Source organism: Osmia lignaria, chromosome 1 (genome assembly GCF_051020975.1).
Source record: "Osmia lignaria lignaria isolate PbOS001 chromosome 1, iyOsmLign1, whole genome shotgun sequence".
Classification (NCBI taxonomy): domain Eukaryota; kingdom Metazoa; phylum Arthropoda; class Insecta; order Hymenoptera; family Megachilidae; genus Osmia; species Osmia lignaria.
In genome coordinates this window covers 9,007,931-9,079,569 of record NC_135032.1, presented here as the reverse complement: position 1 = coordinate 9,079,569, position 71,639 = coordinate 9,007,931, and the positions used below count along the sequence as shown (strand labels likewise).

At 53.8% G+C, this 71,639-nt stretch overlaps 2 non-coding genes and 8 pseudogenes across 2 annotated transcripts; all 10 read left to right on the top strand.

The window, feature by feature from the left end:
- Positions 1 to 5,265: 5,265 nt before the first annotated feature.
- On the top strand, positions 5,266 to 5,455 carry LOC117606375 (U2 spliceosomal RNA). The gene has a single exon (XR_004581954.2). It is a non-coding gene; the product is annotated as a U2 spliceosomal RNA (small nuclear RNA).
- A 6,847-nt stretch (positions 5,456 to 12,302) lies between these two features.
- On the top strand, positions 12,303 to 12,479 carry LOC143305375 (U2 spliceosomal RNA; annotated as a pseudogene).
- Positions 12,480 to 19,376: 6,897 nt separating this feature from the next.
- LOC117606376 (U2 spliceosomal RNA) lies at positions 19,377 to 19,553 on the top strand (annotated as a pseudogene).
- Positions 19,554 to 26,340: 6,787 nt separating this feature from the next.
- Positions 26,341 to 26,536, top strand: LOC117606381 (U2 spliceosomal RNA). Its single transcript, XR_013062254.1, has one exon. It is a non-coding gene; the product is annotated as a U2 spliceosomal RNA (small nuclear RNA).
- Positions 26,537 to 33,381: 6,845 nt separating this feature from the next.
- LOC143305376 (U2 spliceosomal RNA) lies at positions 33,382 to 33,558 on the top strand (annotated as a pseudogene).
- A 6,809-nt stretch (positions 33,559 to 40,367) lies between these two features.
- LOC143305374 (U2 spliceosomal RNA) lies at positions 40,368 to 40,542 on the top strand (annotated as a pseudogene).
- A 6,866-nt stretch (positions 40,543 to 47,408) lies between these two features.
- On the top strand, positions 47,409 to 47,581 carry LOC143305372 (U2 spliceosomal RNA; annotated as a pseudogene).
- Positions 47,582 to 54,445: 6,864 nt separating this feature from the next.
- LOC143305371 (U2 spliceosomal RNA) lies at positions 54,446 to 54,618 on the top strand (annotated as a pseudogene).
- Positions 54,619 to 61,503: 6,885 nt separating this feature from the next.
- On the top strand, positions 61,504 to 61,680 carry LOC117606386 (U2 spliceosomal RNA; annotated as a pseudogene).
- A 6,887-nt stretch (positions 61,681 to 68,567) lies between these two features.
- LOC117606385 (U2 spliceosomal RNA) lies at positions 68,568 to 68,745 on the top strand (annotated as a pseudogene).
- The last annotated feature ends 2,894 nt before the right edge of the window (positions 68,746 to 71,639 follow it).

Here is a 71,639-nt window from a genome sequence, read left to right as displayed (position 1 = left end):
GCAGTGACGACGACGTCTCCTGGCCTCCTGCCATCGTTTTATCACCAGCTTCATTGCATCTAGGGTAGATTTCCCCTTACGGAAACCGAACTGGTTATGGGCGAAGTCGTTTTCCTTAAGCGCCGACAGCAGCTTGTCCTTAACCACGTGCTCGAAGATCTTTGCTAAGCACGATATAATGGTCAGAGGCCTGTAAGATTTTTCGGTGGCTGTGTTGCCTTTACCTTTCGGTAACAAGACCAGCCTGCCGGTTTTCCAAGCTGTCGGCCAGTATCCACACCTGTAGCATATGCTAAAGATATGCGCCAGCCAACGTGGGGCCTCCAGACCGATCTTCTTTGCTACTGCTGAGGAGATACCGTCTGGGCCCGGCGCTTTCTTCGGGGACAACCTATTTGCTATCTTGCTGACCTCTTCCTTCGTTATGACCATGCGGTTTAGTGGGGCCTCTTCATCATGGGCATGCGTGTGAACGTGTGTGTGCGCGCGCGCATGTGTGTGTGTGTCTTCTTTCTCAATAATCTCTCTTTCTTTTTCTTTTTCAGGGTCTTCTGTCAATTCCGGTCTTAGGATGAACAACTTGGCAACAATACCATCTACCTCTTCGGGGCACAGCACATCCGGTCTGGTATTATTGTTTTTCAGTGTCCTCATGACGAGCTTATATGGTCTGCCCCAGATATCCGCGTCGATTTCCTGTAGAAGTTTTGCCCAGCTGTCTTTCTTGGCCTTTCTAATCTCCACGTTTAGCTCTATTTTGCATTTTTTGTAATCTTTCAACGACTCTTCTATCCTCTCTTTGTCTCCCTTAGCTCTAACTCTCGTGAGGCAACGCCTGGCCTTCTGTGCCGCCTTTCTCTTTTCCGCAATTTCTCGCGTCCACCAGGGGATCGGGGTCCGTTTACCCAGGTTATATCCGTTATATCTAGTATGCCGCTTAATCATCTTCCTTAAATCTTCAATGAATTTGTCCACCTCATTGGTGGTGTCCATCCGTGGACGTTTGTCGAAGCTCTTGTCTCCATATTTCTTAAGGAAGGCTTCTACAAACTTTCCTTCATCCAATTTACCTTTCTTTAAATCGAAAGGGGAAGCCTTTCCCTCCGGTGGTTTTGGTAAGCTGAGCGTATGTACTAGGTACTTGTGATCAGAGGCCGTAAAATCATCAGTGACTTCTGAGTTCACCAGACAATGCAGTGCGGTCCTGTTACATAATAGGATGTCAATCTTGGTGCCTCTTCCTCGATCACAGGTAGCTCCGCCCTTCGTGACCGTAGGAAGGAGTTCCGCCGCACTACATAGTTGAAAAAGTGTTCTACCGCGATTACACCACACGTCCGACCCCCAGAGTGGGGATTTTGCATTGAAATCTCCCATGATAATGATGCCAGAACTTTTATTTAGCGATTTGACCGTATCAGCTAGGTCAGCAAGTAGCAATTCGAAGTCTTGCATGGTGCTGTTAGGAGACGCATACACGTTGATCACGTAAAAGTCATTGTATTTTATTACTACGTAACCATCCTTGCTGCTAATTAGTGCGATAGTGTTACTGGTCGCTATCCCCTTTTCAGTTATATAAATTGCGGCCCGACCAGAGTTGTCCACAAACCAATTCTCCGGCACTCTGTACGGTTCCGACACCACAATAAGGTCCGCCTCATATCTATTCGCAGAGGTCATCAAGAGGTCGTGGGCAGTTCTGCAATGATTCAAGTTAATCTGTAAGACGTTAGTTTTGCCTTTTGCTTTTCAAGGCCTCCTTGTATCTGTGGCACTTCACCGAGGCAGCTACATGCATCGTCTTCTCCACAGGTAAGTTATCCTCACAGCATAACCTACATCTAGGTTCTGCCGTGCACTTCCGCATCTGGTGATCCTGGCTCCCACACTTTCTGCAAAAACTGATGTCGTCTTTTGCGCATTTGCAGTTTTTCGCCATATGGCTAAAATCATGGCAACGGAAGCATCTAAGGAGGCGTGGAATCTCCTTCACAACACTATTGTCCACCCAATCTTGATTTTAGCCTTCCTTATCAATTTAAGCATTTCATTTGCAGGGCCCTCTATTATGGCTACCTGGTTTTGCCTCGGGTCAGCCCTTAGTACCTTGAGCTTCATCTCCATTACTTCGTGCCCTATCTCCTTCTTGATAGCAGTAAGAATCTCTGCCTTATCTACCGAGGGATCAATTCCTCTTAACTCCACATCAGTTCTTTGTTGCAGCCTCGCAACTTCAACATCCGGCCCGAGTTTGCCATCTAACGTCTTTCTAAAGCCCTCCAGGTCTGCACCCGGGGTAAACTCTATTAGCAGGTTCCCCGCACGTGTTTGCTTGACCGCTTTGACCCCATCTGGGGAGGGGCCGGCGGCACCCTTTACCTTCTTCAAAATATCAGCGAAGGACGCCTCCTTTCCAAAGCGGACCGAGATAGCCTGTGGCCTTACCGGTCTCCTGCTCTGCGTAACACGCTCTCCAAACCTGTCGCTTATACCCTTTGTGCTCGCTCGCATCCGGACTTCCTCAGCCCTAATGCGTCTCTTCTCCGCTCCGGTTTTTCTCTTCCTCGGCTGCACGGTTTCCCAATCCGAATCCGTGGCCTTTGTCATAATTCCCGACCTGGGAGTACCAGCATCCCCGACCCCATTGTTGTAGTCTTCTTTTCCAAATCCGCCAGCATTAAATACGTATTTTGATTTTTTGCCCACGTTCGCTGTCGGAGGGGTGATTTCCTTCCTCTTTTGCCTCGTGGATGGCAACGGCGGGAAGGTCCTATCAACTTCGCTTAGAGACTGCGTCAAAACGTCCTTATAATTCTCTTTTTCCTTCTTTTCAGATTCAACCTCCATCGTCCGGCAAGCTGCTCGTTCTGTGTGTACACCTCTCATCTCATCAATGGTTTCCGTCACTTTTTCAAGATAATAACCCATGGTCATGTACGTATCCCTAACCTTGGGTGTAACATCCTTACTCTTTAGCATGAAGCTCCTGATCTTCGTGTTATTATCCTTTATGGCCTCTAGCATCCTGGCTATGGCCTCCAAACAGAGGTCCATTTTTTTCTCCAGTGAAATATTTCCGGAGCCCTTTTTATTCTCACGCAAACTATCAGTTAGATTTCCCCTGCATGTATGATCTACGTCGTCCTCTTCTTCATCACCGGTGAGGCCCACGGAATCCAGTCGAGTTTTATCCGGTTCTTTCGGTATACAAATTCCTGGGGGGGTGCGTTTGACCTTCGGCTTCTTATTGAACGCGTCCTCTTCCCTTAGTGGACCAAGCCATGATTCAATAGCTTCGCCAGGCGCAGTTACATTCGCAGGGGCCTGACGACTCGCGGCCTGCGATGTACAGTCGCTGGATAACGACTCGGGGGGGCCTGTACACTCACCACCCTCCGAGCCGGTACTGGAGATTCCGAACCCGCCTGCACCGTAACTTTTCTTATTTATGTTTGTGTAATTCATGTCTAGTATTTGTTAGAGTTCGTCCTAGTGAGTAGCAAAGTTCGTCATAAGATGTAGCCGTCCGTAAGTAGCAAGTTCCGGGTCTCAGAATCGGTGTCTAGGTGTAACAGTAGTTGTTACCTTTTAAGCTACTCTTATATTTCCATTCTCACCACCGGTGCCCCCTTTTAGTCGCCTTTTACGACAGGCAGGGGATACCGAGGCTGTATTCTATAAACCTCCAGCCACAGGGGCGATTATTATTATACCTATATGAGGTATAATGTAATATACATTTAATAACAATGTCATTATTACTCTATCTACATGATAAATAATGTGATATTTACTTAAATACAATGTCATTATTACTATATCTACATGAGGTACAATATAGTATACATTTAATAACAATATAATTGTTACTATATCTACATGAGATATAATGTAGTATACATTTAATAACAATATCATTAATGGCACGTTAACCTTAGATATGTAATATACATTTAATAACAATGTTACCATTACTATATCTACATGAGATGTAACGTAAGATACACTTAATAACAATATAATTGTTACTATATCTACATGAGATATAATGTAGTATACATTTAATAACAATATCATTAATGGCACGTTAACCTTAGATATGTAATATACATTTAATAACAATGTCACTATTACTATATCTACATCACATATGTAATATACATTTAATAACAATGTCATTATTGGTATATCTACATGAAATGTAATGTAGTATACATTTAATAACAATATCATTAATGGCACGTTAACTTTAGAAATGTAATATACATTTAATAACAATGTTATCATTACTATATCTACATGAGATATAATGTAATATACTCTTAATAACAATGTCATTATTACTATATTTTTTTTTTTTATTAAGCTTTCAAAGCATTACATAGATTTATTCGCTTTTGGGAGTGGGGAGGAAAAACAACAAAAAATCAAAAAACAAAAAAAAAGAGAAAGATAGAAAAAAAAGTCCTATAAACAATTCATACAATTGATACTTTCAGATTACAGCTTTTAAGAAAGGAAACAACACATGTGCACGCAGCAATATGGGGTTCCCTGAGTAACAAACTCATTTTTAGAGGGAACTGGAGCTTTACATCTAAAAGCTGCTTAATTAATTTAATCCTTTGAGAATCGTATAAAGGACATTGCCAGACGATGTGATCAATGTCTTGAGGGCTATTAGAACATGTGCATTTTGGGTCGGAGATTCGAGCGAGAGACGCAGCCAGATTATAATGATCGGCTCTGCAGCGATTGATTGTGACAATCATTTCCCGTGAGAGCTCTCTATTGTGGAACCAGGGTTTGGTACTTGCTGTGTGGAAGTTCTGAAAGAATTTTACTTCCTTCTTTGTACCTAGCTCGGCTATACAATTCCTAGTGTTCGAAACCATGGCCTTTCTGAATGATTCGCCTGCATCTGTAAATGGAATTTCATACGGGTTAACTGTATTTGGATTGGAGTTGCTCGCTGTCTTGGCTAGAGAATCGGCAAGTTCATTCCCAAGTATTCCATGATGGGACGGAATCCAGTAGAATTTAATGCAGCCTGCCTCTGATTTTTTGCGTGAAAATTCGAGATATTTCCGTTTGATCTCGAGTATATGAGGGTTGGTTTTTATGTTAGAGGCAGGGTGTGACAGACTCTCAAGAGCGCTAAGGGAGTCGGAGAAAATATAGTTATAAGAGCTGGTGTTATTAAGAGTAATGTCAACTGTGTCTTTTATCGCAATACATTCGGCGATGTAGATAGAAGTATTTATCGCTTCTCGGCCTATGGCTAAGATCAAAGTGTAGTATCTGTTCTTATCAGCTTAATATCTGATACACTCCCCATTGGGGAGTCAGAATATTAATCTCATTTTTGGAATTGGTCGGACTCCGGGGCTTGCTCCGACTCCGACACGGGTCGCACCTGTATTGCATTACCGCAGGACGCGGCCCACACATACTACTATAAACATATTTTCTTTTCTATTTCTTTCTTTTAAATATTCTGACTCCTCTTCTCTTTTTCCTAGTCTTTTTTTGTATTTTTATTTTCTTTTATCCGCGATCGCGTTGGCTTTTCCAACGGCGGTGCGACTCGCTCAGCACAGCGGCGACTGACTGCGCGGTAAGTGGAGCTTGGGAGTCTGGTGGTGGTTTTTTGTAGTGTTGCGTACTGTAGAGTGGTGCCACCTGGAGCAGGCAAAGCGCTGTCGACTCCAGGCGGACTGTTTCGGTACATCGAAACCCTTTCGCGCCGTATCCGATTCCGGTGCGGCTTTGCTCGCGTTTGTTTTGTTTTGTCTCTATGTTTAGCTGTTATCCGTGAGAACGCTGGTCGTTTAAACCGATAACAGCTGTTTGTCCCACCAACCGACTTGCCGAAATCCACTTTTTGCTGTAGTTTTTGTGCTCCCGTATAGGCTAAATATAGACATTTAGACCGTTACGGGTAGACTTTATTCCATTATTCTAGCTATTTAGCTAGAAATTTTTCTATTTGCAGTAGATTAATCATTCTTTTTCCGATAATTATCGAGGTACACGGGTCCCTTTACAACTTGTGTAACTCGATATTAACAGTCTAGTCCCCTGTGTGCGGTAATTTGCAGATTTAATTTGCAAATTATCGCGGAGAGCGACTCGCACGGTCGTCCTCGTTTCGTTCGTTTTGTTTTTATTCTTTTGATCTCAATCTAGTCACTAGATTAAGGTTTTCTTTTATTATTTTGATTTATTTATTTTACTTTTATTTTTATTTATTTTCGTTTATTTATTTCCTTTCTTTTTATTTCCGCGACGTATATACCATAGGTATATATACCCGTTTTTGTTTTTATTTGTTGATTTTATTTTCTTTCTATTTTATTTTCGTTATTTTATTTTATCTATTTATTCTCTTAGTTTTAAGTTTTAATTATTGACTGGGGAGTCCCTACACTTTTTCTTTTTTAATCAACTGACTATTACTCGATTTTATACATTTATTTATTTATTTTACTATTTATTTTATTTTAATATGAGTAATGCGACGAGCCCTCAGCCGAGCTGCACTGCCAGGGGAAATGACGTTGTAATAACATTTCCCTTCCCCGAGACATTCCCCTGCCCCTTCTGCAACGTAGGGGTGCCGTCCAACTGGATCCGGTCGGCCGTGTACCAGCGGCACGAGGACCTGGGGAAGCATTTGCGCATCCACCATCCCAGCGCAAAAAGAAAGTGGGTCTGCGGGGTGTGTTCCTTCACAGACGACAGTGTATACGCACTGAAGAAAGTGAGGAAACACCACGCAGACTCACACAAAAGTAGTGCAGAGCCTCGTGCCGCTGGGGCGCGGCCGCCGGCCAGCACAAGCAGCAAGAGTAACAGTAATGACGGCGGCAGTGCACCCCCGGCTGAGGGTGATTCAGCCGAGAAGCGACCCCAATCAGACGCGACACCGGTCGAGATGACGCAGAGGCCCTCTCCGTCCCCGATGGAAGCGGCAGGGACCACCACGGGTGGAGGCGCGCTCACGCGCGCCGCTAAAACTACCCTAACCAACTCCCGGACCACCGTGGCTGCCAAAACCAAGACTGCGCCGAAGAAGAAACCTGTAATTACTTCATCGGTGACGGGGAGAAACCTACTGACGGGCTGGGCTATTAAGAAGACAGCGACAACGAGCACAAGGAAGAGTGGGACGCCGTCCAGCCCCGCCGATGGACGACCTCCATCCACGGGGAGTCCCGCCACCCCGCCGACCGTGGACCTCACCACCCCACCAGCGGGGACCGGCGCCGCAGAGAGGACTAATGACGGGCCAGTGTCAATGAGGAGGCCAAGCGGGGGGGTAACCTTCACCTTAACCCCCCCACTAAAGGTAAAGGAGAAGGAGAAGAGCCCGGGGCTGAAGAGAAGGTGTACCCGGGCCACAACGGAGCCTCCTCAACCTGGCCCGCCCCAACGCACCATCACCACTGCGAGGAAGGTGACCCCCGCCGTCACGTATGCAGAGGTTACCAGGGGCACGTCGTCGGCCACCACAACAATGACCACCAGGAGAATGGCACGGGCAACCTCCCTCCCGCCCGTGCCGAAGCAAGAGGAAGCCGGGGGCGCGTCCACCACCCAAGCGCCCCCCACCAGAACAGTGGCGGCGACGTGCACCTTTGCGACGGCGGGGACTTTGACCCTGACGACGACCTCGGTGTATAGTAAACCAGTGGCCGTTGTCACCGTCGCCACAAGGAGGAGCGGGGGGGGAACCTCGCCGAGGGGACTCATGAAGAGGATCCAGGAAGATACGGTGCTCCTGGAGTCCGCACCGACGACCAGGGTGCGGGCTGCCAGGGCAACCACGGAGCCCCCTCGGACCCCCCCCAGGACAAGGCAGCAAGCCAAGCAGAGGAAGAGCCCACCACCACCCACGGGCTCCGCGACGGTGAACGACGCGGCCACCCCAACGACACCGGAGTTGCGCCCTGCCCTGAGAAGGAGCACCCGGGCGAAAACTCTATCGCCCGGGTCAACACAGGGGACGAGGAGGGGGGACGGACCGACCACCCTACCGTCCCCCACCACAGGGCGCACTGGGAGAAGGAATCTTCTCCCAGCTATTGCCGAGGCGTCGCCAGCGGTCACTGCGGCGCGGGAAAAAATGAAGAGGATGGAGCGGGAAATGAGGACAGGAGTGGAAGAGGATGCAAGGGACTGGCGGGACGTCACGCCGCGGAACAGGAGGAGAAGGGCTGGGCGGCAAGATGGGGAGGGAGACCTGACGACCCCGTCACCGAAGACGCCGGCGCGGCAGCCACGGCAACAACAACAACAGCAACACGAAGAGGAAGTGGTCCGGGGGCCACGCGTGGTAAGGACCTCTACGGGGGCGGAGCAGGGGTCTCGTAGCAAACCTCTGACTGTCGATAGGGCTACTAGCCCTATCGACTTTAACAACAATAATTCTAGTCTATGTAACTGTGATCGTCCTAGATTAAGTGCAATCGCCAGCAGCGCGACTAACTGCCCCGGGTCAAACCGGGGCTCTGTTTTCAGCCAGAACAACGGGCAGAATAGGAGGGGCCGAGGGGGCACCATTAATAACACTAATAATAGAAGCACCCGCGAAACAACCACACGAAGAGTACCCCCCAGGGGTCGGGCCCCACAGTCGCCCGCGACGCACCGGCGGGGGAGAGTGACGCCCCCAAATTCACCTGAGCGCCGGGGATCCCGGAGAGGGCGCGACCCGCGTCGGGACACACGGCTCCCTGATGCCGTCTCACACGCCGGCCGACTCGACGAACCGACCCTCGACACCGACCGACCCGAAGGGCTCCGTAGGAGCACGAGGGCAGCGATAGGTGTCGAAAGGGCAGGTCTCGCTGAGGAAGCCGAAACGGTGACGACGCTTCAGGCGCTGGAGGACTTCGCTGCGAAAGTGGCGGAGTTCTTCGTTAAGCATCGGGCCGTGGATACCGAACGGGCCGCAAATCCAGCCACCAGTGGGAGGGGTGGCCGGCCACGACCGGCTGCGAGGAGGGAAGGCGAGTCTCACCGTCCGAGGGACAGTTCGACGACGACCGGTACTCCTGCCGACCGCGAGGAATATGTTCGGGAGGCGACGCGCATTCAGCGCTTGTTCCGTGCGAACCGGAAGCGTGCGGTGCGGGAGGTCCTGAAAGGGTCCTCTCCACACTGTGAGGTGTCGAAGGACGTAGTCCAGCGACACTTCGCAGATATGTATGCCCTCCGGGATCGCGCGGGGCCCCTCCCGACTGTCCATTACGAGACAGCACAGGGGAGTGACGCTCTGGTGTCGACATGTACGGCCACCGAGGTGAGCCGCCGCCTGGACCGGATGAAGAAATCTTCTCCGGGTCCTGACGGCGTAACCTACGGTGATTTGCGCGATGCTGACCCAGGCGCCACGCTCCTAACGGCGTTATTTAACGCCTGTCTCAGGATGGAGCATATTCCGCGCGTTTGGAAGGAGTCAAACACCGTTCTTATTTATAAGAAGGGTGACCGGGATGACTTGTCCAACTGGAGACCACTCGCGATGGGTGATACTGTGCCGAAACTCTTCGCCGCTGTTATGGCCGACCGCCTCACTCACTGGGCCGTACAAAACCGACGGCTCTCACGAGGCCAGAAGGGCTTCCTGCCGTACGAGGGGTGCCTTGAGCACAACTTCGTGCTGCAGGAATGCATCGCCGACGCCCGGAGGAAGAAGGGGGAACTGGTGGTGGCGTGGCTGGATCTTTCCAATGCTTTTGGATCGATCCCGCACGCCACTATCCTGGAGTCGCTCTCCAACGCCGGGGTGCCGCGGGCGATGACAAATATCGTCGCCAGTATGTATACAGACTGCGCGACGAGGGTCCGTACCGCTGAGGGGTACACTGATAAAATCCCAATAAGATCGGGAGTAAAGCAGGGCTGCCCCCTTAGCCCTATCCTGTTTAATTTAGCGCTAGAGCCGGTCGTCCGCGCAGCCGAAGACTCCACAACAGGCTACAACATCGCGGGAGAAAGGATTGTGGAGCTCGCCTATGCGGACGACATCGCGCTGCTGGCGGAGAGCGAAGAGGAGATGAGGGTTTTGCTTCGAGAAATTGAGAAGATTGCAGCCAACCTGGGTCTCGCCTTTAATGCAAAGAAATGTGCAACCCTACACATAAGAGGCCGGGACGACGTACTGGACACCGTGTACCGTATCCAGGAGGAACCCGTTCCGGCTCTGGAAAAAGGTGAGTCTTACCAACACCTAGGGATCCCAACCGGGGTTCAGCTTGATCAGACGCCCTACACCACGATCCGAGGCGTGTTAGAGGATCTGGGCGCGCTGGACCGTTCACTCCTTGCCCCCTGGCAGAAAGTCGAGGCGCTGGCGACATTTATTGTCCCGCGTCTCGATTTCCTGCTGAGGGGAGCCAATATGCGGCGAACGATCCTGTCGGAGCTTGACAGAGCTATCAAGCGGACGGTTAAGCTATGGCTCCACTTGCCCCAGCGCGCTAGCCCGGAGGTAGTCCACATTCCCCCGTCACTGGGAGGATGTGGACTCCCTCCGATAGCAGACCTCGCTGAGGTCACGGCCGTGGCCCACGCATTCAGGATGCTGAATGCTAAGGACCCGGTCGTGGCTCGTATCGCGAGGTCCACGCTGGAAGCTGCCGCGAGCGAGAAGCTTCGTCGAGCTCCGACTGATCGGGATCTTGCCCAGTACCTGTCGGGCTCTTTGGCCGGGGACTGGTCAAGACCAACGACAGGTCGTTCGTCGTTTTGGTCGAGGGTGCGGTCCGTCGCGCTGAGATCCGGAGCGCGTCTCGGTTTTCGCTGGGAGTGGTGCGATGATCGAGCTGAACTCGCGATTGTGATGGAATCCCGAAACGGACGTCGGGTGGTCGTGCCGCCCCTTGCCAAGGCACATGTCATCACCAGGATGAGGGCTGCAGTGACGGAGCACTACGTGTCCTCGCTTCTTCGGAAGCCGGACCAAGGTAAGGTTTTCCAAGCAACCACCCAACATGCGGCGAGCAATCGCTTCATGAGGGGTGGCGCGTTTATCCGCTTTGCTGATTGGAGGTTTATCCATCGCGCCCGCCTCGACGTGCTCCCGTTAAACGGAGCCCGTCGATGGGGGAGCGATGATAAGCGCTGCAGGCGATGCGGATACACGCTGGAAAGCCTTCCTCATGTGCTCTGCCACTGCGGTCCTCATTCTGCCGCCAGGCAGAGACGGCACGACAACCTCGTCCTGAGGTTGAGTAAGGCGATCCGGCTTCCCGGTGAGATCCGGATCAACAGGCGTGTCCCCGGGGCGACAGGAGAGTCTTCGGCGCTTCGCCCGGACATCGTGGTCACGCACGAAGCGTCGAAGACCATTGTACTGGTCGATGTAGCCGTGCCCTTCGAAAATACGATGCAGGCCATCGTACATGCGCGCATGGGAAAAATTAACAAATATAAAGATCTTGCAGACTCCCTACGAGGGCGCGGCTACAAAGTCTACCTAGATGCTTTCATTGTGGGCGCCCTGGGCGCCTGGGATCCGGGGAACGAGTTCCTCCTGGAACTTTTACGTATATCGCCGCGATACGCATCGTTAATGCGAAAACTTATGATCGCTGAAACTATTGGATGGTCCCGAGACATCTACGTGGAACATGTCTCGGGAATTAGACAGTACACGGTGTCCAGTACTGATACTATAGAGAATTATAACGACCATGGAGCCGTGGAATCGGATGGCGAGGCCCGGTAGCCCTCATCTCCTCGACCTACAGGAGCACCGGAATAGTCGAGCGCAATATATATACTCTGAAATAATCCATTCTCTCTATCTAGTCTGCTTACACATGTTTTATGTGCTTTTGGTGATTTATTTATTGCGTGCTCATTTTAAAACATCTCTGCCTTCCTCTCTTCTCTTTTCCGGTAAAATACTCAACGGTGCTCCTGATATTCATTTATATTCTGCTCGACTATTTACATATATTTTTATACCTACATTTACTTCCATTCTTTTATGTTTATACATCTATTTTAATCTTATTTATCTTATTTTTACATAAAGTATTATTGCTATTCTTGTTGCGCGTTTAGCTGAACGACAAACCAAAAGAAGATTAGTCGCCAGGGCTAGTAGCCCCTTCTTTTTACCAGCCAAATGATATGAAATCTACTCTATTTCCCATTCTATAACTTTCGACGCATGCAGTGTAAAATGTCCCTGCTGCATTAATTATTCCTATATTATATGAAGGGCTAGGCCCATAAATTGCGGAAAATAATGTATTACCTCAGGGACTCGTCCCGGAGGAAACATGTATTGAAAATAAAGCGCCTTTATCTGTTCTTATCAGCTTAATATCTGATACACTCCCCATTGGGGAGTCAGAATATTAATCTCATTTTTGGAATTGGTCGGACTCCGGGGCTTGCTCCGACTCCGACACGGGTCGCACCTGTATTGCATTACCGCAGGACGCGGCCCACACATACTACTATAAACATATTTTCTTTTCTATTTCTTTCTTTTAAATATTCTGACTCCTCTTCTCTTTTTCCTAGTCTTTTTTTGTATTTTTATTTTCTTTTATCCGCGATCGCGTTGGCTTTTCCAACGGCGGTGCGACTCGCTCAGCACAGCGGCGACTGACTGCGCGGTAAGTGGAGCTTGGGAGTCTGGTGGTGGTTTTTTGTAGTGTTGCGTACTGTAGAGTGGTGCCACCTGGAGCAGGCAAAGCGCTGTCGACTCCAGGCGGACTGTTTCGGTACATCGAAACCCTTTCGCGCCGTATCCGATTCCGGTGCGGCTTTGCTCGCGTTTGTTTTGTTTTGTCTCTATGTTTAGCTGTTATCCGTGAGAACGCTGGTCGTTTAAACCGATAACAGCTGTTTGTCCCACCAACCGACTTGCCGAAATCCACTTTTTGCTGTAGTTTTTGTGCTCCCGTATAGGCTAAATATAGACATTTAGACCGTTACGGGTAGACTTTATTCCATTATTCTAGCTATTTAGCTAGAAATTTTTCTATTTGCAGTAGAGTAATTAGCCTTTTTCCGATCAATTATCGAGGTACACGGGTCCCTTTACAACTTGTGTAACTCGATATTAACAGTCTAGTCCCCTGTGTGCGGTAATTTGCAGATTTAATTTGCAAATTATCGCGGAGAGCGACTCGCACGGTCGTCCTCGTTTCGTTCGTTTTGTTTTTATTCTTTTGATCTCAATCTAGTCACTAGATTAAGGTTTTATTTTATTTTATTTTATTTTATTATTCTGATTTATTTACTTTGCTTTTATTTATTTTCGTTTATTTATTTCCTTCTTTTTTTTATTTTCGCGACATATATACCATAAGTATATATACCCGTTTTTATTTGTTGATTTTATTTTCTCTCTATTCTAATTTGCTTTATTTTATTTTATTAATTTATTTTCTTAGTTCTAAGTTTTAAGTATTGACTGGGGAGTCCCTATTCTATATCAGTGCTGACGGTTTTACTATATTATTTTATTTTATTTTATTTTATTAGCTCATTTTATAGTCATATACTTATTTTATCTATTCTTTTTATTATTTATTAATTATATACCATGACGAGCCCTCAGCCGAGCTGCACTGCCAGGGGAAATGATGTGATAATTACGTTCCCCTTTCCCGAGACATTCCCCTGCCCCTTCTGCAATGTAGGGGTACCGTCAAATTGGATCCGGTCGGCCGTGTACCAGCGGCACGAGGACCTTGGGAAGCACTTGCGCATCCATCACCCTGGCGCAAGTAGAAAGTGGGTCTGCGGGGTGTGTTCCTTCACGGACAACAGTGTCTATGCACTGAAGAAAGTGAGGAAGCACCACGCGGACTCACATAAAGGTAGTGAAGAGCCTCGTGCTGCTGGGGCGCGGCCGTCGGTTAGCGCAAGTAGCAGCAACAGTAGCAGTAATAATAATGACGGCGGCAGTGCACCCCCGGCTGAGGGTGATTCAGCCGAGAAGCGACCCCAATCAGACGCGACACCGGTCGAGATGACGCAGAGGCCCTCTCCGTCCCCGATGGAAGCGGCAGGGACCACCACGGGTGGAGGCGCGCTCACGCGCGCCGCTAAAACTACCCTAACCAACTCCCGGACCACCGTGGCTGCCAAAACCAAGACTGCGCCGAAGAAGAAACCTGTAATTACTTCATCGGTGACGGGGAGAAACCTACTGACGGGCTGGGCCATAAAAACTGCGACAGCGACAAGGAAGAGCGGGATGCCGTCCAGCCCCGCCGATGGACGACCTCCATCCACGGGGAGTCCCGCCGCCCCGCCGACCGTGGACCTCACCACCCCACCAGCGGGGACCGGCGCCGCAAAGAGGACCAGCGGCGGGCCAGTGTCAATGAGGAGGCCAAGCGGGGGGGTAACTTCCACTGTAACCCCCCCACTAAAAGAGAAAGAGAAGAGCCCGGGGACGAACAGAAGAAGCACCCGGGCCACAACGGAGCCTCCTCAACCTGGCCCGTCCCAACGAACCGCCATCACCGCCACAAGAAAGGTGACACCCGCCGTCACGTATGCGGAAGTAACGAGGGGCACGTCGTCGACCACAACTACCATGACCACCAGGAGGATGACACGGGCAACCTCCCTCCCGCCCGTGTCAAGAGAAGTTGGAGCCGGGGGCGTATCCACAGCCCAAGCGCCCCCCACCAGGCCGGTGGTCGCGACGTGCACCTTCGCGACGGCGGGAACACTGACCCTGACGACGACCTCGGTCTATAGCAAACCAGTGGCCGTCGTCACCGTCGCAACAAGAAGGAGCGGGGGTGGAACCTCGCCGAGGGGGCTCAAGAAGAGGCTTCTAGAGGATACGGTGCTCCTGGAGTCCACGCCGACGACCAGGGCGCGGGCTGCCAGGGCAACCACGGAGCCACCTCGGACCCCCCCCAGGACAAGGAACGACGAAAGGAGGAGCCCGCCAACGGGAAGTGCGACGGTGAACGACATGGCCAACCAGAAGACGCCAAAGGAGCGCCCTGTGACGAGACGGAGTACCCGGGCGAAGACTATGTCGCCCGGGGAGACACAAGAGAAGAGAAGGGGGGACGGACCCGTCACCCTACCGTCCCCCACTACAGGGCGCACCGGGAGAAGAAATCTTCTCCCTGCTATAGCCGAGGCGTCGCCAGCTGTACCAGCGGCGCCGGTGGAGGAAATGAAGACTGGAGGAGGAGGAAGAAGAAGAAGAGGAACAAGAGGTAATGAAGATGAGGAGGACTGGCGGGACGTCACGCCGCGGATCACGAGGAGAAGGGCTGGGCGGCAGCAAGAGGAGGGAGCTTTGACGACCCCGTCACCGAAGACGCAGGCGCGGCAGCCACGGCAGCAACAACAGCAACGAGAAGAGGAAATGGCCCGGGAGCCACCCGTGGTAAGGTCCCCTACGGGGGCGGAGCAGGGGTCTCGGAGTAGGCCACTGACTGTCGATAGGGCTACTAGCCCTATCGACTTTAATAATAATTCTAGTCATTGTTCTTGTGATCGTCCTAGGTTAAGTATTATCGCCAGCAGCGCGACTAATTGCCCCGGGTCAAACCGGGGCTCTGTTTTCAGATCGAACGGGCTGAGCAGGGGGGGCCGAGGGGGCACCATTAACAGTATTAACAATAGAAGCACCCGCGAAACAACCGCACGAAGAGTACCCCCCAGGGGTCGGGCCCCACAGTCGCCCGCGACGCACCGGCGGGGGAGAGTGACGCCCCCAAATTCACCTGAGCGCCGGGGATCCCGGAGAGGGCGCGACCCGCGTCGGGACACACGGCTCCCTGATGCCGTCTCACACGCCGGCCGACTCGACGAACCGACCCTCGACACCGACCGACCCGAAGGGCTCCGTAGGAGCACGAGGGCAGCGATAGGTGTCGAAAGGGCAGGTCTCGCTGAGGAAGCCGAAACGGTGACGACGCTTCAGGCGCTGGAGGACTTCGCTGCGAAAGTGGCGGAGTTCTTCGTTAAGCATCGGGCCGTGGATACCGAACGGGCCGCAAATCCAGCCACCAGTGGGAGGGGTGGCCGGCCACGACCGGCTGCGAGGAGGGAAGGCGAGTCTCACCGTCCGAGGGACAGTTCGACGACGACCGGTACTCCTGCCGACCGCGAGGAATATGTTCGGGAGGCGACGCGCATTCAGCGCTTGTTCCGTGCGAACCGGAAGCGTGCGGTGCGGGAGGTCCTGAAAGGGTCCTCTCCACACTGTGAGGTGTCGAAGGACGTAGTCCAGCGACACTTCGCAGATATGTATGCTCTCCGGGATCGCGCGGGGCCCCTCCCGACTGTCCATTACGAGACAGCACAGGGGAGTGACGCTCTGGTGTCGACATGTACGGCCACCGCGGTGAGCCGCCGCCTGGACCGGATGAAGAAATCTTCTCCGGGTCCCGACGGCGTAACCTACGGTGATTTGCGCGATGCCGACCCAGGCGCCACGCTCCTAACGGCGTTATTTAACGCCTGTCTCAGGATGGAGCATATTCCGCGCGTTTGGAAGGAGTCAAACACCGTTCTTATTTATAAGAAGGGTGACCGGGATGACTTGTCCAACTGGAGACCACTCGCGATGGGTGATACTGTGCCGAAACTCTTCGCCGCTGTTATGGCCGACCGCCTCACTCACTGGGCCGTACAAAACCGACGGCTCTCACGAGGCCAGAAGGGCTTCCTGCCGTACGAGGGGTGCCTTGAGCACAACTTCGTGCTGCAGGAATGCATCGCCGACGCCCGGAGGAAGAAGGGGGAACTGGTGGTGGCGTGGCTGGATCTTTCCAATGCCTTTGGATCGATCCCGCACGCCACTATCCTGGAGTCGCTCTCCAACGCCGGGGTGCCGCGGGCGATGACAAATATCGTCGCCAGTATGTATACAGACTGCGCGACGAGGGTCCGTACCGCTGAGGGGTACACTGATAGAATCCCAATAAGATCGGGAGTAAAGCAGGGCTGCCCCCTTAGCCCCATACTGTTCAACCTGGCACTAGAGCCAGTAATCCGCGTAGCCGAGGACTCCACTTTAGGATACAAGATCGCGGGGGAAAGAATCGTGGAGCTCGCCTACGCGGACGACATCGCGCTGTTGGCGGAATGCGAAGAGGAGATGAGGAGCATTCTACGACAAATAGAGAGTATCGCAGCCAACCTGGGTCTCGCCTTCAATGCAAAGAAGTGTGCCACCCTGCACATCAGAGGCCGGGACGACATACTGGACACCGTGTACCGTATCCAGGAGGAGCCCGTTCCGGCTCTGGAAAAAGGTGAGTCTTACCAACACCTAGGGATCCCAACCGGGGTTCAGCTCGATCAGACGCCCTACACCACGATCCGAGGCGTGTTAGAGGATCTGGGCGCGCTGGACCGATCACTCCTTGCCCCCTGGCAGAAAGTCGAGGCGTTGGCGACATTTATTGTCCCGCGTCTCGATTTCCTGCTGAGGGGAGCCAATATGCGGCGAACGATCCTGTCGGAGCTTGACAAGGCTATCAAGCGAACGGTTAAGCTATGGCTCCACTTGCCCCAGCGCGCTAGCCCGGAGGTAGTCCACATTCCCCCGTCACTGGGAGGATGTGGACTCCCTCCGATAGCAGACCTCGCTGAGGTCACGGCCGTGGCCCACGCATTCAGGATGCTGAATGCTAAGGACCCGGTCGTGGCTCGTATCGCGAGGTCCACGCTGGAAGCTGCCGCGAGCGAGAAGCTTCGTCGAGCTCCGGCTGATCGGGATCTTGCCCAGTACCTGTCGGGCTCTTTGGCCGGGGACTGGTCAAGACCAACGACTGGTCGTTCGTCGTTTTGGTCGAGGGTGCGGTCCGTCGCGCTGAGATCCGGAGCGCGTCTCGGTTTTCGCTGGGAGTGGTGCGATGATCGAGCTGAACTCGCGATTGTCATGGAATCCCGAAACGGACGTCGGGTAGTCGTGCCGCCTCTTGCCAAGGCACATGTCATCACCAGGATGAGGGCTGCAGTGACGGAGCACTACGTGTCCTCGCTTCTTCGGAAGCCGGACCAAGGTAAGGTTTTCCAGGCAACCACCCAACATGCGGCGAGCAATCGCTTCATGAGGGGTGGCGCGTTTATCCGCTTTGCTGATTGGAGGTTTATCCATCGCGCCCGCCTCGACGTGCTCCCGTTAAACGGAGCCCGTCGATGGGGGAGCGATGATAAGCGCTGCAGGCGATGCGGATACACGCTGGAAAGCCTTCCTCATGTGCTCTGTCACTGCGGTCCTCATTCTGCCGCCAGGCAGAGACGGCACGACAACCTCGTTCTGAGGTTGAGTAAGGCGATCCGGCTTCCCGGTGAGATCCGGATCAACAGGCGTGTCCCCGGGGCGACAGGAGAGTCTTCGGCGCTTCGCCCGGACATCGTGGTCACGCACGAAGCGTCGAAGACCATTGTACTGGTCGATGTAGCCGTGCCCTTCGAAAATACGATGCAGGCCATCGTAGATGCAAGGTTTGACAAAATTAACAAATACCAGCAACTAGCTGATTCTTTGAAAGGGCGCGGCTACAAAGTGTATTTAGATGCCTTCATTGTGGGCGCCCTGGGCGCCTGGGATCCGGGGAACGAGTTCCTCCTGGAATTACTTAGAATTTCACCGCGATACGCATCCTTGATGCGAAAACTTATGGTAACCGAAACAATCGCGTGGTCCCGGGACATGTATGTTGAGCATGTCTCGGGCATTAGACAGTACACGGTGTCCAGTACCGATAATACTAGAGTTAATGCTGATATAGAGGGCGAGGCCCGGGAACCCTCATCTCCTCGAACATGAAGAACACCGACCAAATATCGCTCCATTTACATACCCATCATTTATTTATTATCCAGCTACTATTTTACTATTAATATGAAACGTGTGTCGGTGTTCCTCATGCTAATGCTAAGTGTACTTATGTTCTATCTATTTATTTTCTCATATTCCCATATTCCTTTTTTTCTTTTTTTTTTTCTCTTTATTCTACTCCAAGTACACTTACATTAATTCTTGCTCAGCCACCACATTTACCTCTACATGCTGACTGAAATTTATATTTATATTCTTTTTTATTTTACAATCTATATTTTATATATTTTTATTTTTTTTTATTTTATATATCTATATATTTATATTGAGGCTTTTTCTAGCGCAAATATTGGGCGACTGAGAATGCAAAGAAGTCCCGCTGCCAGGGCCACTTGCCCCTTCTTTATTATTATTCTAATTATGATCTGGCATATTGAGGATCCGCGACGCATGCAGCGGGTGTTGGCCCCGCTGCATTAAACCTACATCTTTTTATATTATATTAAGGGCCAGGCCCACATATTGTGAACAATGATGTATCACCTCAGGGACTTGTCCCTGAGGAAACATATTTTGAAAATAAAAGCGCTTTATCTGTTCTTATCAGCTTAATATCTGATACACTCCCCATTGGGGAGTCAGAATATTAATCTCATTTTTGGAATTGGTCGGACTCCGGGGCTTGCTCCGACTCCGACACGGGTCGTACCTGCCTTGCAGTGCCGCAGGACGCGGCCCACATATACTACTCTAAACACATTGTATTCTTCTTTCTTTCTAAAAATATTCTGACTCCTCTTTTCTATTCTAGTCTAGTGCTTTTTTTTATTTTCTTTTATCCGCGATCGCGCTCGCGTCTGGCTTTTCCAACGGCGGTGCGACTCGCTCAGCACAGCGGCGACTGACTGCGCGGTAAGTGGAGCTTGGGAATCTGGTGGTGGTTTTGCGTAGTGTAGCGTTACTGTAGAGTGGTGCCACCTGGAGCAGGCAAAGCGCTGTCGACTCCAGGCGGACTGTTTCGATACATCGAAACCCTTTCGCGCCGTATCCGATTCCGGTGCGGCTTTGCTCGCGTTTGTTTTGTTTTGATTCCATGTTTAGCTGTTATCCGTGAGAACGCTGGTCGTTTAAACCGATAACAGCTGTTGTTCCACTAACCGACTTTCCGAAATCCACTTTTTGCTGTAGTTTTTGTGCTCCCGTATAGGCTAAATATAGATATTTAGACCGTTACGGGTAGACTTTATTCCATTATTCTAGCTATTTAGCTAGAAATTTTTCTATTTGCAGTAGAGTAATTAGCTTTTCTCCGATCAATTATCGAGGTACACGGGTCCCTTTACAACTTGTGTAACTCGATATCCACAGTTTAGTCCCCTGTGTGCGGTAATTTGCAGATTTAATTTGCAAATTATCGCGGAGAGCGACTCGCACGGTCGTCCTTTCGTTTCGTTCGTTTTTGCTTCTTTTATTTTTCGATCTAATCTAGTCACTAGATTAAGGTTTTTATCTTTTATTTCTTTTTTATTTATTTTGATTTTACTTTTGTTTTATTTATTTTCTTTTATTTTATTTTTATCTTCGCGACGTATATACCTATCATTTAGGTATATATTCCCGTTTTATTCCTCGATTTTAGTTCTCTTTCTTTTATCTTATTTTACTTCTTTACTTTATTTTACCTATTTATTCTCTAGCACTAGGTTTTAACCACTGACTCGGGAGTCCCTGCATTTTATATTAGTATTTATCGTTCTATTTTACTTAATTGACTATTCTATTTTATTGATTTATTTATTTATTTATTCTATTATATATATATATTAACATGACTTCGACAACGAACCCCCAGCCGAGTTGCACCGCCCGGGGCAACGAAGTCATTATAACCTTCCCCCCACCAGAAACCTTTCCGTGCCCCTTCTGTAATGAAGGGGCACCCCCGTCCCGAATGAGGGTGGCCGTGTACCAGCGGCACGAGGACCTTGGCAAGCATCTGCGTCTCCACCATCATGGCGCTAGCAGAAGGTGGGTCTGCGGGGTATGCTTCTTCACCGACGACAGTGCTTATGCGCTGAAGAAGGTGAGGAAGCACCACGCAGACTCCCATGCGAATAGTGCGGTGCCTCGTGCCGCTGGGACGCGGTCATCTGCCCCAGCGGGGAGAACCAGCGGCGGTGCACTCTCGACTGGGGGGGATTCAGCCGAGGAGCGACCCACCGACGCGGCTATAGCCGAGCTGACGCAGAGGCCCTCTCCGCCCCCGATGAAAGCGGCAGGGACTGCCACGTGTGGAGGCGCGCTAACGCGCGCCGCTAAAGCTACCCTAACCAACTTCCGGACCACCGTGGCTGCCAAAACAAGGACTGCGCCGAAAAAGAAGCCCACGATCACTGCTTCGGTGACGGGGAGAAATCTTTTGACGGGCTGGGCAATCAAGAAAACTGCGACAGCGACAACGACGACCATCAGAAAGAGCGGGACGCCGTCTAGCCCCGCCGATGGACGACCTCCGTCTACGGGGAGTCCCGCCACCCCGCCGACCATTGACCTGACTACACCGCCAGCGGGGACCGGCGCCGCTAAGAGGACCAGCGGCGGGCCAGCGTCAATGAGGAGGCCAAGTGGGGGGGTAACCTCCACCCTAACCCCTCCACTAAAAGTGAAGGAAAAGAGCCCGGGGACGAAGAGAAGGAGCACCCGGGCCACAACGGAGCCTCCTCAACCTGGCCCGCCCCAACGAACCATCACCGCTGCAAGGAAGGTGACCCCCGCCGTCACGTATGCAGAAGTGACTAGGGGCACGTCGACCGTCACTACAACGATGACCACCCGGAGGATGGCACGGGCAACCTCCCTCCCGCCCGTATCGAAACAAGAGGAAGCCGGGGGCGCATCCACCACCCAAGCGCCCCCCACCAGGCCAGTGACGGCGACGTGCACTTTCGCGACGGCGGGGACACTGACCTTAACGACGACCTCGGTTTATAGCAAACCGGTGGCCGTCGTCACCGTCGCCACAAGAAGGAGCGGGGGGGGAGCCTCACCGAGGGGGATCAAGAAAAGGATTCAAGAGGACACGGTGCTCCTGGAGTCCGCGCCGACGACCAGAGCGCGGGCTGCCAGGGCAACCACAGAGCCCCCTCGGACCCCCCCCAGGACAAGACAGGCGACCAAGATGAGGAAGAGCCCACCAACATCCATGGGCTCTGCGACGGTGAACGACGTGGCCACCTCAAGGACACCAGAAGAGCGCCCTGTAACAAGGAGAAGCACCCGGGCGAAAACTCTATCGCCCGGGTCGACACAAGAGAAGACGACGAGGGGGGACGGACCTACCACCCTACCGTCCCCCACTACAGGGCGCCCCGGGAGGAGGTTGATCCTCCCAGCTATAGCCGAGGCGTCGCCAGCGGTCACTGCGGCGCCGGATAAGGAAAAGGATAAAGAAAAGGAAAAGGAGAAGGAAAGAAGACTAGGGGAGGAAGAGGATGTAGGGGGCTGGCGGGACGTCGTGCCGTGGAAAACGAGGAGAAGGGCTGGACGGCAGGAAGAGGAGGGAGTTATGACGACCCCGCCACCGAAGACGCCGACGCGGCAGCCACGGCAACATGTACAAGAAGAGGAAGTGGTCCGGGAGCCACTCGTGGTAAGGACCCCTACGGGGGCAAAACAGGGGCCTCCAAGCAGGCCACTGACTATCGATAGGGCTACTAGTCCTATCGATTTTAACAATAATTCTAGTCAATGTGATTGTGATCGTCCTAGAATAAGTAACGTCGCCAGCAGTGTGACTAATTGCCCCGGGTCAAACCGGGGCTCTGTTTTCAGCACGAATGGGCAGAGCAGGAGGGGCCGAGGGGGAACCAGTAACACGAGAACCCGCGAACAGATTACAGGAGGAGTACCCCCCAGAGGTCGGGCCCCACGGACGCCCGCGACGCACCGGCGAGGGACAGTGACCCCCCCGCCTTCACCTGAGCGCCGGGGATCCCGGAGAGGGCGCGACCCGCATCGGGACACACGGCTCCCTGATGCCGTCCCACACGCCGGCCGACCCGACGAACCAACCCGCGGTGCCGACCGACCCGAAGTGCTCCGTAGGAGCACGAGGGCAGCGATAGGCATCGAAAGGGCAGGTCTCGTTGAGGAAGCCGAAACGGTGGCGACGCTTCAGGCGCTGGAGGACTTCGCTGCGAAAGTGGCGGAGTTCTTCGTTAAGCATCGGGCCGTGGATACCGAGCGGGCCGCAAATTCAGCCACCAGTGGGAGGGGTGGCCGGCCACAAGCGGCTGCGAGGAGGGAGGGTGAGTCTCGCCGTCCGAGGGACAGCTCGACGACGACCGGTACTCCTACCAACCGCGAGGAATATGTTCGGGAGGCGACGCGCATCCAGCGCTTGTTCCGTGCGAACCGGAAGCGTGCGGTGCGGGAGGTCCTGAAAGGGTCCTCCCCACACTGTGAAGTGTCGAAGGACGTAGTCCAGCGACACTTCGCAGAAATGTACGCTCCTCGGGATCGTGCGGGGCCCCTCCCGACTATCCATTACGAGACAGCACAGGAATGTGACGCTCTGGTGTCGGCATGTACGGCCGCCGAGGTGAGTCGCCGCCTGGACCGGATGAAGAAATCTTCTCCGGGTCCCGACGGCGTAACCTACGGTGATTTGCGCGATGTCGACCCAGGCGCCACGCTCTTAACGGCGTTGTTTAACGCCTGTCTCAAGATGGAGCATATTCCGCGCGTCTGGAAGGAGTCCAACACCGTTCTTATTCATAAGAAGGGTGACCGGGATGACTTGTCGAACTGGAGACCTCTCGCGATGGGCGATACCCTGCCCAAACTCTTCGCCGCTGTTATGGCCGACCGCCTCACTCACTGGGCCGTACTTAACCGACGGCTCTCACGAGGCCAAAAGGGCTTCCTGCCGTACGAGGGGTGCCTTGAGCATAACTTCGTGCTGCAGGAATGCATCGCCGACGCTCGGAGGAAGAAAGGGGAACTGGTGGTGGCGTGGCTGGATCTTTCCAATGCTTTTGGATCGATCCCGCACGCCACTATCCTGGAGTCGCTCTCCAACGCCGGGGCACCGCGGGCGATCACAAATATCGTCGCCAGTCTGTACACAGACTGTGCGACGAGGGTCCGCACCTCTGAGGGATACACGGAAAGAATCCCCATTCAATCAGGGGTAAAACAGGGATGCCCCCTCAGCCCCATCCTGTTCAATCTCGCAATTGAGCCCCTACTCCGCGTAGCCGAGGAATCGACCGGTGGCTACGAGATCGCGGGTGAAACGGTCGATGAGCTTGCCTACGCGGATGATCTCACGCTGCTGGCGACATACGAGGAGGAGATGAGGGATATGCTGCACAACGTTGAAGTTACTGCCAACAACTTGGGTCTCGCCTTCAACGCGAAGAAATGTGCAACTCTGCATTTACGAGGCCGGGACGACGTACTGAACACCGTGTACTGTATCCAGGAGGAACCCGTTCCGGCTCTGGGAAAAGGTGAGCCCTACCAGCATCTAGGGGTCCCAACCGGGGTTCAGCTCGATCAGACGCCCTACACCACGATCCGTGGCGTGTTAGAGGACCTGGGCGCGGTGGACCAGTCACTGCTCGCCCCCTGGCAGAAGATCGAGACGGTGGCGACATTCATTGTCCCTCGTCTCGATTTCTTGCTGAGGGGAGCCAACATGCGGCGAATGGCCCTGTCGGAGCTCGACAAAGCTATCAAGCGGACGGTCAAGCTATGGCTTAACCTGCCCCAGCGGGCTAGCCCGGAGGTGGTCCACATTCCCCCGTCACTGGGAGGATGTGGACTCCCCCCGATAGCCGACCTCGCGGAGGTTACGGCCGTGGCTCACGCATTCAGGATGCTGAATGCGGGTGACACGGTCGTGGCTAACATCGCGAGGTACTCGCTGGAAGCTGCCGCGAGCGAGAAGCTTTGCCGGGCTCCGACTGGTCGGGATCTTGCCCAGTACCTGTCGGGCTCTTTGGCCGGGGACTGGTCAAGACCAACGACGGGTCGTTCGTCGTTCTGGTCGAGGGTGCGATCCGCTGCGCTGAGGTCTGGAGCGCGTCTCGGTTTTCGCTGGGAGTGGTGCGATGATCGGGCTGAACTCGCGGTTGTGATGGAGTCCCGAAATGGACGTCGGGTGGTCGTGCCGCCTCAAGCCAAGGCACACGTCATCACCAGGATGAGGGCCGCAGTGGCGGAGCGCTACCTGTCCTCGCTTCTTCGGAAGTCGGACCAGGGAAAGGTTTTCCAGGCAACCACCCAACATGCGGCGAGCAATCGCTTCATGAGGGGTGGTGCGTTTATCCGCTTCGCTGATTGGAGGTTTATTCATCGCGCCCGCCTCGACGTGCTCCCGTTAAACGGAGCCCGTCGATGGGGGAGCGATGATAAGCGCTGCAGGCGATGCGGATACACGCTGGAAAGCCTTCCTCATGTGCTCTGCCACTGCGGCCCTCATTCTGCCGCCAGGCAGAGACGGCACGACAACCTCGTCCTGAGGCTGAGTAGGGCGATCCGGCTCCCCGGTGAGATCCGGGTCAATAGGCGTGTTCCCGGGGCGTCAGGAGTGTCTTCGGCGCTTCGCCCGGACATTGTAGTCACGCACGAAGCGTCGAAGACCATAGTTCTGGTCGATGTAGCCGTGCCCTTTGAAAATACGATGCAGGCCATCGTAGACGCACGCACAGAGAAAATTAATAAATACAAAAATCTCGCAGATTCTCTGAAAGGGCGCGGCTACAAAGTTTACTTAGATGCATTCATCGTGGGCGCCCTGGGCGCCTGGGATCCGGGGAGCGAGTTCCTCCTGGAACTACTCAGAATTTCACCGCGATACGCGTCTTTAATGCGCAAACTCATGATTGCAGAAACAATCGCGTGGTCCCGAGACATATACGTCGAACATGTCTCGGGCATTAGACAGTACACGGTGTCCAGTACTGAAAACCATAATGAAAACCATAATAATAGCAACAGGGTCAACGTCGACGAACTGGAAGGCGAGGCCCGCGTACCCTCATCTCCTCCCCACGTCTGAACACCGAGAGTAAAGTACGCGCAATATGCCTTGTCTTTTTCTCTTCTTTTAGTTTTCTTTTCTTTCTTCTTATTCTTCTATTCTTATTATATTTATTTTGTCAACCCATTCAGCCTAGGCTCTACTCGGTGTTCTTATCGGTGTTACTTCTCTCTATTCTACCTGCGCTACTTATGTCCCTGCTATTTCCTTATACATGTGCATCTATATCTATTTTTTTACATCTATTTTTTATTTATATCTATTCGCATGCACCTGTGCATAACTAATAATTATACTAACAAAGAAGACATAAGCGGGCCAATAGCTCCTTCTTTTCAATATTTAAATGGCGAACCTCGCACGATATGTTAAACGTGACGCATGCAACGGGAAAATGTTCCCGCTGCATTAGACTATTCGTTTCCTATCTATTGCCATCTGAAGGGCTACGCCCTAGACTGTTGTTTATGTACCCCCCCAGAGGCTCGCCTCTGGGGAAACATTAATTGTTAAAATAAAGCGCAATTATCTGTTCTTATCAGCTTAATATCTGATACACTCCCCATTGGGGAGTCAGAATATTAATCTCATTTTTGAAAACGGTCGGATTTCGGAGCTTGCTCCGACTCCGACACGGGTCGCACCTGTATTGCATTACCGCAGGACGCGGCCCACACATACTACTATAAGCATATTTTCTTTTCTATTTCTTTCTTTTAAATATTCTGACTCCTCTTCTCTTTTTCCTAGTCTTTTTTTGTATTTTTATTTTCTTTCATCCGCGATCGCGTTGGCTTTTCCAACGGCGGTGCGACTCGCTCAGCACAGCGGCGACTGACTGCGCGGTAGGTAAGTGGAGCTTGGGAGTCTGGTGGTGGTTTCTCGTAGTGTAGCGTACTGTAGAGTGGTGCCACCTGGAGCAGGCAAAGCGCTGTCGACTCCAGGCGGACTGTTTCGATATATCGAAACCCTTTCGCGCCGTATCCGATTCCGGTGCGGCTTTGCTCGCGTTTGCTTTGTTTTGATTATATGTTTAGCTGTTATCCGTGAGAACGCTGGTCGTTTAAACCGATAACAGCTGTTTGCCCCACTAACCGACTTGCCGAAATCCACTTTTTGCTGTAGTTTTTGTGCTCCCGTATAGGCTAAATATAGATATTTAGACCGTTACGGGCAGACTTTATTCTATTATTCTAGCTATTTAGCTAGAAATTTTTCTATTTGCAGTAGATTAATCATTCTTTTTCCGATAATTATCGAGGTACACGGGTCCCTTTACAACTTGTGTAACTCGATATTAACAGTCTAGTCCCCTGTGTGCGGTAATTTGCAGATTTAATTTGCAAATTATCGCGGAGAGCGACTCGCACGGTCGTCCTCGTTTCGTTCGTTTTGTTTTTATTCTTTTGATCTCAATCTAGTCACTAGATTAAGGTTTTCTTTTATTATTTTGATTTATTTATTTTACTTTTATTTTTATTTATTTTCGTTTATTTATTTCCTTTCTTTTTATTTCCGCGACGTATATACCATAGGTATATATACCCGTTTTTGTTTTTATTTGTTGATTTTATTTTCTTTCTATTTTATTTTCGTTATTTTATTTTATCTATTTATTCTCTTAGTTTTAAGTTTTAATTATTGACTGGGGAGTCCCTACACTTTTTCTTTTTTAATCAACTGACTATTACTCGATTTTATACATTTATTTATTTATTTTACTATTTATTTTATTTTAATATGAGTAATGCGACGAGCCCTCAGCCGAGCTGCACTGCCAGGGGAAATGACGTTGTAATAACATTTCCCTTCCCCGAGACATTCCCCTGCCCCTTCTGCAACGTAGGGGTGCCGTCCAACTGGATCCGGTCGGCCGTGTACCAGCGGCACGAGGACCTGGGGAAGCATTTGCGCATCCACCATCCCAGCGCAAAAAGAAAGTGGGTCTGCGGGGTGTGTTCCTTCACAGACGACAGTGTATACGCACTGAAGAAAGTGAGGAAACACCACGCAGACTCACACAAAAGTAGTGCAGAGCCTCGTGCCGCTGGGGCGCGGCCGCCGGCCAGCACAAGCAGTAGTAGTAGTAGAAATGATAATGACGGCGGCAGTGCAACCCCGGCTGAGGGTGATTCAGCCGAGAAGCGACCCCAATCAGACGCGACACCGGTCGAGATGACGCAGAGGCCCTCTCCGTCCCCGATGGAAGCGGCAGGGACCACCACGGGTGGAGGCGCGCTCACGCGCGCCGCTAAAACTACCCTAACCAACTCCCGGACCACCGTGGCTGCCAAAACCAAGACTGCGCCGAAGAAGAAACCTGTAATTACTTCATCGGTGACGGGGAGAAACCTACTGACGGGCTGGGCTATTAAGAAGACAGCGACAACAACCACTAGGAAGAGCGGGACGCCGTCCAGCCCCGCCGATGGACGACCTCCATCCACGGGGAGTCCCGCCGCCCCGCCGACCGTGGACCTCACCACCCCACCAGCGGGGACCGGCGCCGCAAAGAGGACCAGCGGCGGGCCAGTGTCAATGAGGAGGCCAAGCGGGGGAGTAACTTCCACCTTAACCCCCCCTCTAAAAGAGAAGAAAAAGAGCCCGGGGGCGAACAGAAGAAACACCCGGGCCACCACGGAGCCTCCCCAACCTGGCCCGCCCCAACGAACCGCCATCATCGTCACGAGGAAGGTGACACCCGCCGTCACGTATGCGGAAGTAACGAGGAGCACGTCGTCGACCACAACCACTATGACCACGAGGAGGATGACACGGGCAACCTCCCTCCCGCCCGTGTCAAGAGAAGATGGATCTGGGGGCGCATCGACAGCCCAAGCGCCCCCCACCAGGCCGGTGGTCGCGACGTGCACCTTCGTGACGGCGGGAACACTGACCCTGACGACGACCTCGGTCTATAGCAAACCGGTGGCCGTCATCACCGTCGCAACAAGAAGGAGCGGGGGGGGAACCTCGCCGAGGGGGCTCAAGAAGAGGATTCAAGAGGATACGGTGCTCCTGGAGTCCGCGCCGATGACCAGGGCGCGGGCTGCCAGGGCAACCACGGAGCCACCTCGGACCCCCCCCAGGACAAGGAACGGGGAAAGGAGGAGCCCGCCAATGGGAAGTGCGACGGTGAGCGACATGGCCAACCAGAAGACGCCAGAGGAGCGCCCTGTGATGAGAAGGAGTACCCGGGCGAAGACTATGTCGCCCGGGGTGACACGAGAGAAGGTGAGGGGGGACGGACCTACCACCTTACCGTCCCCCAATACAGGGCGCATCGGGAGAAGAAATCTTCTCCCTGCTATAGCCGAGGCGTCGCCAGCGGTACCAGCGGCGCCGGTGGAGGAAATGAAGAGTGGAGGAGGAGGAGGAAGAAGAAGAGGAACAAGAGGTAATGAAGATGAGGAGGACTGGCGGGACGTCACGCCGCGGATCACGAGGAGAAGGGCTGGGCGGCAGCAAGAGGAGGGAGCTTTGACGACCCCGTCACCGAAGACGCAGGCGCGGCAGCCACGGCAGCAACAACAGCAACGAGAAGAGGAAATGGCCCGGGAGCCACCCGTGGTAAGGTCCCCTACGGGGGCGGAGCAGGGGTCTCGGAGTAGGCCACTGACTGTCGATAGGGCTACTAGCCCTATCGACTTTAATAATAATTCTAGTCATTGTTCTTGTGATCGTCCTAGGTTAAGTATTATCGCCAGCAGCGCGACTAATTGCCCCGGGTCAAACCGGGGCTCTGTTTTCAGATCGAACGGGCTGAGCAGGGGGGGCCGAGGGGGCACCATTAACAGTATTAACACTAGAAGCACCCGCGAAACAACCGCACGACGAGTACCCCCTAGGGGTCGGGCCCCACAGTCGCCCGCGACGCACCGGCGGGGGAGAGTGACGCCCCCAAATTCACCTGAGCGCCGGGGATCCCGGAGAGGGCGCGACCCGCGTCGGGACACACGGCTCCCTGATGCCGTCTCACACGCCGGCCGACTCGACGAACCGACCCTCGACACCGACCGACCCGAAGGGCTCCGTAGGAGCACGAGGGCAGCGATAGGTGTCGAAAGGGCAGGTCTCGCTGAGGAAGCCGAAACGGTGACGACGCTTCAGGCGCTGGAGGACTTCGCTGCGAAAGTGGCGGAGTTCTTCGTTAAGCATCGGGTCGTGGATACCGAACGGGCCGCAAATCCAGCCACCAGTGGGAGGGGTGGCCGGCCACGACCGGCTGCGAGGAGGGAAGGCGAGTCTCACCGTCCGAGGGACAGTTCGACGACGACCGGTACTCCTGCCAACCGCGAGGAATATGTTCGGGAGGCGACGCGCATTCAGCGCTTGTTCCGTGCGAACCGGAAGCGTGCGGTGCGGGAGGTCCTGAAAGGGTCCTCTCCACACTGTGAGGTGTCGAAGGACGTAGTCCAGCGACACTTCGCAGATATGTATGCTCTCCGGGATCGCGCGGGGCCCCTCCCGACTGTCCATTACGAGACAGCACAGGGGAGTGACGCTCTGGTGTCGACATGTACGGCCACCGAGGTGAGCCGCCGCCTGGACCGGATGAAGAAATCTTCTCCGGGTCCCGACGGCGTGACCTACGGTGATTTGCGCGATGCCGACCCAGGCGCCACGCTCCTAACGGCGTTATTTAACGCCTGTCTCAGGATGGAGCATATTCCGCGCGTTTGGAAGGAGTCAAACACCGTTCTTATTTATAAGAAGGGTGACCGGGATGACTTGTCCAACTGGAGACCACTCGCGATGGGTGATACTGTGCCGAAACTCTTCGCCGCTGTTATGGCCGACCGCCTCACTCACTGGGCCGTACAAAACCGACGGCTCTCACGAGGCCAGAAGGGCTTCCTGCCGTACGAGGGGTGCCTTGAGCACAACTTCGTGCTGCAGGAATGCATCGCCGACGCCCGGAGGAAGAAGGGGGAACTGGTGGTGGCGTGGCTGGATCTTTCCAATGCCTTTGGATCGATCCCGCACGCCACTATCCTGGAGTCGCTCTCCAACGCCGGGGTGCCGCGGGCGATGACAAATATCGTCGCCAGTATGTATACAGACTGCGCGACGAGGGTCCGTACCGTTGAGGGGTACACAGATAGAATTCCAATAAGATCGGGAGTAAAGCAGGGCTGCCCCCTTAGCCCTATCCTGTTTAATCTAGCGCTAGAACCGGTCGTCCGCGCAGCCGAAGACTCCACTACAGGGTACAACATCGCGGGAGAAAGGATTGTGGAGCTCGCCTACGCGGACGACATCGCGCTGCTGGCGGAGAACGAAGAGGAGATGAGGGCTTTGCTTCGAGAAATTGAAAAGATTGCAGCCAACCTGGGTCTCGCCTTTAATGCAAAGAAATGTGCAACCCTACACATAAGAGGCCGGGACGACGTACTGGACACCGTGTACCGTATCCAGGAGGAACCCGTTCCGGCTCTGGAAAAAGGAGAGTCTTACCAACACCTAGGGATCCCAACCGGGGTTCAGCTTGATCAGACGCCCTACACCACGATCCGAGGCGTGTTAGAGGATCTGGGCGCGCTGGACCGTTCACTCCTTGCCCCCTGGCAGAAAGTCGAGGCGCTGGCGACATTTATTGTCCCGCGTCTCGATTTCCTGCTGAGGGGAGCCAATATGCGGCGAACGATCCTGTCGGAGCTTGACAAAGCTATCAAGCGGACGGTTAAGCTATGGCTCCACTTGCCCCAGCGCGCTAGCCCGGAGGTAGTCCACATTCCCCCGTCACTGGGAGGATGTGGACTCCCTCCGATAGCAGACCTCGCTGAGGTCACGGCCGTGGCCCACGCATTCAGGATGCTGAATGCTAAGGACCCGGTCGTGGCTCGTATCGCGAGGTCCACGCTGGAAGCTGCCGCGAGCGAGAAGCTTCGTCGAGCTCCGACTGATCGGGATCTTGCCCAGTACCTGTCGGGCTCTTTGGCAGGGGACTGGTCAAGACCAACGACTGGTCGTTCGTCGTTTTGGTCGAGGGTGCGGTCCGTCGCGCTGAGATCCGGAGCGCGTCTCGGTTTTCGCTGGGAGTGGTGCGATGATCGAGCTGAACTCGCGATTGTGATGGAATCCCGAAACGGACGTCGGGTAGTCGTGCCGCCCCTTGCCAAGGCATACGTCATCACCAGGATGAGGGCTGCAGTGACGGAGCACTATGTGTCCTCGCTTCTTCGGAAGCCGGACCAAGGTAAGGTTTTCCAGGCAACCACCCAACATGCGGCGAGCAATCGCTTCATGAGGGGTGGCGCGTTTATCCGCTTTGCTGATTGGAGGTTTATCCATCGCGCCCGCCTCGGCGTGCTCCCGTTAAACGGAGCCCGTCGATGGGGGAGCGATGATAAGCGCTGCAGGCGATGCGGATACACGCTGGAAAGCCTTCCTCATGTGCTCTGCCACTGCGGTCCTCATTCTGCCGCCAGGCAGAGACGGCACGACAACCTCGTCCTGAGGTTGAGTAAGGCGATCCGGCTTCCCGGTGAGATCCGGATCAACAGGCGTGTCCCCGGGGCGACAGGAGAGTCTTCGGCGCTTCGCCCGGACATCGTGGTCACGCACGAAGCGTCGAAGACCATTGTACTGGTCGATGTAGCCGTGCCCTTCGAAAATACGATGCAGGCCATCGTACATGCGCGCATGGGAAAAATTAACAAATATAAAGATCTTGCAGACTCCCTACGAGGGCGCGGCTACAAAGTCTACCTAGATGCTTTCATTGTGGGCGCCCTGGGCGCCTGGGATCCGGGGAACGAGTTCCTCCTGGAACTTTTACGTATATCGCCGCGATACGCATCGTTAATGCGAAAACTTATGATCGCTGAAACTATTGGATGGTCCCGAGACATCTACGTGGAACATGTCTCGGGAATTAGACAGTACACGGTGTCCAGTACTGATACTATAGAGAATTATAACGACCATGGAGCCGTGGAATCGGATGGCGAGGCCCGGTAGCCCTCATCTCCTCGACCTACAGGAGCACCGGAATAGTCGAGCGCAATATATATACTCTGAAATAATCCATTCTCTCTATCTAGTCTGCTTACACATGTTTTATGTGCTTTTGGTGATTTATTTATTGCGTGCTCATTTTAAAACATCTCTGCCTTCCTCTCTTCTCTTTTCCGGTAAAATACTCAACGGTGCTCCTGATATTCATTTATATTCTGCTCGACTATTTACATATATTTTTATACCTACATTTACTTCCATTCTTTTATGTTTATACATCTATTTTAATCTTATTTATCTTATTTTTACATAAAGTATTATTGCTATTCTTGTTGCGCGTTTAGCTGAACGACAAACCAAAAGAAGATTAGTCGCCAGGGCTAGTAGCCCCTTCTTTTTACCAGCCAAATGATATGAAATCTACTCTATTTCCCATTCTATAACTTTCGACGCATGCAGTGTAAAATGTCCCTGCTGCATTAATTATTCCTATATTATATGAAGGGCTAGGCCCATAAATTGCGGAAAATAATGTATTACCTCAGGGACTCGTCCCGGAGGAAACATGTATTGAAAATAAAGCGCCTTTATCTGTTCTTATCAGCTTAATATCTGATACACTCCCCATCGGGGAGTCAGAATATTAACCTTATTTTTGGAATTGGTCGGACTCCGGGGCTTGCTCCGACTCCGACACGGGTCGTACCTGCCTTGCAGTGCCGCAGGACGCGGCCCACATATACTACATAAAACACATTGCATTCTTCTTTCTTTCTAAAATATTCTGACTCCTCTTTTCTATTTCTATTCTAGTCTAGTGCTTTTTTGTATTCTTTTATCCGCGATCGCGCTCGCGTCTGGCTTTTCCAACGGCGGTGCGACTCGCTCAGCACAGCGGCGACTGACTGCGCGGTAAGTGGAGCTTGGGAGTCTGGTGGTGGTTTTTCGTAGTGTAGCGTTACTGTAGAGTGGTGCCACCTGGAGCAGGCAAAGCGCTGTCGACTCCAGGCGGACTGTTTCGATATATCGAAACCCTTTCGCGCCGTATCCGATTCCGGTGCGGCTTTGCTCGCGTTTGCTTTGTTTTGATTCTATGTTTAGCTGTTATCCGTGAGAACGCTGGTCGTTTAAACCGATAACAGCTGTTTGTCCCACTAACCGACTTGCCGAAATCCACTTTTTGCTGTAGTTTTTGTGCTCCCGTATAGGCTAAATATAGACATTTAGACCGTTACGGGTAGACTTTATTCCATTATTCTAGCTATTTAGCTAGAAATTTTTCTATTTGCAGTAGAGTAATTAGCTTTTTTCCGATCAATTATCGAGGTACACGGGTCCCTTTACAACTTGTGTAACTCGATATCCACAGTTTAGTCCCCTGTGTGCGGTAATCTGCAGATTTAATTTGCAAATTATCGCGGAGAGCGACTCGCACGGTCGTCCTTTCGTTTCGTTCGTTTTTGCTTCTTTTATTTTTCGATCTAATCTAGTCACTAGATTAAGGTTTTTATCTTTTATTTCTTTTTTATTTATTTTGATTTTACCTTTGTTTTATTTATTTTCTTTTATTTTATTTTTATCTTCGCGACGTATATACCTATCATTTAGGTATATATTCCCGTTTTATTCCTCGATTTTAGTTCTCTTTCTTTTATCTTATTTTACTTCTTTACTTTATTTTACCTATTTATTCTCTAGCACTAGGTTTTAACCACTGACTCGGGAGTCCCTGCATTTTATATTAGTATTTATCGTTCTATTTTACTTAATTGACTATTCTATTTTATTGATTTATTTATTTATTTATTCTATTATATATATATATTAACATGACTTCGACAACGAACCCCCAGCCGAGTTGCACCGCCCGGGGCAACGAAGTCATTATAACCTTCCCCCCACCAGAAACCTTTCCGTGCCCCTTCTGTAATGAAGGGGCACCCCCGTCCCGAATGAGGGTGGCCGTGTACCAGCGGCACGAGGACCTTGGCAAGCATCTGCGTCTCCACCATCATGGCGCTAGCAGAAGGTGGGTCTGCGGGGTATGCTTCTTCACCGACGACAGTGCTTATGCGCTGAAGAAGGTGAGGAAGCACCACGCAGACTCCCATGCGAATAGTGCGGTGCCTCGTGCCGCTGGGACGCGGTCATCTGCCCCAGCGGGGAGAACCAGCGGCGGTGCACTCTCGACTGGGGGGGATTCAGCCGAGGAGCGACCCACCGACGCGGCTATAGCCGAGCTGACGCAGAGGCCCTCTCCGCCCCCGATGAAAGCGGCAGGGACTGCCACGAGTGGAGGCGCGCTGACGCGCGCCGCTAAAGCTACCCTAACCAACTTCCGGACCACCGTGGCTGCCAAAACAAGGACTGCGCCGAAAAAGAAGCCCACGATCACTGCTTCGGTGACGGGGAGAAATCTTTTGACGGGCTGGGCAATCAAGAAAACTGCGACAGCGACAACGACGACCATCAGAAAGAGCGGGACGCCGTCTAGCCCCGCCGATGGACGACCTCCGTCTACGGGGAGTCCCGCCACCCCGCCGACCATTGACCTGACTACACCGCCAGCGGGGACCGGCGCCGCTAAGAGGACCAGCGGCGGGCCAGCGTCAATGAGGAGGCCAAGTGGGGGGGTAACCTCCACCCTAACCCCTCCACTAAAAGTGAAGGAAAAGAGCCCGGGGACGAAGAGAAGGAGCACCCGGGCCACAACGGAGCCTCCTCAACCTGGCCCGCCCCAACGAACCATCACCGCTGCAAGGAAGGTGACCCCCGCCGTCACGTATGCAGAAGTGACTAGGGGCACGTCGACCGTCACTACAACGATGACTACCCGGAGGATGGCACGGGCAACCTCCCTCCCGCCCGTATCGAAACAAGAGGAAGCCGGGGGCGCATCCACCACCCAAGCGCCCCCCACCAGGCCAGTGACGGCGACGTGCACTTTCGCGACGGCGGGGACACTGACCTTAACGACGACCTCGGTTTATAGCAAACCGGTGGCCGTCGTCACCGTCGCCACAAGAAGGAGCGGGGGGGGAGCCTCACCGAGGGGGATCAAGAAAAGGATTCAAGAGGACACGGTGCTCCTGGAGTCCGCGCCGACGACCAGAGCGCGGGCTGCCAGGGCAACCACAGAGCCCCCTCGGACCCCCCCCAGGACAAGACAGGCGACCAAGATGAGGAAGAGCCCACCAACATCCATGGGCTCTGCGACGGTGAACGACGTGGCCACCTCAAGGACACCAGAAGAGCGCCCTGTAACAAGGAGAAGCACCCGGGCGAAAACTCTATCGCCCGGGTCGACACAAGAGAAGACGACGAGGGGGGACGGACCTACCACCCTACCGTCCCCCACTACAGGGCGCCCCGGGAGGAGGTTGATCCTCCCAGCTATAGCCGAGGCGTCGCCAGCGGTCACTGCGGCGCCGGATAAGGAAAAGGATAAAGAAAAGGAAAAGGAGAAGGAAAGAAGACTAGGGGAGGAAGAGGATGTAGGGGGCTGGCGGGACGTCGTGCCGTGGAAAACGAGGAGAAGGGCTGGACGGCAGGAAGAGGAGGGAGTTATGACGACCCCGCCACCGAAGACGCCGACGCGGCAGCCACGGCAACATGTACAAGAAGAGGAAGTGGTCCGGGAGCCACTCGTGGTAAGGACCCCTACGGGGGCAAAACAGGGGCCTCCAAGCAGGCCACTGACTATCGATAGGGCTACTAGTCCTATCGATTTTAACAATAATTCTAGTCAATGTGATTGTGATCGTCCTAGAATAAGTAACGTCGCCAGCAGTGTGACTAATTGCCCCGGGTCAAACCGGGGCTCTGTTTTCAGCACGAATGGGCGGAGCAGGAGGGGCCGAGGGGGAACCAGTAACACGAGAACCCGCGAACAGATTACAGGAGGAGTACCCCCCAGAGGTCGGGCCCCACGGACGCCCGCGACGCACCGGCGAGGGACAGTGACCCCCCCGCCTTCACCTGAGCGCCGGGGATCCCGGAGAGGGCGCGACCCGCATCGGGACACACGGCTCCCTGATGCCGTCCCACACGCCGGCCGACCTGACGAACCAACCCGCGGTGCCGACCGACCCGAAGTGCTCCGTAGGAGCACGAGGGCAGCGATAGGCATCGAAAGGGCAGGTCTCGTTGAGGAAGCCGAAACGGTGGCGACGCTTCAGGCGCTGGAGGACTTCGCTGCGAAAGTGGCGGAGTTCTTCGTTAAGCATCGGGCCGTGGATACCGAGCGGGCCGCAAATTCAGCCACCAGTGGGAGGGGTGGCCGGCCACAAGCGGCTGCGAGGAGGGAGGGTGAGTCTCGCCGTCCGAGGGACAGCTCGACGACGACCGGTACTCCTACCAACCGCGAGGAATATGTTCGGGAGGCGACGCGCATCCAGCGCTTGTTCCGTGCGAACCGGAAGCGTGCGGTGCGGGAGGTCCTGAAAGGGTCCTCCCCACACTGTGAAGTGTCGAAGGACGTAGTCCGGCGACACTTCACAGAAATGTACGCTCCTCGGGATCGTGCGGGGCCCCTCCCGACTATCCATTACGAGACAGCACAGGAATGTGACGCTCTGGTGTCGGCATGTACGGCCGCCGAGGTGAGTCGCCGCCTGGACCGGATGAAGAAATCTTCTCCGGGTCCCGACGGCGTAACCTACGGTGATTTGCGCGATGTCGACCCAGGCGCCACGCTCTTAACGGCGTTGTTTAACGCCTGTCTCAAGATGGAGCATATTCCGCGCGTCTGGAAGGAGTCCAACACCGTTCTTATTCATAAGAAGGGTGACCGGGATGACTTGTCGAACTGGAGACCTCTCGCGATGGGCGATACCCTGCCCAAACTCTTCGCCGCTGTAATGGCCGACCGCCTCACTCACTGGGCCGTACTTAACCGACGGCTCTCACGAGGCCAAAAGGGCTTCCTGCCGTACGAGGGGTGCCTTGAGCACAACTTCGTGCTGCAAGAATGCATCGCCGACGCTCGGAGGAAGAAGGGGGAACTGGTGGTGGCGTGGCTGGATCTTTCCAATGCCTTTGGATCGATCCCGCACGCCACTATCTTGGAGTCGCTCTCCAACGCCGGAGCACCGCGGGCGATCACAAATATCGTCGCCAGTCTGTACACAGACTGTGCGACGAGGGTCCGTACCTCTGAGGGATACACGGAAAGAATCCCCATCCAATCAGGGGTTAAACAGGGATGCCCCCTCAGTCCCATCCTGTTCAATCTGGCAATAGAACCCATCATCCGCGTAGCCGAGGACTCCACTGCAGGATATGTGATCGCGGGGGAGAAAATCGGGGAACTCGCCTACGCGGATGACCTCACGCTGCTGGCGACAAAAGAAGAGGAGATGAGGAGTATGTTACTCGTCGTTGAAGATACCGCAACGAACCTGGGTCTCGCCTTCAACCCAAAGAAATGCGCGACACTACATCTAAGAGGCCGGAACGATGTACTGGACACCGTGTACAACATCCAGGAGGAGCCCGTTCCGGCTCTGGGAAAAGGTGAGCCCTACCAGCATCTAGGGGTCCCAACCGGGGTTCAGCTCGATCAGACGCCCTACACCACGATCCGTGGCGTGCTAGAGGACCTGAGCGCGGTGGACCAGTCACTCCTCGCCCCCTGGCAGAAGATCGAGACGGTAGCGACATTTATTGTCCCTCGTCTCGATTTCTTGCTGAGGGGAGCCAACATGCGACGAATGGCCCTGTCGGAGCTCGACAAGGCTATCAAGCGGACGGTCAAGCTATGGCTTAACCTGCCCCAGCGGGCTAGCCCGGAGGTGGTCCACATCCCCCCGTCACTGGGAGGGTGTGGACTCCCTCCGATAGCCGACCTCGCGGAGGTTACGGCCGTGGCTCACGCATTCAGGATGCTGAATGCGGGTGACACGGTCGTGGCTAACATCGCGAGGTACTCGCTGGAAGCTGCCGCGAGCGAGAAGCTTTGCCGGGCTCCGACTGGTCGGGATCTTGCCCAGTACCTGTCGGGCTCTTTGGCCGGGGACTGGTCAAGACCAACGACGGGTCGTTCGTCGTTTTGGTCGAGGGTGCGATCCGCTGCGCTGAGGTCTGGAGCGCGTCTCGGTTTCCGCTGGGAGTGGTGCGATGATCGAGATGAACTCGCGGTTGTGATGGAGTCCCGAAATGGACGTCGGGTGGTCGTGCCGCCTCAAGCCAAGGCACACGTCATCACCGGGATGAGGGCCGCAGTGACGGAGCGCTACCTGTCCTCGCTTCTTCGGAAGCCGGACCAAGGAAAGGTTTTCCAGGCAACCACCCAACATGCGGCGAGCAATCGCTTCATGAGGGGTGGTGCGTTTATCCGCTTCGCTGATTGGAGGTTTATTCATCGCGCCCGCCTCGACGTGCTCCCGTTAAACGGAGCCCGTCGATGGGGGAGTGATGATAAGCGCTGCAGGCGATGCGGATACACGCTGGAGAGCCTTCCTCATGTGCTCTGCCACTGCGGCCCTCATTCTGCCGCCAGGCAGAGACGGCACGACAACCTCGTCTCGAGGTTGAGTAGGGCGATCCGGCTCCCTGGTGAGATCCGGGTCAACAGGCGTATTCCCGGGGCGACAGGAGAGTCCACGGCCCTTCGCCCGGACATCGTCGTCACGCACGAAGCGTCGAGGACTATAGTACTGGTCGATGTAACCGTGCCCTTCGAAAACACGATGCAGGCCATCGCAGACGCGCGCCTAGAGAAAATTAATAAGTACAAAGATTTAGCGGATTCTCTACGAGGGCGCGGTTACAAAGTTTATTTAGATGCGTTCATCGTGGGCGCCCTGGGCGCCTGGGACCCGGGGAACGAGTTTCTCCTGGAATTACTACGTATTTCACCGCGCTACGCGTCATTAATGCGAAAGCTAATGGTAGCGGAAACCATCGCGTGGTCCCGAGACATCTACGTCGAGCATGTCTCGGGAATAAGACAGTACACGGTGCCCAGTACTGAAAATAATAATGATATCGCGGCAGTGGATGACCTGGAAGGCGAGGCCCAGGAGTCCTCATCTCCTCGACTGGCAGGATCGCCGACATAGCCACGGATTTTATATATAACATCCAGCTTCTTTTATTGACCTGTTCTTCTCCGTGGCCTCACATAGTTAATGCTCATGATCATTCGCTTATTTATTGTTTTTCTCTTTGTCTCCTTTCTTTTTCTCTTTTTCGGTAATTTTATCTTTATGTAGTGAAATTGTATTACGGCGTTCCTGCGACCTATAGGCAAATCTAAACCTCTCTTTTTTTTTTTTCCTTCTTCCACTACTCATACAGCTACTCCGCCGCTGTTGAGCTAAATTTAGTGCGTTTAAAGAAGTCTGATTGCCAGGGCCATTAGCCCCCTTCTTTCTTAGAAATTAAGTGATTAGTAGAACTTTTCGAATGCGGGACATATGCAATGGGAATCCCTCCCACTGCATCATAATATCTTTTTTAGACATCTTATAAAGGGCTAAGCCCTAAACTTTGGCAAAAAAAAAAAAAAAAAAAAAATGTATCCCCCCAGGGGCATGCTCCTGGGGAAACATGAATTGTTAATAAACGCTTTATCTGTTCTTATCAGCTTAATATCTGATACACTCCCCATTGGGGAGTCAGAATATTAATCTCATTTTTGAAAACGGTCGGATTTCGGAGCTTGCTCCGACTCCGACACGGGTCGCACCTGTATTGCATTACCGCAGGACGCGGCCCACACATACTACTATAAACATATTTTCTTTTCTATTTCTTTCTTTTAAATATTCTGACTCCTCTTCTCTTTTTCCTAGTCTTTTTTTGTATTTTTATTTTCTTTTATCCGCGATCGCGTTGGCTTTTCCAACGGCGGTGCGACTCGCTCAGCACAGCGGCGACTGACTGCGCGGTAGGTAAGTGGAGCTTGGGAGTCTGGTGGTGGTTTCTCGTAGTGTAGCGTACTGTAGAGTGGTGCCACCTGGAGCAGGCAAAGCGCTGTCGACTCCAGGCGGACTGTTTCGATACATCGAAACCCTTTCGCGCCGTATCCGATTCCGGTGCGGCTTTGCTCGCGTTTGCTTTGTTTTGATTCTATGTTTAGCTGTTATCCGTGAGAACGCTGGTCGTTTAAACCGATAACAGCTGTTTGTCCCACTAACCGACTTGCCGAAATCCACTTTTTGCTGTAGTTTTTGTGCTCCCGTATAGGCTAAATATAGACATTTAGACCGTTACGGGTAGACTTTATTCCATTATTCTAGCTATTTAGCTAGAAATTTTTCTATTTGCAGTAGAGTAATTAGCTTTTTTCCGATCAATTATCGAGGTACACGGGTCCCTTTACAACTTGTGTAACTCGATATCCACAGTTTAGTCCCCTGTGTGCGGTAATCTGCAGATTTAATTTGCAAATTATCGCGGAGAGCGACTCGCACGGTCGTCTTCGTTTCGTTCGTTTTGTTTTTATCTTCTGATCTCAATCTAGTCACTAGATTAAGGTTTTCTTTTATTATTTTGATTTATTTATTTTACTTTTATTTTTATTTATTTTCGTTTATTTATTTCCTTTCTTTTTATTTCCGCGACGTATATACCGCAGGTATATATACCCGTTTTTGTTTTTATTTGTTGATTTTACTTTCTTTCTATTTTATTTTCGTCATTTTATTTTATTTATTTATTTCTCAGTTTTAAGTTTTAAGTATTGACTGGGGAGTCCCTACACGTTCTCTTTTTAACTAATTGATTATTACTCCATTTTATACATTTATTTATTTATTTATTTTATTATTATTTATTTTATATTAATATGAGTAATACGACGAGCCCTCAGCCGAGCTGCACTGCCAGGGGAAATGATGTAGTAATAACGTTCCCCTTCCCTGAGACATTCCCCTGCCCCTTCTGCAACGTGGGGGTGCCGTCCAACTGGATCCGGTCGGCCGTGTACCAGCGGCACGAGGACCTGGGGAAGCATCTGCGCATTCACCATCCCGGCGCAAACAGGAAGTGGGTCTGCGGGGTGTGTTCCTTCACGGACGATAGTGTCTATGCACTGAAGAAAGTGAGGAAACACCACGCAGACTCACACAAAAGTAGTGCAGAGCCTCGTGCCGCTGGGGCGCGGCCGCCGGCCAGTACAAGCACAAGTAATAGCAACAGCAGTAACAATAATGACGGCGGCAGTGCACCCCTGGCTGAGGGTGATTGCGCCGAGAAGCGACCCCAACCTGACGCGGCGCTAGCTGAGACGACCCAGAGGCCCTCCCCGTCCCCGTTGGAAACGGCAGGGACCACCACGCGTGGAGGCGCGCTGACGCGCGCTACTAGATCTACCTTAACCAACTCCCGGACCACGGTGGCTGCCAAAACTAGAACCGTGCCGAAGAAAAAGCCAGTAATCACCTCATCGGTGACGGGGAGAAACTTACTGACGAGCTGGGCCGTGAAAACGACAGCGACAAGGAAGAGCGGAACGCCGTCCAGCCCCGCTGATGGACGACCTCCACCCACGGGGAGTCCCGCCACCCCGCCGACCGTGGACCTCACCACCCCACCAGCGGGGACCGGCGCCGCTAAGAGGACCAGCGGCGGGCCAGCGTCAATGAGGAGGCCAAGCGGGGGGGTAACTCCCACCTTAACCCCCCCACTAAAAGAGAAGGAAAAGAGCCCGGGGACAAAGAGAAGGAGTACCCGGGCGACTACGGAGCCTCCTCAACCTGGCCCGCCCCGACGAACCACCACCACCACCACGACCAGGAAGGTGTCCCCCGCCGTCACCTACGCGGAGGTAACCAGGGGCACGTCGACCGTCACCACCACCATGACCACCAGGAGAATGGCACGGGCAACCTCCCTCCCGCCCGTGCCGAGGCAAGAGGAAGCCAGGGGCGCGTCCACCACCTTAGCGCCCCCCACCAGACCAGTGACGGCGACGTGCACCTTTGCGACGGCGGGGACACTGACCCTGACGACGACCTCGGTGTATAGCAAACCGGTGGCCGTCGTCACCGTCGCGTCAAGAAGGAGCGGGGGGGGAACCTCGCCGAGGGGGCACAAGAAGAGGATCCAGCAGGACACGGTGCTCCTGGAGTCCGCGCCGACGACCAGGGCGCGGGCTGCCAGGGCAACCACGGAGCCCCCTCGGACCCCCCCAAGGACAAGGAACCAGGGAAAGAGGAGCCCGCCAACGGGATGTGCGACGGTGAGCGACATGGCCACCCAGAAGACGCCGGAGGAGCGCCCTGTAACGAGAAGGAGTACCCGGGCGAAGACTCTGTCGCCCGGGTCGACACTAGTGAAGATGATGAAGGGGGACGGACCTTCCACCCTACCGTCCCCCATTACAGGGCGCACCGGGAGAAGGAATCTTCTCCCTGCTATAGCCGAGGCGTCGCCAGCTATACCAGCGGCGCCGGTGGAGGCACCGAAGAGTGGAGGAGGAGGAGGAAGAAGAAGAGAAGTAGATGAAGAGGAGGAGGATTGGCGGGACGTCACGCCGCGGAACATGAGGAGAAGGGCTGGGCGGCAACAAGAGGAGGGAGCATTGACGACCCCGTCACCGAAGACGCCGGCGCGGCAGCCACGGCAGCAACAACAAGTGCAACACGAAGAGGAAGTGGTCCGGGGGCCACGCGTGGTGAGGACCCCTCCGGGGGCGGAGCGGGGGTCTCGTAGCAGACCTCTGACTGTCGATAGGGCTACTAGCCCTATCGACTTGAATAACAATTCTAGTCGATGTAATTGTGATTGTCCTAGGTTAAGTGATGCCGCTAGCAGCGCGACTAATTGCCCCGGGTCAAACCGGGGCTCTGTTTTTAGACCGAGCAACGGGCAGAACAGGAGTGGCCGAGGGGGCACCAATAATAACACGAGCACAAGATCCCGCGAAACGATAGATAGAAGAGTACCCCCTAGAGGTCGGGCCCCACAGTCGCCCGCGACGCACCGGCGGGGGAGGATGACGTCCCCGACTTCACCTGAGCGCCGGGGATCCCGGAGAGGGCGCGACCCGCGTCGGGATACACGGCTCCCTGATGCCGTCTCACACGCCGGCCGACTCGACAAACCGACCCCCGACACCGACCGACCCGAAGGGCTCCGTAGGAGCACGAGGGCAGCGATAGGTGTCGAAAGGGCTGGGCTCGCTGAGGAAGCCGAAACGGTGACGACGCTTCAGGCGCTGGAGGACTTCGCTGCGAAAGTGGCGGAGTTCTTCGTTAAGCATCGGGTCGTGGATACCGAACGGGCCGCAAATCCAGCCACCAGTGGGAGGGGTGGCCGGCCACGACCGGCTGCGAGGAGGGAAGGCGAGTCTCACCGTCCGAGGGACAGTTCGACGACGACCGGTACTCCTGCCGACCGCGAGGAATATGTTCGGGAGGCGACGCGCATTCAGCGCTTGTTCCGTGCGAACCGGAAGCGTGCGGTGCGGGAGGTCCTGAAAGGGTCCTCTCCACACTGTGAGGTGTCGAAGGACGTAGTCCAGCGACACTTCGCAGATATGTATGCCCTCCGGGATCGCGCGGGGCCCCTCCCGACTGTCCATTACGAGACAGCACAGGGGAGTGACGCTCTGGTGTCGACATGTACGGCCACCGAGGTGAGCCGCCGCCTGGACCGGATGAAGAAATCTTCTCCGGGTCCTGACGGCGTAACCTACGGTGATTTGCGCGATGCTGACCCAGGCGCCACGCTCCTAACGGCGTTATTTAACGCCTGTCTCAGGATGGAGCATATTCCGCGCGTTTGGAAGGAGTCAAACACCGTTCTTATTTATAAGAAGGGTGACCGGGATGACTTGTCCAACTGGAGACCACTCGCGATGGGTGATACTGTGCCGAAACTCTTCGCCGCTGTTATGGCCGACCGCCTCACTCACTGGGCCGTACAAAACCGACGGCTCTCACGAGGCCAGAAGGGCTTCCTGCCGTACGAGGGGTGCCTTGAGCACAACTTCGTGCTGCAGGAATGCATCGCCGACGCCCGGAGGAAGAAGGGGGAACTGGTGGTGGCGTGGCTGGATCTTTCCAATGCTTTTGGATCGATCCCGCACGCCACTATCCTGGAGTCGCTCTCCAACGCCGGGGTGCCGCGGGCGATGACAAATATCGTCGCCAGTATGTATACAGACTGCGCGACGAGGGTCCGTACCGCTGAGGGGTACACGGATAGGATCCCCATACTATCAGGGGTCAAACAGGGCTGCCCCCTTAGCCCCATACTGTTCAACCTGGCATTAGAACCAGTAATTCGCGTAGCCGAGGACTCCACTATAGGATGCAAGATCGCGGGGGAAAGAATTGTGGAGCTCGCCTACGCGGACGACATCGCGCTGCTGGCGGAGAGCGAAGAGGAGATGAGGAGGCTGCTGCGTGATATTGAGATGATTGCGGCCAGCTTGGGCCTCGCCTTCAACGCTAAAAAGTGCGCAACACTGCACATCAGAGGCCGGGACGACGTGCTGGACACCGTGTACCGTATCCAGGAGGAACCCGTTCCGGCTCTGGAAAAAGGTGAGTCTTACCAACACCTAGGGATCCCAACCGGGGTTCAGCTTGATCAGACGCCCTACACCACGATCCGAGGCGTGTTAGAGGATCTGGGCGCGCTACACCGTTCACTCCTTGCCCCCTGGCAGAAAGTCGAGGCGCTGGCGACATTTATTGTCCCGCGTCTCGATTTCCTGCTGGGGGGAGCCAATATGCGGCGAACGATCCTGTCGGAGCTTGACAAAGCTATCAAGCGGACGGTTAAGCTATGGCTCCACTTGCCCCAGCGCGCTAGCCCGGAGGTAGTCCACATTCCCCCGTCACTGGGAGGATGTGGACTCCCTCCGATAGCAGACCTCGCTGAGGTCACGGCCGTGGCCCACGCATTCAGGATGCTGAATGCTAAGGACCCGGTCGTGGCTCGTATCGCGAGGTCCACGCTGGAAGCTGCCGCGAGCGAGAAGCTTCGTCGAGCTCCGACTGATCGGGATCTTGCCCAGTACCTGTCGGGCTCTTTGGCCGGGGACTGGTCAAGACCAACGACTGGTCGTTCGTCGTTTTGGTCGAAGGTGCGGTCCGTCGCGCTGAGATCCGGAGCGCGTCTCGGTTTTCGCTGGGAGTGGTGCGATGATCGAGCTGAACTCGCGATTGTCATGGAATCCCGAAACGGACGTCGGGTAGTCGTGCCGCCTCTTGCCAAGGCACATGTCATCACCAGGATGAGGGCTGCAGTGACGGAGCACTATGTGTCCTCGCTTCTTCGGAAGCCGGACCAAGGTAAGGTTTTCCAGGCAACCACCCAACATGCGGCGAGCAATCGCTTCATGAGGGGTGGCGCGTTTATCCGCTTTGCTGATTGGAGGTTTATTCATCGCGCCCGCCTCGACGTGCTCCCGTTAAATGGAGCCCGTCGATGGGGGAGCGGTGATAAACGCTGCAGGCGATGCGGATACGCGCTGGAAGGCCTTCCTCATGTGCTCTGCCACTGCGGCCCTCATTCTGCCGCCAGGCAGAGACGGCACGACAACCTCGTCCTGAGGTTGAGTAGGGCGATCCGGCTTCCTGGTGAGATCCGGATCAACAGGCGTGTCCCCGGGGCGACAGGAGAGTCTTCGGCGCTTCGCCCGGACATCGTGGTCACGCACGAAGCGTCGAAGACCATTGTACTGGTCGATGTAGCCGTGCCCTTTGAAAATACGATGCAGGCCATCGTAGATGCGCGCATGGGAAAAATTAATAAATATAAAGATCTTGCAGATTCCCTACGAGGGCGCGGCTACAAAGTTTACCTAGATGCCTTCATTGTGGGCGCCCTGGGCGCCTGGGATCCGGGGAACGAGTTCCTCCTGGAACTACTTAGAATCTCACCGCGATACGCATCCTTGATGCGAAAATTAATGGTTGCCGAAACAATCGCGTGGTCCCGAGACATGTACGTCGAACATGTGTCGGGCATCAGACAGTACACGGTGTCCAGTACTGAAAACAATAGAGACATCGCGACAGAAGACCTGGAAGGCGAGGCCCAGGAGCCCTCATCTCCTCGACTGACAGGAACACCGATATAGTCACGGATTTTCTTCTTCTTTTTCTTTTTCCTCTATATGCTACATTCATTTCTCTATTCATCGCTATTCATTTGCTTATTGTTTCTTTTTCTTCTCTTTTCTTTCTCCTGACTTCTCTCTCATTACTTAATGAAATCTCATTGCGGTGTTTCTGTCACTTGTGCTCAAGTCTATGCTTATATATATATATTTACATATACATCTATTTTATTTCCTTTTTTTTTCTTTTTCTGCTATTATGTATCTTCTCTCCTTTTTTTTAATCTGTATATTTACATGGCTATACTATTATACGAGTATATGCCCATATTTCCGGTACTTGTGTTGAGACCGACTTGAATCAAGCGCGCTAAAAGAAGCTTGACTGCCAGGGCTATTAGCCCCTTCTTTCTGGTATCTAAATGAGTAATAATAACTCTTTCGAATGCGGGACATATGCAGTGGGGATCCCTCCCACTGCATCATTATATTTTTAAATATTTTGTAAAGGGCTAAGCCTAAAACTTTGGCAAAAATGTATCCCCCCAGGAGCAAGCTCCTGGGGAAACATGAACTGTTAATAAAGCGCTTTATCTGTTCTTATCAGCTTAATATCTGATACACTCCCCATTGGGGAGTCAGAATATTAATCTCATTTTTGAAAACGGTCGGATTTCGGAGCTTGCTCCGACTCCGACACGGGTCGCACCTGTATTGCATTACCGCAGGACGCGGCCCACACATACTACTATAAACATATTTTCTTTTCTATTTCTTTCTTTTAAAATATTCTGACTCCTCTTCTCTTTTCCCTAGTCTTTTTTTGTATTTTTATTTTCTTTTATCCGCGATCGCGTTGGCTTTTCCAACGGCGGTGCGACTCGCTCAGCACAGCGGCGACTGACTGCGCGGTAGGTAAATGGAGCTTGGGAGTCTGGTGGTGGTTTCTCGTAGTGTAGCGTACTGTAGAGTGGTGCCACCTGGAGCAGGCAAAGCGCTGTCGACTCCAGGCGGACTGTTTCGATACATCGAAACCCTTTCGCGCCGTATCCGATTCCGGTGCGGCTTTGCTCGCGTTTGCTTTGTTTTGATTATATGTTTAGCTGTTATCCGTGAGAACGCTGGTCGTTTAAACCGATAACAGCTGTTTGTCCCACCAACCGACTTGCCGAAATCCACTTTTTGCTGTAGTTTTTGTGCTCCCGTATAGGCTAAATATAGACATTTAGACCGTTACGGGTAGACTTTATTCCATTATTCTAGCTATTTAGCTAGAAATTTTTCTATTTGCAGTAGATTAATCATTCTTTTTCCGATAATTATCGAGGTACACGGGTCCCTTTACAACTTGTGTAACTCGATATTAACAGTCTAGTCCCCTGTGTGCGGTAATTTGCAGATTTAATTTGCAAATTATCGCGGAGAGCGACTCGCACGGTCGTCCTCGTTTCGTTCGTTTTGTTTTTATTCTTTTGATCTCAATCTAGTCACTAGATTAAGGTTTTCTTTTATTATTTTGATTTATTTATTTTACTTTTATTTTTATTTATTTTCGTTTATTTATTTCCTTTCTTTTAATTTCCGCGACGTATATACCGCAGGTATATATACCCGTTTTTGTTTTTATTTGTTGATTTTACTTTCTTTCTATTTTATTTTCGTCATTTTATTTTATTTATTTATTTCTCAGTTTTAAGTTTTAAGTATTGACTGGGGAGTCCCTACACGTTCTCTTTTTAACTAATTGATTATTACTCCATTTTATACATTTATTTATTTATTTATTTTATTATTATTTATTTTATATTGATATGAGTAATACGACGAGCCCTCAGCCGAGCTGCACTGCCAGGGGAAATGATGTAGTAATAACGTTCCCCTTCCCTGAGACATTCCCCTGCCCCTTCTGCAACGTGGGGGTGCCGTCCAACTGGATCCGGTCGGCCGTGTACCAGCGGCACGAGGACCTGGGGAAGCATCTGCGCATTCACCATCCCGGCGCAAACAGGAAGTGGGTCTGCGGGGTGTGTTCCTTCACGGACGATAGTGTCTATGCACTGAAGAAAGTGAGGAAACACCACGCAGACTCACACAAAAGTAGTGCAGAGCCTCGTGCCGCTGGGGCGCGGCCGCCGGCCAGTACAAGCACAAGTAATAGCAACAGCAGTAACAATAATGACGGCGGCAGTGCACCCCTGGCTGAGGGTGATTGCGCCGAGAAGCGACCCCAACCTGACGCGGCGCTAGCTGAGACGACCCAGAGGCCCTCCCCGTCCCCGTTGGAAACGGCAGGGACCACCACGCGTGGAGGCGCGCTGACGCGCGCTACTAAATCTACCTTAACCAACTCCCGGACCACGGTGGCTGCCAAAACTAGAACCGTGCCGAAGAAAAAGCCAGTAATCACCTCATCGGTGACGGGGAGAAACTTACTGACGAGCTGGGCCGTGAAAACGACAGCGACAAGGAAGAGCGGGACGCCGTCCAGCCCCGCCGATGGACGACCTCCATCCTCGGGGAGTCCCGCCACCCCGCCGACCGTGGATCTCACCACCCCACCAGCGGGGACCGGCGCCGCTAAGAGGACCAGCGGCGGGCCAGTGTCAATGAGGAGGCCAAGCGGGGGGGTAACTTCCACCTTAACCCTCCCACTAAAAGAGAAGGAAAAGAGCCCGGGGGCAAAGAGAAGGAGCACCCGGGCGACAACGGAGCCTCCTCAACCTGGCCCGCCCCGACGAACCACCACCACCACCACGACCAGGAAGGTGTCACCCGCTGTTACCTATGCAGAGGTCACTAGGGGCACGTCGACCACCACCACAACCATGACGACGAGGAGGATGACACGGGCAACCTCCCTCCCGCCCGTGCCAAAAGAAGGAGACGGGGGCGCATCCACAGCACAAGCGCCCCCCACCAGGCCAGTGGTGGCGACGTGCACCTTTGCAACGGCGGGAACACTGACCCTGACGACGACCTCGGTCTATAGCAAACCGGTGGCAGTCGTAACCGTCGCAACAAGAAGGAGCGGGGGGGGAACCTCGCCGAGGGGGTTCAAGAAGAGGATACAGGAGGATACGGTGCTCCTGGAGTCCGCGCCGACGACCAGGGCGCGGGCTGCCAGGGCAACCACGGAGCCCCCTCGGACCCCCCCAAGGACAAGGAACCAGGGAAAGAGGAGCCCGCCAACGGGATGTGCGACGGTGAGCGACATGGCCACCCAGAAGACGCCGGAGGAGCGCCCTGTAACGAGAAGGAGTACCCGGGCGAAGACTCTGTCGCCCGGGTCGACACTAGTGAAGATAATGAAGGGGGACGGACCTTCCACCCTACCGTCCCCCATTACAGGGCGCACCGGGAGAAGGAATCTTCTCCCTGCTATAGCCGAGGCGTCGCCAGCTATACCAGCGGCGCCGGTGGAGGCACCGAAGAGTGGAGGAGGAGGAGGAAGAAGAAGAGAAGTAGATGAAGAGGAGGAGGATTGGCGGGACGTCACGCCGCGGAACATGAGGAGAAGGGCTGGGCGGCAACAAGAGGAGGGAGCATTGACGACCCCGTCACCGAAGACGCCGGCGCGGCAGCCACGGCAGCAACAACAAGTGCAACACGAAGAGGAAGTGGTCCGGGGGCCACGCGTGGTGAGGACCCCTCCGGGGGCGGAGCGGGGGTCTCGTAGCAGACCTCTGACTGTCGATAGGGCTACTAGCCCTATCGACTTGAATAACAATTCTAGTCGATGTAATTGTGATTGTCCTAGGTTAAGTGATGCCGCTAGCAGCGCGACTAATTGCCCCGGGTCAAACCGGGGCTCTGTTTTTAGACCGAGCAACGGGCAGAACAGGAGTGGCCGAGGGGGCACCAATAATAACACGAGCACAAGATCCCGCGAAACGATAGATAGAAGAGTACCCCCTAGAGGTCGGGCCCCACAGTCGCCCGCGACGCACCGGCGGGGGAGGATGACGTCCCCGACTTCACCTGAGCGCCGGGGATCCCGGAGAGGGCGCGACCCGCGTCGGGATACACGGCTCCCTGATGCCGTCTCACACGCCGGCCGACTCGACGAACCGACCCCCGACACCGACCGACCCGAAGGGCTCCGTAGGAGCACGAGGGCAGCGATAGGTGTCGAAAGGGCAGGGCTCGCTGAGGAAGCCGAAACGGTGACGACGCTTCAGGCGCTGGAGGACTTCGCTGCGAAAGTGGCGGAGTTCTTCGTTAAGCATCGGGTCGTGGATACCGAACGGGCCGCAAATCCAGCCACCAGTGGGAGGGGTGGCCGGCCACGACCGGCTGCGAGGAGGGAAGGCGAGTCTCACCGTCCGAGGGACAGTTCGACGACGACCGGTACTCCTGCCGACCGCGAGGAATATGTTCGGGAGGCGACGCGCATTCAGCGCTTGTTCCGTGCGAACCGGAAGCGTGCGGTGCGGGAGGTCCTGAAAGGGTCCTCTCCACACTGTGAGGTGTCGAAGGACGTAGTCCAGCGACACTTCGCAGATATGTATGCTCTCCGGGATCGCGCGGGGCCCCTCCCGACTGTCCATTACGAGACAGCACAGGGGAGTGACGCTCTGGTGTCGACATGTACGGCCACCGAGGTGAGCCGCCGCCTGGACCGGATGAAGAAATCTTCTCCGGGTCCTGACGGCGTAACCTACGGTGATTTGCGCGATGCTGACCCAGGCGCCACGCTCCTAACGGCGTTATTTAACGCCTGTCTCAGGATGGAGCATATTCCGCGCGTTTGGAAGGAGTCAAACACCGTTCTTATTTATAAGAAGGGTGACCGGGATGACTTGTCCAACTGGAGACCACTCGCGATGGGTGATACTGTGCCGAAACTCTTCGCCGCTGTTATGGCCGACCGCCTCACTTACTGGGCCGTACAAAACCGACGGCTCTCACGAGGCCAGAAGGGCTTCCTGCCGTACGAGGGGTGCCTTGAGCACAACTTCGTGCTGCAGGAATGCATCGCCGACGCCCGGAGGAAGAAGGGGGAACTGGTGGTGGCGTGGCTGGATCTTTCCAATGCCTTTGGATCGATCCCGCACGCCACTATCCTGGAGTCGCTCTCCAACGCCGGGGTGCCGCGGGCGATGACAAATATCGTCGCCAGTATGTATACAGACTGCGCGACGAGGGTCCGTACCGCTGAGGGGTACACGGATAGGATCCCCATACTATCAGGGGTCAAACAGGGCTGCCCCCTTAGCCCCATACTGTTCAACCTGGCATTAGAACCAGTAATTCGCGTAGCCGAGGACTCCACTATAGGATGCAAGATCGCGGGGGAAAGAATTGTGGAGCTCGCCTACGCGGACGACATCGCGCTGCTGGCGGAGAGCGAAGAGGAGATGAGGAGGCTGCTGCGTGATATTGAGATGATTGCGGCCAGCTTGGGCCTCGCCTTCAACGCTAAAAAGTGCGCAACACTGCACATCAGAGGCCGGGACGACGTACTGGACACCGTGTACCGTATCCAGGAGGAACCCGTTCCGGCTCTGGAAAAAGGTGAGTCTTACCAACACCTAGGGATCCCAACCGGGGTTCAGCTTGATCAGACGCCCTACACCACGATCCGAGGCGTGTTAGAGGATCTGGGCGCGCTAGACCGTTCACTCCTTGCCCCCTGGCAGAAAGTCGAGGCGCTGGCGACATTTATTGTCCCGCGTCTCGATTTCCTGCTGAGGGGAGCCAATATGCGGCGAACGATCCTGTCGGAGCTTGACAAAGCTATCAAGCGGACGGTTAAGCTATGGCTCCACTTGCCCCAGCGCGCTAGCCCGGAGGTAGTCCACATTCCCCCGTCACTGGGAGGATGTGGACTCCCTCCGATAGCAGACCTCGCTGAGGTCACGGCCGTGGCCCACGCATTCAGGATGCTGAATGCTAAGGACCCGGTCGTGGCTCGTATCGCGAGGTCCACGCTGGAAGCTGCCGCGAGCGAGAAGCTTCGTCGAGCTCCGACTGATCGGGATCTTGCCCAGTACCTGTCGGGCTCTTTGGCCGGGGACTGGTCAAGACCAACGACTGGTCGTTCGTCGTTTTGGTCGAAGGTGCGGTCCGTCGCGCTGAGATCCGGAGCGCGTCTCGGTTTTCGCTGGGAGTGGTGCGATGATCGAGCTGAACTCGCGATTGTCATGGAATCCCGAAACGGACGTCGGGTAGTCGTGCCGCCTCTTGCCAAGGCACATGTCATCACCAGGATGAGGGCTGCAGTGACGGAGCGCTATGTGTCCTCGCTTCTTCGGAAGCCGGACCAAGGTAAGGTTTTCCAGGCAACCACCCAACATGCGGCGAGCAATCGCTTCATGAGGGGTGGCGCGTTTATCCGCTTTGCTGATTGGAGGTTTATTCATCGCGCCCGCCTCGACGTGCTCCCGTTAAATGGAGCCCGTCGATGGGGGAGCGGTGATAAACGCTGCAGGCGATGCGGATACGCGCTGGAAGGCCTTCCTCATGTGCTCTGCCACTGCGGCCCTCATTCTGCCGCCAGGCAGAGACGGCACGACAACCTCGTCCTGAGGTTGAGTAGGGCGATCCGGCTTCCTGGTGAGATCCGGATCAACAGGCGTGTCCCCGGGGCGACAGGAGAGTCTTCGGCGCTTCGCCCGGACATCGTGGTCACGCACGAAGCGTCGAAGACCATTGTACTGGTCGATGTAGCCGTGCCCTTTGAAAATACGATGCAGGCCATCGTAGATGCGCGCATGGGAAAAATTAATAAATATAAAGATCTTGCAGATTCCCTACGAGGGCGCGGCTACAAAGTTTACCTAGATGCCTTCATTGTGGGCGCCCTGGGCGCCTGGGATCCGGGGAACGAGTTCCTCCTGGAACTACTTAGAATCTCACCGCGATACGCATCCTTGATGCGAAAATTAATGGTTGCCGAAACAATCGCGTGGTCCCGAGACATGTACGTCGAACATGTGTCGGGCATCAGACAGTACACGGTGTCCAGTACTGAAAACAATAGAGACATCGCGACAGAAGACCTGGAAGGCGAGGCCCAGGAGCCCTCATCTCCTCGACTGACAGGAACACCGATATAGTCACGGATTTTCTTCTTCTTTTTCTTTTTCCTCTATATGCTACATTCATTTCTCTATTCATCGCTATTCATTTGCTTATTGTTTCTTTTTCTTCTCTTTTCTTTCTCCTGACTTCTCTCTCATTACTTAATGAAATCTCATTGCGGTGTTTCTGTCACTTGTGCTCAAGTCTATGCTTATATATATATATTTACATATACATCTATTTTATTTCCTTTTTTTTTCTTTTTCTGCTATTATGTATCTTCTCTCCTTTTTTTTAATCTGTATATTTACATGGCTATACTATTATACGAGTATATGCCCATATTTCCGGTACTTGTGTTGAGACCGACTTGAATCAAGCGCGCTAAAAGAAGCTTGACTGCCAGGGCTATTAGCCCCTTCTTTCTGGTATCTAAATGAGTAATAATAACTCTTTCGAATGCGGGACATATGCAGTGGGGATCCCTCCCACTGCATCATTATATTTTTAAATATTTTGTAAAGGGCTAAGCCTAAAACTTTGGCAAAAATGTATCCCCCCAGGAGCAAGCTCCTGGGGAAACATGAACTGTTAATAAAGCGCTTTATCTGTTCTTATCAGCTTAATATCTGATACACTCCCCATTGGGGAGTCAGAATATTAATCTCATTTTTGAAAACGGTCGGATTTCGGAGCTTGCTCCGACTCCGACACGGGTCGCACCTGTATTGCATTACCGCAGGACGCGGCCCACACATACTACTATAAACATATTTTCTTTTCTATTTCTTTCTTTTAAAATATTCTGACTCCTCTTCTCTTTTCCCTAGTCTTTTTTTGTATTTTTATTTTCTTTTATCCGCGATCGCGTTGGCTTTTCCAACGGCGGTGCGACTCGCTCAGCACAGCGGCGACTGACTGCGCGGTAGGTAAGTGGAGCTTGGGAGTCTGGTGGTGGTTTCTCGTAGTGTAGCGTACTGTAGAGTGGTGCCACCTGGAGCAGGCAAAGCGCTGTCGACTCCAGGCGGACTGTTTCGATACATCGAAACCCTTTCGCGCCGTATCCGATTCCGGTGCGGCTTTGCTCGCGTTTGCTTTGTTTTGATTATATGTTTAGCTGTTATCCGTGAGAACGCTGGTCGTTTAAACCGATAACAGCTGTTTGTCCCACCAACCGACTTGCCGAAATCCACTTTTTGCTGTAGTTTTTGTGCTCCCGTATAGGCTAAATATAGACATTTAGACCGTTACGGGTAGACTTTATTCCATTATTCTAGCTATTTAGCTAGAAATTTTTCTATTTGCAGTAGATTAATCATTCTTTTTCCGATAATTATCGAGGTACACGGGTCCCTTTACAACTTGTGTAACTCGATATTAACAGTCTAGTCCCCTGTGTGCGGTAATTTGCAGATTTAATTTGCAAATTATCGCGGAGAGCGACTCGCACGGTCGTCCTCGTTTCGTTCGTTTTGTTTTTATTCTTTTGATCTCAATCTAGTCACTAGATTAAGGTTTTCTTTTATTATTTTGATTTATTTATTTTACTTTTATTTTTATTTATTTTCGTTTATTTATTTCCTTTCTTTTAATTTCCGCGACGTATATACCGCAGGTATATATACCCGTTTTTGTTTTTATTTGTTGATTTTACTTTCTTTCTATTTTATTTTCGTCATTTTATTTTATTTATTTATTTCTCAGTTTTAAGTTTTAAGTATTGACTGGGGAGTCCCTACACGTTCTCTTTTTAACTAATTGATTATTACTCCATTTTATACATTTATTTATTTATTTATTTTATTATTATTTATTTTATATTGATATGAGTAATACGACGAGCCCTCAGCCGAGCTGCACTGCCAGGGGAAATGATGTAGTAATAACGTTCCCCTTCCCTGAGACATTCCCCTGCCCCTTCTGCAACGTGGGGGTGCCGTCCAACTGGATCCGGTCGGCCGTGTACCAGCGGCACGAGGACCTGGGGAAGCATCTGCGCATTCACCATCCCGGCGCAAACAGGAAGTGGGTCTGCGGGGTGTGTTCCTTCACGGACGATAGTGTCTATGCACTGAAGAAAGTGAGGAAACACCACGCAGACTCACACAAAAGTAGTGCAGAGCCTCGTGCCGCTGGGGCGCGGCCGCCGGCCAGTACAAGCACAAGTAATAGCAACAGCAGTAACAATAATGACGGCGGCAGTGCACCCCTGGCTGAGGGTGATTGCGCCGAGAAGCGACCCCAACCTGACGCGGCGCTAGCTGAGACGACCCAGAGGCCCTCCCCGTCCCCGTTGGAAACGGCAGGGACCACCACGCGTGGAGGCGCGCTGACGCGCGCTACTAAATCTACCTTAACCAACTCCCGGACCACGGTGGCTGCCAAAACTAGAACCGTGCCGAAGAAAAAGCCAGTAATCACCTCATCGGTGACGGGGAGAAACTTACTGACGAGCTGGGCCGTGAAAACGACAGCGACAAGGAAGAGCGGGACGCCGTCCAGCCCCGCCGATGGACGACCTCCATCCTCGGGGAGTCCCGCCACCCCGCCGACCGTGGATCTCACCACCCCACCAGCGGGGACCGGCGCCGCTAAGAGGACCAGCGGCGGGCCAGTGTCAATGAGGAGGCCAAGCGGGGGGGTAACTTCCACCTTAACCCTCCCACTAAAAGAGAAGGAAAAGAGCCCGGGGGCAAAGAGAAGGAGCACCCGGGCGACAACGGAGCCTCCTCAACCTGGCCCGCCCCGACGAACCACCACCACCACCACGACCAGGAAGGTGTCACCCGCTGTTACCTATGCAGAGGTCACTAGGGGCACGTCGACCACCACCACAACCATGACGACGAGGAGGATGACACGGGCAACCTCCCTCCCGCCCGTGCCAAAAGAAGGAGACGGGGGCGCATCCACAGCACAAGCGCCCCCCACCAGGCCAGTGGTGGCGACGTGCACCTTTGCAACGGCGGGAACACTGACCCTGACGACGACCTCGGTCTATAGCAAACCGGTGGCAGTCGTAACCGTCGCAACAAGAAGGAGCGGGGGGGGAACCTCGCCGAGGGGGTTCAAGAAGAGGATACAGGAGGATACGGTGCTCCTGGAGTCCGCGCCGACGACCAGGGCGCGGGCTGCCAGGGCAACCACGGAGCCCCCTCGGACCCCCCCAAGGACAAGGAACCAGGGAAAGAGGAGCCCGCCAACGGGATGTGCGACGGTGAGCGACATGGCCACCCAGAAGACGCCGGAGGAGCGCCCTGTAACGAGAAGGAGTACCCGGGCGAAGACTCTGTCGCCCGGGTCGACACTAGTGAAGATAATGAAGGGGGACGGACCTTCCACCCTACCGTCCCCCATTACAGGGCGCACCGGGAGAAGGAATCTTCTCCCTGCTATAGCCGAGGCGTCGCCAGCTATACCAGCGGCGCCGGTGGAGGCACCGAAGAGTGGAGGAGGAGGAGGAAGAAGAAGAGAAGTAGATGAAGAGGAGGAGGATTGGCGGGACGTCACGCCGCGGAACATGAGGAGAAGGGCTGGGCGGCAACAAGAGGAGGGAGCATTGACGACCCCGTCACCGAAGACGCCGGCGCGGCAGCCACGGCAGCAACAACAAGTGCAACACGAAGAGGAAGTGGTCCGGGGGCCACGCGTGGTGAGGACCCCTCCGGGGGCGGAGCGGGGGTCTCGTAGCAGACCTCTGACTGTCGATAGGGCTACTAGCCCTATCGACTTGAATAACAATTCTAGTCGATGTAATTGTGATTGTCCTAGGTTAAGTGATGCCGCTAGCAGCGCGACTAATTGCCCCGGGTCAAACCGGGGCTCTGTTTTTAGACCGAGCAACGGGCAGAACAGGAGTGGCCGAGGGGGCACCAATAATAACACGAGCACAAGATCCCGCGAAACGATAGATAGAAGAGTACCCCCTAGAGGTCGGGCCCCACAGTCGCCCGCGACGCACCGGCGGGGGAGGATGACGTCCCCGACTTCACCTGAGCGCCGGGGATCCCGGAGAGGGCGCGACCCGCGTCGGGATACACGGCTCCCTGATGCCGTCTCACACGCCGGCCGACTCGACGAACCGACCCCCGACACCGACCGACCCGAAGGGCTCCGTAGGAGCACGAGGGCAGCGATAGGTGTCGAAAGGGCAGGGCTCGCTGAGGAAGCCGAAACGGTGACGACGCTTCAGGCGCTGGAGGACTTCGCTGCGAAAGTGGCGGAGTTCTTCGTTAAGCATCGGGTCGTGGATACCGAACGGGCCGCAAATCCAGCCACCAGTGGGAGGGGTGGCCGGCCACGACCGGCTGCGAGGAGGGAAGGCGAGTCTCACCGTCCGAGGGACAGTTCGACGACGACCGGTACTCCTGCCGACCGCGAGGAATATGTTCGGGAGGCGACGCGCATTCAGCGCTTGTTCCGTGCGAACCGGAAGCGTGCGGTGCGGGAGGTCCTGAAAGGGTCCTCTCCACACTGTGAGGTGTCGAAGGACGTAGTCCAGCGACACTTCGCAGATATGTATGCTCTCCGGGATCGCGCGGGGCCCCTCCCGACTGTCCATTACGAGACAGCACAGGGGAGTGACGCTCTGGTGTCGACATGTACGGCCACCGAGGTGAGCCGCCGCCTGGACCGGATGAAGAAATCTTCTCCGGGTCCTGACGGCGTAACCTACGGTGATTTGCGCGATGCTGACCCAGGCGCCACGCTCCTAACGGCGTTATTTAACGCCTGTCTCAGGATGGAGCATATTCCGCGCGTTTGGAAGGAGTCAAACACCGTTCTTATTTATAAGAAGGGTGACCGGGATGACTTGTCCAACTGGAGACCACTCGCGATGGGTGATACTGTGCCGAAACTCTTCGCCGCTGTTATGGCCGACCGCCTCACTTACTGGGCCGTACAAAACCGACGGCTCTCACGAGGCCAGAAGGGCTTCCTGCCGTACGAGGGGTGCCTTGAGCACAACTTCGTGCTGCAGGAATGCATCGCCGACGCCCGGAGGAAGAAGGGGGAACTGGTGGTGGCGTGGCTGGATCTTTCCAATGCCTTTGGATCGATCCCGCACGCCACTATCCTGGAGTCGCTCTCCAACGCCGGGGTGCCGCGGGCGATGACAAATATCGTCGCCAGTATGTATACAGACTGCGCGACGAGGGTCCGTACCGCTGAGGGGTACACGGATAGGATCCCCATACTATCAGGGGTCAAACAGGGCTGCCCCCTTAGCCCCATACTGTTCAACCTGGCATTAGAACCAGTAATTCGCGTAGCCGAGGACTCCACTATAGGATGCAAGATCGCGGGGGAAAGAATTGTGGAGCTCGCCTACGCGGACGACATCGCGCTGCTGGCGGAGAGCGAAGAGGAGATGAGGAGGCTGCTGCGTGATATTGAGATGATTGCGGCCAGCTTGGGCCTCGCCTTCAACGCTAAAAAGTGCGCAACACTGCACATCAGAGGCCGGGACGACGTACTGGACACCGTGTACCGTATCCAGGAGGAACCCGTTCCGGCTCTGGAAAAAGGTGAGTCTTACCAACACCTAGGGATCCCAACCGGGGTTCAGCTTGATCAGACGCCCTACACCACGATCCGAGGCGTGTTAGAGGATCTGGGCGCGCTAGACCGTTCACTCCTTGCCCCCTGGCAGAAAGTCGAGGCGCTGGCGACATTTATTGTCCCGCGTCTCGATTTCCTGCTGAGGGGAGCCAATATGCGGCGAACGATCCTGTCGGAGCTTGACAAAGCTATCAAGCGGACGGTTAAGCTATGGCTCCACTTGCCCCAGCGCGCTAGCCCGGAGGTAGTCCACATTCCCCCGTCACTGGGAGGATGTGGACTCCCTCCGATAGCAGACCTCGCTGAGGTCACGGCCGTGGCCCACGCATTCAGGATGCTGAATGCTAAGGACCCGGTCGTGGCTCGTATCGCGAGGTCCACGCTGGAAGCTGCCGCGAGCGAGAAGCTTCGTCGAGCTCCGACTGATCGGGATCTTGCCCAGTACCTGTCGGGCTCTTTGGCCGGGGACTGGTCAAGACCAACGACTGGTCGTTCGTCGTTTTGGTCGAAGGTGCGGTCCGTCGCGCTGAGATCCGGAGCGCGTCTCGGTTTTCGCTGGGAGTGGTGCGATGATCGAGCTGAACTCGCGATTGTCATGGAATCCCGAAACGGACGTCGGGTAGTCGTGCCGCCTCTTGCCAAGGCACATGTCATCACCAGGATGAGGGCTGCAGTGACGGAGCGCTATGTGTCCTCGCTTCTTCGGAAGCCGGACCAAGGTAAGGTTTTCCAGGCAACCACCCAACATGCGGCGAGCAATCGCTTCATGAGGGGTGGCGCGTTTATCCGCTTTGCTGATTGGAGGTTTATTCATCGCGCCCGCCTCGACGTGCTCCCGTTAAATGGAGCCCGTCGATGGGGGAGCGGTGATAAACGCTGCAGGCGATGCGGATACACGCTGGAAAGCCTTCCTCATGTGCTCTGCCACTGCGGCCCTCATTCTGCCGCCAGGCAGAGACGGCACGACAACCTCGTCCTGAGGTTGAGTAGGGCGATCCGGCTTCCTGGTGAGATCCGGATCAACAGGCGTGTCCCCGGGGCGACAGGAGAGTCTTCGGCGCTTCGCCCGGACATCGTGGTCACGCACGAAGCGTCGAAGACCATTGTACTGGTCGATGTAGCCGTGCCCTTCGAAAATACGATGCAGGCCATCGTAGAGGCAAGATTCGAGAAAATCAACAAGTACCAGCAACTAGCTGATTCTCTGAAAGGGCGCGGCTACAAAGTGTATCTAGATGCTTTCATTGTGGGCGCCCTGGGCGCCTGGGATCCGGGGAACGAGTTCCTCCTGGAACTACTTAGAATCTCGCCGCGATACGCATCCCTGATGCGAAAACTTATGGTTGCTGAAACAATCGCGTGGTCCCGAGACATGTACGTCGAACATGTCTCGGGTATCAGACAGTACACGGTGTCCAGTACTGATAATAATATTAGAGACAACGCGGTCCTAGAGGGCGAGGCCCGGGAACCCTCATCTCCTCGAAATTGAGGTACACCGACCAAATACTGTTTCATATTCGCATTTACAATTTATTTACTCTACTTATTATCCTGCTATAGCTTTATTAATAATATGAAACATGTGTCGGTGCCCCTTATATTAATGCTAAGTGTACTTATGTTTTGTATATGTATTTTCTTCATATTTCCATAGTTATTTTCTCTTCATTTTTCTTTTCTCTTTTTCTCCTTATTTTACTTCATGTACACTTACATCAACTTTTGCTCTTCTACTGTATTTACTTTGCATATGGGCTGATATTTATATTTATATTTATATTTTTTATTTTATCTTATAATTTATACTTTATATATTTATATATTTATATTAAGATCCTTTTCCTAGCGCAAATACTGGGCGTTTGAGAACGAAAAGAAGTCCCACTGCCAGGGCCATCTGCCCCTTCTTTTTTTTTTTTATTATCCTAATGCTGATCTGGCATATTGAGGATCCGCGACGCATGCAGCGGGAGCAGGCCCCGCTGCATTAAACCTACATTTTTTTTTATTACATTAAGGGCCAGGCCCATACATTGTGAACAAGGATGTACCACCTCAGGGACTTGTCCCTGAGGAAACATATTCTGAAAATAAAAGCGCTTTATCTGTTCTTATCAGCTTAATATCTGATACACTCCCCATTGGGGAGTCAGAATATTAATCTCATTTTTGAAAACGGTCGGATTTCGGAGCTTGCTCCGACTCCGACACGGGTCGCACCTGTATTGCATTACCGCAGGACGCGGCCCACACATACTACTATAAACATATTTTCTTTTCTATTTCTTTCTTTTAAATATTCTGACTCCTCTTCTCTTTTTCCTAGTCTTTTTTTGTATTTTTATTTTCTTTTATCCGCGATCGCGTTGGCTTTTCCAACGGCGGTGCGACTCGCTCAGCACAGCGGCGACTGACTGCGCGGTAGGTAAGTGGAGCTTGGGAGTCTGGTGGTGGTTTCTCGTAGTGTAGCGTACTGTAGAGTGGTGCCACCTGGAGCAGGCAAAGCGCTGTCGACTCCAGGCGGACTGTTTCGATACATCGAAACCCTTTCGCGCCGTATCCGATTCCGGTGCGGCTTTGCTCGCGTTTGTTTTGTTTTGTCTCTATGTTTAGCTGTTATCCGTGAGAACGCTGGTCGTTTAAACCGATAACAGCTGTTGTTCCACTAACCGACTTTCCGAAATCCACTTTTTGCTGTAGTTTTTGTGCTCCCGTATAGGCTAAATATAGATATTTAGACCGTTACGGGTAGACTTTATTCCATTATTCTAGCTATTTAGCTAGAAATTTTTCTATTTGCAGTAGATTAATCATTCTTTTTCCGATAATTATCGAGGTACACGGGTCCCTTTACAACTTGTGTAACTCGATATTAACAGTCTAGTCCCCTGTGTGCGGTAATTTGCAGATTTAATTTGCAAATTATCGCGGAGAGCGACTCGCACGGTCGTCCTCGTTTCGTTCGTTTTGTTTTTATTCTTTTGATCTCAATCTAGTCACTAGATTAAGGTTTTCTTTTATTATTTTGATTTATTTATTTTACTTTTATTTTTATTTATTTTCGTTTATTTATTTCCTTTCTTTTTATTTCCGCGACGTATATACCATAGGTATATATACCCGTTTTTGTTTTTATTCGTTGATTTTATTTTCGTTCTATTTTATTTTTGTCATTTTATTTTATCTATTTATTTTCTTAGTTTTAAGTTTTAATTATTGACTGGGGAGTCCCTACACTTCTTCTTTCTAATTAATTGACCATTACTCTATTTTATACATTTATACATTTATCTATTTATTTTACTATTTATTTTAATATGAGTAATGCGACGAGCCCTCAGCCGAGCTGCACTGCCAGGGGAAATGATGTTATAATTACGTTCCCCTTTCCCGAGACATTCCCCTGCCCCTTCTGCAACGTAGGGGTGCCGTCCAACTGGATCCGGTCGGCCGTGTACCAGCGGCACGAGGACCTGGGGAAGCATTTGCGCATCCACCATCCCGGCGCAAAAAGAAAGTGGGTCTGCGGGGTGTGCTTCTTCACGGACGACAGTGTCTACGCACTGAAGAAAGTGAGGAGGCACCACGCAGACTCACATAAAGGTAGTGCAGAGCCTCGTGCCGCTGGGGCGCGGCCGTCGGTCAGCACGAGTAGTAGCAGTAGGGACGGCGGCAGTGCACCCCTGGCTGAGGGTGATTCAGCCGAGAAGCGACCCCAACCCGACGCGGCGCCAGCCGAGACGACCCCGAGGCCCTCTCCGTCACCGTTGGAAGCGGCAGGGACCACCACGCGTGGAGGCGCGCTAACGCGGCCGCTAGAACTACCTTAACCAACTCCCGGACCACCGTGGCTGCCAAAACCAGAGCTGCGCCGAAGAAGATGCCAGTAATCACTTCATCGGTGACGGGGAGAAACTTATTGACGAGCTGGGCCGTGAAACCGACAGCGACAAGGAAGAGCGGGACGCCGTCCAGCCCCGCCGATGGACGACCTCCATCCTCGGGGAGTCCCGCCACCCCGCCGACCGTGGATCTCACCAGCCCACCAGCGGGGACCGGCGCCGCTAAGAGGACCAGCGGCGGGCCAGTGTCAATGAGGAGGCCAAGCGGGGGGGTAACCTCCACCTTAACCCCCCCACTAAAGGAGAAGGAGAAGAGCCCGGGGCTGAAGAGAAGGAGTACCCGGGCTACAACAGAACCTCCTCAACCTGGCCCGCCCCGACGACCTGTCACCGCGACCAGGAAGGTGACTCCCGCCGTCACCTACGCAGAGATCACCAGGGGCACGTCGACCACCACCACAACGATGACGACAAGGAGAATGACGCGGGCAACCTCCCTCCCGCCCGTGTCGCGAGAAGGAACCGGGGGCGCAACTGCAGCCCAAGCGCCCCCCACTAGGCTGGTGGTGGCGACGTGCACCTTCGCGACGGCGGGAACGCTGACCCTGACGACGACCTCGGTCTACAGCAAACCAGTGGCCGTCGTCACCGTTGCCACAAGGAGGAGTGGGGGGGGAACCTCGCCGAGGGGCATCAAGAAAAGGATGAAGGAGGACACGGTGCTACTGGAGTCCGCGCCGACGACCAGGGCGCGGGCTGCCAGGGCAACCACTGAGCCCCCTCGGACCCCCCCCAGGACAAGACAACACCCGAAACCGAGGAGAAGCCCACCACCTTCGATGGGCTCTGCGACGGTGAACGACGTGGCCACCTCAAGAACACCAGAGGAGCGCCCTGAAACAAGGAGGAGCACCCGGGCGAAAACTCTATCGCCCGGATCGACGCAAGAGAAGGGGAGGGGGGACGGACCCACCACCCTACCGTCCCCTAATACAGGGCGCTTCGGGAGGAGATTGATCCTCCCAGCCATAGCCGAGGCGTCGCCAGCGGTCACTGCGGCGCCGGAAAAGGAAATGGAAATGGAAAAGGAAAAGGAGAAGGAAAGAAGAATAGGAGAGGAAGAGGATGTAAGGGACTGGCGGGACGTCACGCCGCGGAACACGAGGAGAAGGGCTGGGCGGCAGAAAGAGGAGGGAGCTTTGACGACCCCGTCACCGAAGACGCCGGCGCGGCAGCCACGGCAACGACAACAACAACGAGAAGAGGAAGTGGTCCGGGAGCCACGCGTGGTAAGGACCCCTACGGGGGCGGAGCAGGGTCCTCCAAGTAGGCCACTGACTGTCGATAGGGCTACTAGTCCTATCGACTTTAATAATAATTCTAGTCAATGTTCTTGTGATTGTCCTACAATAAGTAATGTAGCCAGCAGCGTGACTAATTGCCCCGGGTCAAACCGGGGCTCTGTTTTCAGCCACAATGGGCAGAGCAGGAGGGGCCGAGGGGGCACCTTTAGCAACACGAACAACAGAAGAGATACCCGCGAAATTAGCGCAAGAAGAGTACCCCCCAGAGGTCGGGCCCCACAGTCGCCCGCGACGCACCGGCGAGGGAGTGTGGCCTCCCCGCCTTCACCTGAGCGCCGGGGATCCCGGAGAGGGCGCGACCCGCGTCGGGACACACGGCTCCCTGATGCCGTCCCACACGCCGGCCGATCCGACGAACCAACCCCCGATGCTGACCGACCCGAAGTGCTCCGTAGGAGCACGAGGGCAGCGATAGGCATCGAAAGGGCAGGTCTCGTTGAGGAAGCCGAAACGGTGACGACGCCTCAGGCGCTGGAGGACTTCGCTGCGAAAGTGGCGGAGTTCTTCGTTAAGCATCGGGCTGTGGATACTGAGCGGGCCGCAAATTCAGCCACCAGTGGGAGGGGTGGCCGGCCACAAGCGGCTGCGAGGAGGGAGGGTGAGTCTCGCCGTCCGAGGGACAGCTCGACGACGACCGGTACTCCTACCAACCGCGAGGAATATGTTCGGGAGGCGACGCGCATTCAGCGCCTGTTCCGTGCGAACCGGAAGCGTGCGGTGCGGGAGGTCCTGAAAGGGTCCTCCCCGCACTGTGAAGTGTCGAAGGACATAGTCCAGCGACACTTTACAGAAATGTACGCTCCTCGGGATCGCGCGGGGCCCCTCCCGACCATCCATTACGAGACAGCACAGGAATGTGACGCTCTGGTGTCGGCATGTACGGCCGCCGAGGTGAGCCGCCGCCTGGACCGGATGAAGAAATCTTCTCCGGGTCCTGACGGTGTAACCTACGGTGATTTGCGCGATGTCGACCCAGGCGCCACGCTCTTAACGGCGTTGTTCAACGCCTGTCTCAAGATGGAGCATATTCCGCGCGTTTGGAAGGAGTCTAACACCGTTCTTATTCATAAGAAAGGTGACCGGGATGACTTGTCGAACTGGAGACCTCTCGCGATGGGCGATACCCTACCCAAACTCTTCGCCGCTGTAATGGCCGACCGCCTCACCCACTGGGCCGTACTAAACCGACGGCTCTCACGAGGCCAAAAGGGCTTCCTGCCGTACGAGGGGTGCCTCGAGCACAACTTCGTGCTGCAGGAATGCATCGCCGACGCTCGGAGGAAGAAAAGGGAACTGGTGGTGGCGTGGCTGGATCTTTCCAATGCTTTTGGATCGATCCCGCACGCCACTATCTTGGAGTCGCTCTCCAACGCCGGGGCACCGCGGGCGATCACAAATATCGTCGCCAGTCTGTACACAGACTGTGCGACGAGGGTCCGCACCTCTGAGGGATATACAGAAAGAATCCCCATACAGTCAGGGGTAAAACAAGGATGCCCCCTCAGCCCCATCCTGTTCAACCTTGCAATCGAGCCCATACTCCGCGTGGCCGAGGAGTCGACCGGTGGCTACGAAATCGCGGGAGAAACGGTCGACGAGCTCGCCTACGCGGACGACGTCACGCTGCTGGCGACAAGCGAAGAGGAGATGAGGATTACGCTGCTCAATGTGGAAAAAACAGCCAACAACCTGGGTCTTGCCTTCAACGCGAAGAAGTGTGCCACGTTACACTTACGAGGCCGGGACGATGTACTGGATACCGTGTACTGCATCCAGGAGGAGCCCGTTCCGGCTCTGGGAAAAGGTGAGCCCTACCAGCATCTAGGGGTCCCAACCGGGGTTCAGCTCGATCAGACGCCCTACACCGCGATCCGTGGCGTGTTAGAGGACCTGAGCGCGGTGGACCAGTCACTCCTCGCCCCCTGGCAGAAGATCGAGACGGTGGCGACATTCATTGTCCCTCGTCTCGGTTTCCTGCTCAGGGGAGCCAATATGCGACGAATGGCCCTGTCGGAGCTCGACAAGGCTATCAAGCGGACGGTCAAGCTATGGCTTAACTTGCCCCAGCGGGCTAGCCCGGAGGTGGTCCACATTCCCCCGTCACTGGGAGGGTGTGGACTCCCTCCGATAGCCGACCTCGCGGAGGTTACGGCCGTGGCTCACGCATTCAGGATGCTGAATGCGGGTGACACGGTCGTGGCTAACATCGCGAGGTACTCGCTGGAAGCTGCCGCGAGCGAGAAGCTTTGCCGGGCTCCGACTGGTCGGGATCTTGCCCAGTACCTGTCGGGCTCTCTGGCCGGGGACTGGTCAAGACCAACGACGGGTCGTTCGTCGTTTTGGTCGAGGGTGCGATCCGCTGCGCTGAGGTCTGGAGCGCGTCTCGGTTTTCGCTGGGAGTGGTGCGATGATCGGGCTGAGCTCGCGGTTGTGATGGAGTCCCGAAATGGACGTCGGGTGGTCGTGCCGCCTCAAGCCAAGGCACACGTCATCACCAGGATGAGGGCCGCGGTGACGGAGCGCTACCTGTCCTCGCTTCTTCGGAAGCCGGACCAGGGAAAGGTTTTCCAGGCAACCACCCAACATGCGGCGAGCAATCGCTTCATGAGGGGTGGTGCGTTTATCCGCTTCGCTGATTGGAGGTTTATTCATCGCGCCCGCCTCGACGTGCTCCCGTTAAACGGAGCCCGTCGATGGGGGAGCGATGATAAGCGCTGCAGGCGATGCGGATACACGCTGGAAAGCCTTCCTCATGTGCTCTGCCACTGCGGTCCTCATTCTGCCGCCAGGCAGAGACGGCACGATAACCTCGTCCTGAGGCTGAGTAAGGCGATCCGGCTCCCCGGTGAGATCCGGGTCAACAGGTGTGTCCGCGGGGTAACGGGTGAATCTTCGACGCTTCGCCCCGACATCGTCGTGACACACGAAGCGTCGAAGACTATAGTTATAGTTGATGTAGCCGTGCCCTTCGAGAATACGATGCAGGGCATCGTAGATGCACGTTTTGAAAAAATCAAAAAATATGAAGATCTGGCCGCTATATTGCGAGGGCGCGGCTACAAAGTGTACTTGGACGCCTTTATCGTTGGTGCCCTGGGCGCCTGGGACCCGGGGAACGAGTTCCTCCTGGAAGTACTAAGAATCTCGCCGCGATACGCATCATTGATGCGCAAATTGATGATAGCTGAAACGATTGGGTGGTCGCGCGATATGTATGTCGAACACGTATCGGGAATTAGGCAGTACACGGTATCGGAAGCGCAGCTCAACAACAACAACGGCAATAACAACGCGACAATAGAACAGGGAGGCGGGACCCTGGTATCCTCATCTCCTCCACTACGACGAGCACCGATGTAATTTTCTATTTATTTTCTCTCTTTCTCTACTTCCACTATTATAATTTACCTATTCTCTATTTTTCTGTCTCTTCTTTCTATATCACCTTACATCGGTGCTCTACATATACTTATACCTATACTTTGTTTCGCTGCCAAAGTACCTACTTACTTATACACCTTCTCTATTACTAATATTGGCAGCTATCTATTTCTAAACTCTTCTTTACACTTTATACTCACTTTCATTTTATTTTTTTATTTTCATATACCTGCATATATACAGCATACATATACCTTCATTCACTATACTATTATTTATACTATTGTTTCTACGCATGCATATATATGAAAATACGTGCATGGCTAAATTGACATTTATCTATCTGCAGCACATTGCTGCACGTGAGTGACAAAGAATGTAGGGCTAATGGTCCCTTCTTCTTTTTCTGTCCCCTACTATCTGATGACTGCAGTGGTGACGCATGCGGCGGGGAAATGCCCCCGCTGCATTAATTTAATTCTTTCTTTATTATGAAGGGCTACGCCCAAAAAATGCTGTAAAGTGTATCCCCCCAGAGGCTTGCCTCTGGGGAAACATCAATTGTTCAATAAAGCAAGTTTATCTGTTCTTATCAGCTTAATATCTGATACACTCCCCATTGGGGAGTCAGAATATTAATCTCATTTTTGAAAACGGTCGGATTTCGGAGCTTGCTCCGACTCCGACACGGGTCGCACCTGTATTGCATTACCGCAGGACGCGGCCCACACATACTACTATAAACATATTTTCTTTTCTATTTCTTTCTTTTAAAATATTCTGACTCCTCTTCTCTTTTCCCTAGTCTTTCTTTGTATTTTTATTTTCTTTTATCCGCGATCGCGTCTGGCTTTTCCAACGGCGGTGCGACTCGCTCAGCACAGCGGCGACTGACTGCGCGGTAAGTGGAGCTTGGGAGTCTGGTGGTGGTTTTTCGTAGTGTAGCGTTACTGTAGAGTGGTGCCACCTGGAGCAGGCAAAGCGCTGTCGACTCCAGGCGGACTGTTTCGATACATCGAAACCCTTTCGCGCCGTATCCGATTCCGGTGCGGCTTTGCTCGCGTTTGTTTTGTTTTGATTCTATGTTTAGCTGTTATCCGTGAGAACGCTGGTCGTTTAACCCGATAACAGCTGTTGTTCCACTAACCGACTTTCCGAAATCCACTTTTTGCTGTAGTTTTTGTGCTCCCGTATAGGCTAAATATAGATATTTAGACCGTTACGGGTAGACTTTATTCCATTATTCTAGCTATTTAGCTAGAAATTTTTCTATTTGCAGTAGATTAATCATTCTTTTTCCGATAATTATCGAGGTACACGGGTCCCTTTACAACTTGTGTAACTCGATATTAACAGTCTAGTCCCCTGTGTGCGGTAATTTGCAGATTTAATTTGCAAATTATCGCGGAGAGCGACTCGCACGGTCGTCTTCGTTTCGTCCGTTTTGTTTTTATTCTTTTGATCTCAATCTAGTCACTAGATTAAGGTTTTCTTTTATTATTTTGATTTATTTATTTTACTTTTATTTTTTATTTATTTTCGTTTATTTATTTCCTTTATTTTTACTTCCGCGACGTATATACCATAGGTATATATACCCGTTTTTGTTTTTATTTGTTGATTTTATTTTCTTTCTATTTTATTTTCGTTATTTTATTTTATCTATTTATTCTCTTAGTTTTAAGTTTTAATTATTGACTGGGGAGTCCCTACACTTTTTCTTTTTTTTAATCAACTGACTATTACTCGATTTTATACATTTATTTATTTATTTTACTATTTATTTTAATATGAGTAATGCGACGAGCCCTCAGCCGAGCTGCACTGCCAGGGGAAATGATGTTATAATTACGTTCCCCTTTCCCGAGACATTCCCCTGCCCCTTCTGCAACGTAGGGGTGCCGTCCAACTGGATCCGGGCGGCCGTGTACCAGCGGCACGAGGACCTTGGGAAACATTTGCGCATCCACCATCCTGGCGCAAAAAGAAAGTGGGTCTGCGGGGTGTGCTCCTTCACGGACGACAGTGTCTACGCACTGAAGAAAGTGAGGAAGCACCACGCAGACTCACATAAAGGTAGTGCAGAGCCTCGTGCCGCTGGGGCGCGGCCGTCGGTCAGCACGAGTAGTAGCAGTAGGGACGGCGGCAGTGCACCCCTGGCTGAGGGTGATTCAGCCGAGAAGCGACCCCAACCCGACGCGGCACCAGCCGAGACGACCCCGAGGCCCTCTCCGTCACCGTTGGAAGCGGCAGGGATCACCACGCGTGGAGGCGCGCTCACGCGCGCCGCTAAATCTACCTCAACTAACTCCCGGACCACCGTGGCTGCCAAAACTAGATCCGCGCCGAAGAAGATGCCAGTAATCACTTCATCGGTGACGGGGAGAAACTTATTGACGAGCTGGGCCGTGAAACCGACAGCGACAAGGAAGAGCGGGACGCCGTCCAGCCCCGCCGATGGACGACCTCCACCCACGGGGAGTCCCGCCACCCCGCCGACCGTCGACCTAACCAGCCCAACAGCGGGGTCCGGCGCCGCCAAGAGGACCAGTGGCGGGCTAGCGCCAATGAGGAGGCCAAGCGGGGGGGTAACCTCCACCTTAACCCCCCCACTAAAGGAGAAGGAGAAGAGCCCGGGGCTGAAGAGAAGGAGTACCCGGGCTACAACAGAACCTCCTCAACCTGGCCCGCCCCGACGACCTGTCACCGCGACCAGGAAGGTGACTCCCGCCGTCACCTACGCAGAGATCACCAGGGGCACGTCGACCACCACCACAACGATGACGACAAGGAGAATGACGCGGGCAACCTCCCTCCCGCCCGTGTCGCGAGAAGGAACCGGGGGCGCAACTGCAGCCCAAGCGCCCCCCACTAGGCTGGTGGTGGCGACGTGCACCTTCGCGACGGCGGGAACGCTGACCCTGACGACGACCTCGGTCTACAGCAAACCAGTGGCCGTCGTCACCGTTGCCACAAGGAGGAGTGGGGGGGGGAACCTCGCCGAGGGGCATCAAGAAAAGGATGAAGGAGGACACGGTGCTACTGGAGTCCGCGCCGACGACCAGGGCGCGGGCTGCCAGGGCAACCACTGAGCCCCCTCGGACCCCCCCCAGGACAAGACAACACCCGAAACCGAGGAGAAGCCCACCACCTTCGATGGGCTCTGCGACGGTGAACGACGTGGCCACCTCAAGAACACCAGAGGAGCGCCCTGAAACAAGGAGGAGCACCCGGGCGAAAACTCTATCGCCCGGATCGACGCAAGAGAAGGGGAGGGGGGACGGACCCACCACCCTACCGTCCCCTAATACAGGGCGCTTCGGGAGGAGATTGATCCTCCCAGCCATAGCCGAGGCGTCGCCAGCGGTCACTGCGGCGCCGGAAAAGGAAATGGAAATGGAAAAGGAAAAGGAGAAGGAAAGAAGAATAGGAGAGGAAGAGGATGTAAGGGACTGGCGGGACGTCACGCCGCGGAACACGAGGAGAAGGGCTGGGCGGCAGAAAGAGGAGGGAGCTTTGACGACCCCGTCACCGAAGACGCCGGCGCGGCAGCCACGGCAACGACAACAACAACGAGAAGAGGAAGTGGTCCGGGAGCCACGCGTGGTAAGGACCCCTACGGGGGCGG